Consider the following 72,089-nt stretch of genomic DNA (forward strand, 5'->3'; position numbering starts at 1 on the left):
ACCTGGAGACATATGTTGTCATGAAATGTGTTGAAAGGGGTCATAGGTTATCCTATGACCTCTTTCAACCCATATAAATTATTATAATATGTCCTTAGGGGTCCTAGGACCCCTAGAGCCATATGATATAATGAAATATGTCGAAAGAGGTCATAGGTTATTTTGTGACCCCTTTCGACCTATATAAACGATTAGAATATGTCCCTAGGGGTCCTAGGACCCCTAGAGACATATGTTGTAATGAAATGTGTTTCCTATGACCTCTTTCAACCCATATAAATGATTATAATATGTCTCTAGGGGCCTTGGGGCCCTTAGAGACATTGTTGTAATGAAATGTGTCAAAAGGGTTCATAGGTTATACTATGACCCCTTTCAATCCATATAAATGATTATAATATGTCCCTAGGGGTCCTTGGACCCCTAGAGACATATGTTAATAATTAAATGTGTCAAAAGGGGTCATAGGTTATCCTATGACCCCTTCCAACCGATATAAATGATTATAATATGCCCTAGGGGTCCTAGGACCCCTAAAGACATATGTTGTAATGACATGTGTCGAAGGGGATCATAGGTTATTCTATGACACCGTTCAACCCATATAAATGATTATAATATTTTCCTAGGGTCCTGGGACCCTTAGAGACATATGTTGTCATGAAATGTGTTGAAAGGATTCATAGGTTATTCTATGACCCCTTTTGACCCATATAAATGATTATAATATGTCCCTATGGGTCTTGGGACCCCTAGAGACATATGTTGTAATGAAATGTGTTAAAAAGTGTCATAGGTTTTCATGTGACCATTTTGACCCATATAAATGATTATAATATGTTCCTAGGAGTCTTAGGACCCCTACCAACATATGTTGTAATGAAACATCTCGAAAGGGGTCATAAGGTTATCCTATGACTCCTTTCGACCCATATAGATGATTATAAAATATCCCTTGGGGTCCTAAGACCCCTAGAGACATATGTTATAATGAAATGTGTCAAAAGGGGTCATAAGTTATCATATGACCGCTTTTGACCCAAATAAACAATTATAATATGTCCCTAGGGGTCCTAGGACCCCTAGAGACATATGTTGTAATGAAATGTGTCCAAAGGGGTCATAGGACATCCTATGGCCCATTTTGACCCATATAAATTATTATAATATGTCCCTAGGGGTCCTACAACCCTTAAGACATGTTGTAATGAAATATGTCAAAAGGGCTAATTGGTTTTCCTATGACCCCTTTCAACCCATATAAATGATTATAATATGTCCCTATGGGTCTTGGGACCCCTAGAAACATATGTTGTAATGAAATGTGTCGAAAGGGGTCATAGGTTATCTTATAACCCCTTTCATCCCATATAAATGATTGTAATATGTCCCTAGGGGTCTTAGGATGCCTAGAGACATATGTTGTCATGAGATGTGTCGAAAGGGGTTATAGGTAATCCTATGACCCCTTTCGAACCATATAAATGATTATAATATGTTCCTAGGGTCCTAGGACCCCTAAAGAAATATGTTGTCATGAAATGTGTCAAAAGGGGTCATAGGTTATCCTATGACCACTTTTGACCCATATAAATGATTATAATATGCCCCTAGGGGTCGTAGGACCCCTAGAGACATGTTGTAATGAAATGTGTTTAAAGGGGTCATAGGTTTTCCTATGACCCCTTTTGACCCATATAAATGATTATAATATGTCCCTAGGGGTCCTGGGACTCTTCGAAACATATGTTGTAATGAAATGTGCTAAAAGGGGTCATAGGTTATCCCATGACCCCTTTCGACCATATAAATGATTATAATATGTTTTTATGAGTCCTAGGACCCCTAGGGACATATGTTGTCATGAAACATGTCAAAAGGGGTTATAAGTTTATCCTATGACTCCTTTTGACCCATATAAATGATTATAATATGTTCTTAGGCGTCCTAGGACCCCTAGGGACATATGTTGTCATGAAACATGTTGAAATGGGTCATAAGTTTATCCTATTACTCCTTTCGACCCATATTAATGATTATAATATGTTGTAATGAAATGTGTTGAAAGGAGTCATATGTTATACTATGACCCCTTTCAAACCATAGAAATGATTATAATATGTCCCTAGGGGTCCTATGTCCTCTAGAGACATGTTGTAATGAAATATGTCAAAAGGGGTCATAAGCTTATTGATGACCCCTTTCAACCCATATAAATGATTATAATATGTCTTTAGGGGTCCTAGGACCCCTAGAGACATATGTTGTCATGAAATGTGTTCAAAGGGGTCATAGGTTATCCTATGACACCTTTTGACCCATATAAATGATTAATAATATGTTTCTAGGGGTATTGGGACCCCTAGAGACATATGTTGTAATGAAATGTGTTGAAAGTGGTCATAGCTTTTTCGATGAACCTTTTTGACCCACATAAATGATTATAATATGTCCCTAGGGGTCTTGGGACCCCTAGAGACATATGTTGTCATGAAATGTTTTGAAAGGAGTCATAGGTTTTCCTATGAGCTCTTTCGACCCATATAAATGATTATAATATGTCCCTAGGGGTCCTAGGACCCCTAGAAACATATGTTGTAATGAAATGTATCAAAAGGAGTCATAGGTTATCCCATGACCCATTTTGACCCATATAAATTATTATAATATGTTCCTAGGAGTACTAGGACCTCTAAGGACATATGTTGTCATGAAAAATGTCCAAAGGGGTCATCAAGTTATCCTATGACCCTTTCGACCCACATAAATGATTATAATATGTCCCTAGGACTCCTAAGACCCCTAGAGACAAATGTTGTAATGAAATGTGTTGATAGGGGTCACAAGTTATACTATGAACCCTTTCAAACCATAGAAATGATTATAATATGTTGTAATGAAATATGTTGAAAGGGATCATAGGTTATCCTATGACCCCTTTCAACCTATTTAAACACATGATTTATGTCCCCAGGGGTTCTAGGACCCCTGATAACATATATTGTCATATAATGTATTCAAAGGGGTCATGCAGTACTCTATAACCCCTTTCAACTCATTTGAACACATGATATATTTTCCTAATGTTGATAGGACCCTTATCAACCTATGTTATCAATTAGTGGGTCATAAGGGGTCATAGGGAACCCTATGACCCCTTTTGGCCCATTCAAATACATGATGTATGTTCCTAGGGGACCTAGGACACTTACGGACATACATGATGAGTTATAATGGGTAAAAAGGGGTCATAGGGCATGCCATGACACATTTCGACCTATTACATGACAAAATATGTTCATAGGGTTTATAGGACCCCTAGGGACATACATGTTGTGCTCCAATGGTTTGAATTGTGTCAAATGATATCCTATGACCCATTTCAACCCTTTACATGACAAAATATGTTCTTGTGGGTCCTAAGACCTCTAGAGACAAGCATGTTGTTTTGAAATGGGTTGAAAGTGGTCATAGGATAACCTATGACCCATTTCAATCAAATACATGACAACATATTTTCCTAGGGCTCCTAGGGCTCCTAGGGACATATATGTTGTGTTCTAATGGATAGAAAGGGGTAACAGGGTATCTTATGATCCCTAGGGACATACCTCTTATATTCCAATGGGTAGAAAGGGGTCATAGGGTATTCTATGACCCCTTTTGACACATTGGGTGAGAACATATGTTGCTAGGGGTCCTAGGACCCTTATCATCATGTGTGTTGTGCTCTAATGGGTCAAATTTTGACCCATGACATGATAACATATGTTCCTAGGGGTCCTAATACCCTAGGGCCATACATGTTGTGTTCTAATGGGTCAAAAAGGGTCACTAGATACCTTGTGACCCCTTTCAGCCCATTACATGACAACATATGATCCTAAGGGTCATAGGACCCCTAGGAATGTATGTTTTCATGTAATGGCTTGAAAGGGTCAGAGGATACTCTATGAACCCTTTTGACCCATTGGAACACAACATATATGTCTATAAGGGTCTTAGGACCCCTAGGAACATATGTTATCATGTATTAGGTCAAAAAAGGTCATAGGATACTCCATAACCCCTTTATGCCCATCAAAATAGAAGATATATGTCCCTAGGCATCCTTTGACCCTTAGGAAGATATATTGTCATATAATGGGTCAAAATGGGTCATAGGGTGTCACATGATCCATTTGGGCTCATTGGAACACATGTATGTCCCTAGTTAGACCCGTAGGAACATATATCATCATATAGTTTATTAACTTAGGTTACTAATATATATATAATATATAATAATAGTATATATGATATATAATTATGGTATCCCATGACCCATTTGGACTCATTGGAAGACATGTATGTCCCTAGGGGGACCCCTAGGAACATACATCATCATATGGTTTATTAACTTAGGTTAGTAATATATAATATATAATAATTATATATGATATATAATTATATAATAATATATAATAAGTAAAAACTATATATAAAATAATTATATAATAAATTATTATTATTATTTAATACTATATAATAAATTTTAGTAACTATATATAATAATTGGTCCCCCCCCAATTATACTATAACTATATTATACTAGGACTTGATACAACTCAAAAATTGGTCCCCCTTTTGAGTTTGGTAAATAAAAATCAATATTTATCTTAAAAATTGGTCCCCACTCCCTTTACATTTGAATTTGGCACCATAACTTGGGAACATAAATCGGATGCCCATTCCCAAATCAGATACCCATTCTCAAATAAGATATCCATTCTCAAATCGGATACCCATTCTCAAATCAGATACCCATTCTCAAATAGGATACTTGATTAGGCAAGGTATTACAGTTTTGGTTTGATACTAGGATGGGTGAGAAAAAAGTCAAAGCACATTTTGAAATGATTTTAGGCATTTCAAAGCTACATGTTCTTCACATCACCACTTTTTGGTACACCAGGATCCTGCACATACCCAGTTACAACTTTTCATTCTTCTAAAGTAAGCCCTATTAGGAGCCAACCTTGTCAAAGGTTACAAAAAACACTATTAGGTGTGACAATTTTAAGGTATTTGAATCACCCTATTAGGAGTGGCCTTGTTAGAGCTCTTAAGATACTTCAATTTAGAAATGTCACCTTGTTAGAGGATTTACAAAAATGATTGTTAAGTCAACTTTGTTAAGAGATTTATTCACTGCTACAATTGTTAGAGAGTAACAATGATTGACCTGATTGATGAAGCAACTAATTTTTTAGATTAAAATCACTATTCTGGCTTATCCTCTAGATCCTTCCTTATCACAATATTCTTTGCAACTCCTTGGATGTTCTGCACTTAATCAGATATCCTTCTTTATTTGCATCTTATTATCTTCCATAACTTCATTCTTCAATCCATAACTTGACCTTTCATATATATGAAATCTAATGTCAGTTTAGCTTGAATACCCTTTCAAGGAAAAAATTAACATCCACTAAGTCGACTTGCATAAACCAAATAACGAACATAATTATTCTGTTGTTACTTGGCTGACACTGAAATTGAGTCACTTGGTTGACATTGAGTTCCTTTGGTAACAGACCTAACTCAGTTTACATTAAACTCCTTTATTAACCGACCTAACTTGGTTTACATTGGAATCCTTCATTGATTGACCTAACTCGGTTTACATTGAATCTCATAACTTGGTCACTTCAGAACTTCTACTTGGATGATATTGGAGTCTTTTGAGCTCGGTTACTACTAGCAATGCTCTCTTGGAGTGTAAAATTTGTGTAACATTAATGACAACATACAATTGAATAATTTTTTTCAACAGATATATCTTCCAAATGGGTGTCAGTATTTTCCTTTTATTCCTAAGGTTTTTTTAGAAGAGAAACATATTAAGTCCCAAAAACTACTATGACAAACCTAATTGCTATTAGGCTTCCCTACAAGGCCAAGTTGGGTAACTTGAATTGTGGAGTTTTGTGATTTGATCCAGTGGTTGGTTTTAGGTTCAATCACCTAGAAAAACTTGTCTGAGTCCATTTCCTAGTCCATAAATAAGAATAAAGTCAATTTTCCAAATACCCATTGTTTAGGGCAATTGTCCCTAAACCCAAATTTGAAGTCAATTTGATATGATGTTTTCTATGATTATTATGACCCTAAATTATGTTTAGGACTGTAGGGAAGGTCTATTGGTCCAATTGTAGAAGCTTGAGTGCTTTTTCTACTTCTTAGAGTAACCAGTTGAAGAATTAAGGGGTTTTAGGTCTTTTTCCCCTTTCTTGTTGTTCATTTTGCAATAAGTGGTATTAGAGCCTAGAAAATCCCCTAGGAAGTAAATATTAGTACATGTCAATTGAAGAGTTGGAAGAAGAGGCTAAAAATATGCCTCTTATAGTGACAATGTTGAACTCACAAGAAGAGTGCAAGATTATGAAGCATAAAATAGGCGGTTAAGAGAATAATTGGAGAAATTAAGAGAAGAGATGAAAGGAATGGTGAAACCCTCTAAAGAAGGAGAAGGGGATAATGAGAAGATCACCATGTAGGAGGAAGAGGAAGTCCCTAAAGATTAGAGGCCCCTTCTAGATGCTCTCAGGCCCTTGGGAGGAAGAGCCATAGAAGGTAAGTTTTATATACACACCTACAATGAAAAATTGGATGCTAACACAATCATAGATTATATAGAATCCCTAGAGAAATTCTTTGAATGTGAAGCAACACCTAAAAACCAAAACAAGAAAATTGCAAAATCTAAGTTGAGAGGACCAACCCTGGTTGCATAAAATTTTGTGCAAGGAGAAATGGTCAAAGACAAAAAGAGTATAATCATTTCTTGGAAGATGATGGTCTCCAAAGTAAAGGAGACATATGGGCCTGAAGACTATGAGGCAGAGTTATACGGGAAGAGAAAAAACCTCACACAAAAAGAGATTGATGTGAATACATCTACATAAGAGTTCAAAAAGTTATGTTTGATATAAAAGGTTGTAGAAAGTGAGTGTGTAAAGGTAGCAAGATACTTGAATAACATGAGATTAAACATACAATGAGAACTAAACATATTGAGCCCTGATACAATCCAAAAATGCTATCTATTAGAATTGAAGGTGGAAGAAAGATTAAGAGGAAGCATGAACAAAATAATAGAGAAGAGGAAGAGGAACATGTAGTGGAAGAAGAAATAGTTTCATACCTCAAGAAGGCTCTCAAGGAGAAAGTGTCTTAAGGGATAGTTTCAAAGGCAGAAGGTCTCATAGAAGAGGTGGATTTGGAGGAAGGAATGGATGTCCTCTAAAGTGCTATAATCTCAATCAAATAGATCACTCCGCCCATAGATGTCCAAAGAAGACAAGATCAAACACTCAAGGTGAAAGGAGAACATAATTGGTTCAAGATGATGCCTAAAGTGTCAACTCACCATCTAAGGACTTGGATCTAGAAGAGGTAGTATGCTTGATGATGAGAAGGAAACTACTGAAGGTCCATGCCTCTCAAGAGCCACCACAAAGGAAGACTTTCTTTAGAACAAAGCATAAAATCCATGGTAAGGTATATGAACTCGTTGTTGGAAAATACAAATAGGAAATATATACTTCTGAGAGGGGGGGTGTGTGTGTTGGGGGAGGGGTGTGGGTGAATGAAAAGTACTAATCTTTAACCAATAAAACTTTTAACTTAAAACAATGCATGTATTAGCATATTGAAATAACATGTAAAGTAAATGCATCCACATAAACACTTGACACCGATATGATTACCTAGAAACCCTCCAATGAGAAGGTAAAATTGGGGTGGGGATGACACCCACAATTCTTCACTACTATAGCAATAAAGTGTCACCTATTAGGGTTATATAGTTTGACCATTTTCATGATTTGCCCTATGAAAGGCCTACCTTGTTAAAGGCTTACAAAGGATTTTTAGATCCTACCCTATTAAAGGATTTTAACACCCTATTAAAAGTGTGCCTAGTTAAAGGACATTAAAACACTCACTTGGAATGTCACCCTGTTAAAGGATTTTACAACAATTATTAAATCAACCTTAGTCCAAAGGATTTCACCCTGCTGATACAGTTATTAGAAAGAAATAGTATAATGTTTGATCTGATAAATTACAACTTTGCCTTGCTGATTTTAGATCACAGTTTTGTCCATGTTGATCATTTCTAATTTGATTTTCCAATGTTGTATCACTGATCCTCTATTTTGCAAACTAATTTTGCAATTCTTTCACTTTTCTAAGTCACCTTAAATGCTTTCTGATCAATTCACCCCTTCACTTCCTTTAATACTTCGCTCATGTGCATCCCTTCATACATCCATACATTTTTAATTATGGGGTTTCATCTTCCTTATAAAAACTTTGGTGACTTAGGGTTAGGTATGAATCTACGACTGAGATTCATCCTTTTTGCTGCTTAATCCCTTCTAATTTTCTGATTGGTTGCATGTTGATTGCATAGAGAATCCAAATAGGTTTGATCTTATCTTCAAATCTTCGAGATCTATCCAAAATTTGGCATAAAAATGATTTACATAGTTATTTGTGCCATCACAAATAACTAGGTCCATTTTTTGTTACTCAGCACTTGATAATACTAATGCTCAACACTTACTGTAATTTTGTCTTGCTCAACACTTGTTGTAATTCAGTCTTTTTTGGCACTTGAACTTACTCAGCATCAACTGTATGTTTGGCATTTGAACTTACTCAATGCATGAGTGACTCGACATCTATACATATTATACTTGACATGTGTTAATAGTTTAGCATGAACTTATAAATATCTTAAGTGTGTTGACACTCGATTGTCAAAACCAAACAAAGATCAATAATCTCCCCCTTTGACATGAGTGTCAAAAACACTTAACTATATATAACAAAACTAATTTCCTCGAGTATAATATATACATAGTTAGGCACATATACAAAACTTCAAAATTTTGTAACTCCCCCTGAGTTAATGTGTTCATTCTGTATCCAAAATTTCTTCTCTTCTCTGAGTAGATTTGCTTCATGCTGATACTCTTTGTCTTCAAAAATACTAACACTATGGTGCTATCTAATATGCTCTATTTCTGCTCTTTTGATGTTTGCTCCCCCTTTGTTTGCTCTCCCCTTTTTGGGTTATCTTCTTTCTTTATTCTTTATTATCTCCCCCTTTCATTTGTTAACATCTCCCCCTTTTTGACACTTATGTCAAAGGGTCTATACAGTAATTGTGTATTTGTCCAAAAAGTTCTTGTGGACTTCCATTATAATCTACAAAGTAGAATCCCAGTTGTCTAATGCAACATCTAATGATTTTATCTAGATAGTTGTCTCTATGGCAAGGTGAACTAGTCCATCCAATGTTGAAAGATTGGAATCTTTCTTTAATACTATTTCTGCATATGCTAATTCATTTTGGAGTATTTCCATATGAGGGGTAAGGGAGACATGTGTATTAATCAACTTGGCTCTTATCCTAGCCTCTTTTGCTATTACACAGCTAGTTGATTTTGTGTATGAAGCATTGAATTAAAATGCTTCTCACTCTAAGCTGGATTTGGGAGCAGTTGCATACATGAGATCTTCAAGTTTCTTTCTAGGTTCAGAATTATATGACTAATTTCTTGTGTGAAGAGTGTGGGATCACACAATTTTGTGTACAATGAGAAAATGTTCTCAAGTACTTTCTTCACTTTCTCAATTTTGGTAGCCAATTGAACTTGTGATAGTGCTATTTCACCAGATATTTTCTCATTAACTTTCCCTTGAAAATTCTTTTTAGACCATTCCATAAGTGTAACATTAGTATCATAGTCTTCATTAGTCACCTATTCAATGATTTCTAATAGTTATTCAAATATGGGTGCAGATTCATCAGGTGTTTGCAAGCTAAAATCATCTAAAAAGATGTCTTTGATCTCATTAAGTGCTTGTCTTTATTTGTACTATTTCCTAAGCATTTCTTGATTCTTCTTTCTCTCCAATGCTTCTTGCATTATATTGATCTATTCTAATGTCATGGTTGCATAATCATATTTGGGTATCACTCTTTCTTCATCTAAAAGTGCATCACATAGTGAAATACCTTAGCAACTTTTTTTGAGTTGGAGCTTGGTACTAAAATCTACAATGGTATTGCATCAATGCTTGGTCTTTGAAAGATTTCAGTAGGAGTGTCAGATGTTGGTAAGTTTACCAATGCATGTATGGCTTCTTGCTCCTTCTCCTTGGGTGTGTCCTTTTCTTCATCAAATATGCCTTGATTAATTACAATTAATTGTGGTGCATCGTGTGTTTGTGCATTAGGTACATAAACATCTATCTGTCCTACTTGTTCTTTTGTAGGCTCCTTTACTTTTGTAGTCCGACTTGTATCAAATTTTGCAATAGTGTCAACCTTTGTAGATTTATCCTCTAGTTGTATTATTGGTTGAGCATTGGTGGTTGTAGGGATGGTAGAAGGTGCTTTATGTGTGTTCACCTTTTCCCTTGTTATATCAGCTACTACTTTTTGAAGTTCATCCACACTAACCAATATAGGGTTTTCACATAATCTTGCTTCTAATGTGGATTGGTCAAGTATCTTTTTTAGATCCTCTATATTTAATGGATTAATGTTTTGAAGTGAGCTATTAGGAACATCTTTCACTATTATGGTCTCTATAGGTGTGTTTGTGTCATGTGGAGGGCTCATGGCTGGCGATTGTGAGTCTTCCACACTTTGTTCTATTTGCTACTCATTAGTTGTTTCCATATCATCTTTATTTTGTTGTGTCTCCTCCACAATGGTGTCTCCTTTTTCCTTTCCTGTTTCTTCTTCCTTGTCCTAACCTTCTTTCTCATTGTTTTACTTTGATTGTGGTCAATCCATATATTAACTTCCACATTTGTGTGGATTTCTTCACAACATCCTCAATTCTATTATGTAAAATGTTGAATGTCATGTACTTTGGTGCAATTTTTTTACCATATTTCTTATTGGCCTTAGTTATTCATCCCTTTGAAAACTCTTGCATCACTTGTGCTAATGTTAATTATCTTATTTATTTCTCCATATTTAAGCAATGATGCCACTTATTCTCAATAATAGTGTACAATTCCTTTGGCATTGTATTATCAAATTCAAGAGGAGTGTTCTTGAATTTTACCATCATGGCATATAATGGCTCTTCTATTATGTTTTGGTCTTCTCTACCAAGTTTTCTAAATTCAATGTTTTTCAATCCTATTAAATTTGTATTATCCCTAACATTATCACAAATGTTTTCAAGATCAGATTTGGGAGCATGACTTACCATTCTAAACTAGCTTGTGTCCTCAGACTCTATCTTCTCATTATATGTCTCTAGTTGTGCTATGTACTTCTTGGTTTCTTCTACATAGGACTTTCTCCTTAGCTTTTTGAGTAGTTTCCCATGTAGTGGCTCTTGTTGTGAGTTGTACAATCTGTTGCACTTGGTTTTGCAGTCTTCTTTGCCTTTGGTTATGCAACAGGCTATGTCTTTGCTTTTCTTTTCTTTGGTTGTTGCTTTGCTAGTGCTTCCTCGGCTTCTTCTCCCTCTGCACCTTCTTCTTCTTGATCTTCACCCATGCCTTGGGTCAAAGCAAGAGGTTGTTGACCTTGTACCTCTTCTTCCTCTTCATCTTCTTCATCATTATCTCCTACACCTTCCCCAAACATAGCTTTTAGTTTTCTCACCATTTTATCTTTCTTTTTCAAAGTTGAGGCTGTCTTCAATTCCATCTCAACTTTTAACTTTACAATGTCATAATTACCAAAAATTTTGGTAGTCTTATCAACTTCTTTAGCAAGAAGTATAGTCATAGTAGCTGAGGCTTCATCAATATTTATTTCATATCCTAGAGGCCTTAACCATCTAACTCTAGGTACAACAACCTGGATGAAAGCATAGTCAATGTCTACAAAGAAGAAAATATCATTGTAATGTTGCTCCACTAGGGAAATAGGAATTATTAACCTTTGTTTCATGGACTTCTTGAAGTCTTCAAAATAACTTGTTATTATTGATTCAAAATTTTCTCCCATTTGTTCAATATACTCATTAATTTGCACAACAACTAACCTATTGATCTTCCATCCTATCTTGCCAAAATATGAGAACTCATTTTGTACATAGAAAAATATACATACCAATATTGAACCAAATTTACATTAAGCACTCTTTGACTTCCTTATTGCTCCTAGGTTTTCCATTATCTACTGCAATTGGAGTTCTGCAAGATCATAGGTATGATCTTCCTTGACAATCTTGTAGCCTACATCAACTGCTATATAGGGAACAGTGTTTAGTCTTCTTAACGGATAGAATTTATGTGATATGACCCTACTGGAAAAGTCAAGAAGTGGATCTATGATGGGGACAATAGTCATTATGTGCTTGTTCCTCTTAGCTCTTGTATTTCACTCAATTACCTCTTTAGAATCGCTTCTCAATGTCTTGGGCTGATCTAGGGTTGGGTATCCAGTAACCTCATGTACGATTCTCTTTGAAATTTTGATGGGTCTAGCTTCTAACCATAAACATCCATCATGTATTCTACTTAGAACAATTTTGATCCATTCAGTTTTGAAAACTATTGGGAAATCTAGGGCACGGGTTAAGCCATTCCTCTATACAATTTTAAATTCCTCCTTCAATACACTATTTTCACATAATTTGGCGTATGATTGTTTGATTTCCATGTCTCCAATACTTCCTACTTTGCAATTGTAGCACTTTCTTACATCTTGGACCATTACAACCTTAGGCAGAATGATAGATAACGCGCCTGCTGGGTCATTCTTATAAGAAACTTCTGGTATAGCCTTGAAATCTGGTTGCTTAACCCCATTGCTGACTAATTGGACATCGAACATCTCTTTCTCCTTTGCATTCTTTGAACTTGAGGCCAATATGCAAGCTATGGTTTTAACAAATATGAAACTACATAGCTCAGTAGATAAATAATACCTTTGAAATTGATGAGTTGATGCTTGATCTTCACTATGCTTTGTGCAAATGCTTTGATGTCACTTGTGAATCATGAAAAATACATGAAATTCACCCTTATACCCTTTCAAAATATGGCATTTATTGCATGGTACATGTATAGTTGTAAACTCGGCTTGAATACAATTTCTATTTCACTCAGCATTCATTGATTTTATCATCACTCGGTAGCTATTAGAATTACCTTTACTTGGCACCTATAGAAATTTCCCTCACTCGGTAGCTACTACTAACTCAACTTCAACTGACTTTGATTGATAGCTTGGCACATACTAGTACTTTACTCAACAATTGAAGAGAACTTTTCACAATCAGTAGTAATGTGAAAACTTGAAGATTTGACCTTGGATTTTCCTCATTATCTTGCATCTTTCTTCATGCTCATATATCTTTTCAGTAGTAACTTCTTTTGGAACTAATGTATGATAAAACATTTTAAATATCAGTCCCACATACCTCCTTTTAGCTTAGTTTGATGAGATGTGACCACTTGACCTATTAGGTGAAAAGATCCCTTCATTTGATGTGCTACATCCATCTTTCTTCTTCCATATTTTGTTCATCTCTCCTCTAGTGTGTTCAACATCTACCTTTCCTTTTTCTTTGTTAAACTCTAAATTGGGTGAAACCTTGTTGGGCAATGTTTGTTGATGTGACCAGTCTTCAAACAACTAAATCATGTAGTTTGACTCAACCATCTGTTGTAGTTACCACTAAAGTGTGTTCTTATGAAATTCTCAGGAATGTTTCCATACTCTTGACAATAATGATAGCTATGTCTTGTATTTAATCCCAGTTATAGGAATTTTCATAGCTTCCTACCTTTGTTGGCTTGCTTGATGACCATGTGGACTTGGATCTGCATTCAAAGGCTCTATGTCCAAACTTCTAACAATTGTAGCAGTGTCCTTCAAATTTTGGTGCATACATGGTTTTGGTTCTATATTCATGTGCCTGATGACCTTTTTTGTTGCACTTGTGACAATGAGTCATGTTCTTTGGCTTAGCATTCTGACTAGTATTCTTACACCTACAAACATTGGCTATATTTCCTTTCTTAACACAATGATGACAAGTAGGTTTGGAGTTCTTACCTTTATTGTTTCTTTCCCCAATAGCTTTGGATGATTCTCCTTCTTCAATGGGGTATGTGCAAGACCATGGTCAACCAAACTATGGCCTTAAGTGGCAGTGAAAAACCAACAAATCAGGGTTATGCCAACTTGACACATGATTTTAAAGTGGTTCTGGACTTTATATCAAAAAGTTGTAAGAAAATAATCTGTAGGAAATTGAATGTAGTTTCTAAACTACTAGGCCTTATCTAGAGATAAAAATATTTGATTGGTCAAAAGTTTGGATTTTAATGCAATACTACAAAAATTTTAGGGCAAAAATAAAAAGTAGGTGTATGTCTGACCACCTTAATCAAAATCAAATGATAATTATTTTTAATATAATTATAGATATAAAAAGTAGACTCATGTCTGGATGTGATGCATATTTTTGGGTATTTTTATTTCAAATAAATAATTAAATATAAATTTTCTACCAAAACTTTTTCAAAAAAAAACTCTCGTGTTTGACCACCTTAACTAATAAAAAACTTTGCCAATTTTTATTTTTATTTCTTATACTAGGCAAAGCATAGAATGTGACGCAACTTTTGGATTTTTCAATCAATATATCAATCAGCACTTTACAATCATCTTCATTGAAAATTAACTAATAAATACTTATCGAACTCAGAATTTGACAGTAACTATATTGATGGAATCTTGAGAGTGTTATAAAAAAACCCTTTTCATTTTAGTCAATTTTGATAAAAATAACATTGTCAAATGACTACCCGAAGTCTAAGTGTCAGTGAAACCCTTCTCAAACATGTTTTTTAGGTTGACCAAACAGGCTTGGTAAATATTGAGACTAATCAGATACCTGAAATCAAATTAGGTATCTGATACCCAATATGAAATTGGTATTCGATCAGGTATTGATTTTTCAATTGAAATTTTGGAGGGAAATTTGAGAGGAAATATTTTCTAATTGCAATTTTGGAGGTAGGGAAATTTGAGAGGGAAACTTTAGATTGTTTTAGAGGGAAATTTATTTGGGGGGAATGTGGACATTGATATTATTACTACATATGATTATGATTATTATTATTAACTATTATTATTATATATGATTATAATAATTATTATATATAGTAATATGTATGATTATTATTATTAAATATATATATAGTGATATTATATGACTATTATTATATATAATAATATATATGGTTATTATTATTATTAAATCTATAATCTAGTAACATATATGATTATTATTGTTATATAATCTAATAATATATTATTATTATATTAAAATATAGAGAATTATTATTATTAAATATAATATTGTCATAAAATGCATCAAAAGGGGTCATAGGTTAACCTATGACCCCTTTCGACACATTTCATGACAATATATGTCCCTAGGGCCCCTAGTGACCCATTTCGACACATTCCCAATGGGTCCTTAAGGGTCCTACGGGCCCTAGGGACATACATTGTCATGAAATGCGTCGACAAGGGTCATAGGTTAACCTATGACCCCTCTCGATGCATTTCATGAACCTATGACCCCTCTCGATGCATTTCATGACAACGTATGTCCCTAAGGGCCCTAGAACCCCTAAGGACACATTTGGTTGGTTATAATGTGTCGAGAGGGGTCATAGGTTAACCTATGACCCCTCCCGATGCATTTTATGACAACATATGTCCCTAGGGGCCCTAAAACCCCTAAAGATGCATGTGATTGGTTATAATGCATCGAGAGGTGTCATAGGTTAACCTATGACCTCTCTCAATGCAATTCATGATAACCTATGTCCCTAGAGGCCCTAGGGATGCATGTGGTTGGTTATAATGCATCAAGAGGACCTATGACCCCTATCAATGCATTCCATGACAGCTTATGTCCCTAGGGGTCCTAGGGCCACTAGGGATGCATTTGATTGGTTCTAATGCATTGAGAGACCCCTCTCGACACATTAGAACCAATCAAATGTGTCCCTAGGGGCCCTAGGACCCCTAGAGACATAGGTTGTCATGAACTGCATCGATAGGGTCGTAGTTACCCCTCTCAATGCATTAGAACCAACCAATTGTGTCCTTAGGGGCCCTAGGACCCCTAGGGACATAAGTTGTCATGAAATGTGTCGATAGGGGTCATAGGCTAACCTATGACCCCTCTTGATGCATTATAACCAACCACATGTGTCCCTAGGGGTCTTAAGGCCCCTAGGGACATACATTGTCATGAAATGTGTCGATCGGGGTCATAGGTTAACCTATGAACCCTCTCGATGCATTTCATGACAATCTATGTCCCTAAGGTTCCTAGGGCCCCTAGGGATGCATTTGATTGGTTCTTAATGCCTCTCAATGCATTACAACTAACCACATGCATCCCTAGGGGTCCTAGGGACCTTAGGGACATACATTGTCATGAAATGCATTAAGAGGGGTCATAGGTTAACCTATGACCCATCTCGACACATTATAACCAACCAAATGCATCCCTAGGGGTCCTAGGGCCCTTAGGGACATACATTTTCATGAAATGCGTTGATCAGGGTCATAAGTTAAGGTCATAGGTTAACCTATGACCCCTCTTGATGCATTAGAACCCACCAAATGCATCCCTAGGGGCCCTAGAACCCCTAGGGACATAGGTTGTCATGAAATACATCGAGAGGGGTCAAGAGGTTTACCTATGATGCCTCTCAATGCTTTAGAACCAACCACATGTGTCCCTAGGGGTCCTAGGGCCCCTAGGGACATACATTTTCATGAAATACGTTGAGAGGGGTTATAGGTTAACCTATGACCCCTCTTGACACATTATAACCAACCAAATGCATGACCCCTAGGGGTCTTAGGGCCCTTAGGGACATAGGTTGTCATGAAATGCATCGATCGAGGTCATAGGTTAACCTATGACCCCTCTTGATGCATCAAAACAAACCAAATGCATCCCTATGGGCCCTAGGACCCTTAGGAACATAGGTTTGCATGAAATGCATTGAGAGGGGTCATAGGTTAACTTGTGATGCTTCTTGATGCATTATAACCAATGACATGCATCCGTAGGGGCCCTAGGACCCATAGGAACATAAGTTGTCATGACATGGATCAAGAGGGGTCATAGGTTAGCCTATGATGCCTCTCAATGCATTAGAGCCAACCACATGTGTCCCTAGGGGTCCTAGGGCCCCTAGTGACATACGTTGTCATGAAATGTGTCGAGAGGGATCATTAGTTAACCTATGACCCCGATCAACACATTTCATGACAACCTATGTCCCTAAGGGCCCTAGGACCCCCAAGGCTCATGAATTTGGTTGGTTATAAATGAAATGCATCAATCAGGGTCATAGGTTAACCTATGATCCCTCTTGATGCATTGAAACCAACCAAATGCATCCCTAGGGGTCCCTAGGACCCCTAGGGACATAGGTTGTCATGAAATGCATTGAGAGGGGTCATAGGTTAACCTGTGATGCCTCTTGATGCATTAGAACCAACAACATGTGTCTGTAGGGGGCCTAAGACCCATAGTGACATAGGTTGTCATAAAATGCATCGAGAGGGGTCATAGGTTAACCTATGACACCTCTCAATGCATTAGAACCAACCACATGCATCCTGAGGGGTCCTAGGATCCCTAGGACATATGTTTTCATGAAATTCCCTTGACACATTATAACCAACCAAATGTGTGACTCTTAGGGGTCCTAGGACCCATAGGGACATAGGTTGTCATGAAATGCATCAATTAACCTATGACCCCTCTTGATGCATTGGTTGTCATGAAATGCATCAAGAGGGGTCATAAGTTAACTTATGATGCCTCTCAATGCATTATAACCAACAACATGAGTCTATAGCGGCCTTAGGACCCATAAGAACATAGGTTGTCATGAAATGCATCGAGAAAGATAATAGGTTAACCTATGAAGCCTCTCAATGCATTAGAACCAACCACATGTGTCCCTAGGGGTCCTACAGCCCCTAAGGACACATGTTGTCATGAAATGCATCGAGAGGGATCATAGGTTAACCTATGACCCCTCTCAACACATTATAACCAACCAAATGCATGACCCCTAGGGTTCTTGGGACCCATAGGGACATAGGTTATCATGAAATACATCAATTAGGTTCATAGGTTAACCTATGACCCCTATTGATGCATTGGAACCAACCAAATGCATCACTAAGGGCCTTAGGACCCTAGGGACATAGTTTGTCATGAAATGCATCGAGAGGGGTCATAGGCTAACTTATGATGCCTCTCGATGCATTAGAACCAATAACATATGTTCATAGGGGCCCTAAGACCCATAAAGACATAGGTTGTAATGAAATGCATCGAGATGGGTCATAGGTTAACCTATTATGCCTCTTAACACATTAGAACCAACCATATGTGTCCCTAGGGCCCCTAGGGACATAGGTTGTCATGAAATGCATCGATCGGGGTCATAGGTTAACCTATGACACCTCTCAACACATTGGAACCAACCAAATGCATCCCTAGGGTCCATAGGACCCCTAGGGACATAGGTTGTCATGAAATGCATCGAGAGGGGTCATAGGTCAACCTATTATGCCTCTCAATGCATTAGAACCAACCACATGCGTCCCTATGGGTCCTTGGGCCCTTAGGGACATACATTGTCATGAAATGCATCAAGAGGCGTCATAGGTTAACCTATGATCCCTCTCAATGCATTGGAACCAACCAAATGCATCCCTAGGGGCCCTAGGACCCCTAGGGACATAGGTTGTCATGAAATGATCGTTCAGGATCATAGGTTAACCTATGACCCCTCTTGACGCATTGGAACCAACCAAATGTGTCCCTAGGGGTCCTAGGGTCCTTAGGGACATACATTGACATGAAATGCGTCGAGAGGGGTCATAGGTTAATCTATGACCCCTCTTGACACATTATAACCAACCAAATGCATCCCTAGGGGTCCTAGGGCCCTTAGGGACATACATTGTCATGAAATGCATCGATCGGGCTCATAGGTTAACCTATGACCTCTCTTGATGTATTGGAACCAACCAAGTGCATCCCTAGGGGCCTTAGGACCCCTAGGGACATAGGTTGTCATGAAATGTGTTGAGAGGGATCATAGGTTAACCTATGATGCCTCTCAACACATTAGAACCAACCACATGTGTCCCTAGGGGTCCTAAGGCCCTTAGGGACATACGATGTCATGAAATGCATTGAGAGGGGTCATAGCCCCTCTCAACACATTAGAACCAACCAAATGCGTCTCTCGGGGCCTTAGGACCCCTAGGGACATAGGTTGTCATGAAATACATCGACTAGGGTCATAGGTTAACCTATGACCCCTCTCAACGCAATTGAACCAACCAATGCTTCCCTAGGGGCCCTAGGACTCCTAGTGACATAGCTTATCATGAAATGCGTTGAAAGGGGTCATAGGTTAACCTATGACACCTTCCGATGCATTAGAACCAAGAACATGCATCCCTAGGGGCCCTAGGACCCATAGGGACATAGGTTGTCATGAAATGCATCAAGAGGGGTCATAGGTTAACCTATGACATTTCTAGATGGATTAGAACCAACCACATGCATCGCTAGGGGCCTTAGGACCCCTAGGGATGCATGTGGTTGGTTCTAGGGCCAACCACATGCATCCCTAGGGGTCCTAGGGCCTTTAGGGACATATGTTGTCATGAAATGCATTGAGAGGGGTCATAGGTTAACCTATGATCCATCTCAACGCATTAGAACCAACCAAATGCGTCCCTAGGGGCCCTAGGACCCCTAGGGACATAGGTTGTCATGAAATGCGTTGAGAAGGGTCATAGGTTAACTTATCCTCTCAATGCATTATAACCAACCAAATGCATCTCTAGGTGTCCTAAGGCCCCTAAGGACATACGTTGTCATGAAATGCGTCAATCGGGGTCATAGGTTAACCTATGAGCTATCTCAATGCATTTTAGAACCAACCAAATGGATCATAGATCATAATAATAATAATAATAACAATAATATTATATGTTGTTATAATAATAATAATATATTAATAACATATATAATATATTGAGTTATTATATTTAATAATAATATAGTAAAAATAATAATAACATAATATAATAATCATATATATATATATAATATTTATAGATAATAATAATAATAATAATAATAACATAGATTATATTAAACATAATTATATTTATAGATAATAATAATAATAACAACCTATCTCATTTTCTAGAGATCACATTTCATTTGGATTCGGCATAGCGATCTCACTCGATGGCAAAACTCGTAGTGTGCTTGAGTTCATAGGTTCACCATAGCGTAACTTTGAAACCATTGATCTTAGCTTCGAATCGTCGGTGCCATTAGCTCCGGATGGGTGGGTGAACTATAGTGACACCCTTGTTTTGGCCATGGAGACCATCCATTGTCCACGACCACCCCATACTAAGTAGTCTCCAAGGTGCTCTAAGTGCGTTTCGAGGTCAATTTTTTGAGGGTCGTAACTAGGAGCTCATGAGGACTATTGATTAAATGTCAATTTCTGCAAGATGATGATGCCGAGGCCTAAAATAATCTATCTCATTTTCAAGAGATCACATTCCTTTTGGATTTGGCACAACGATCTCACTCGATGTCAAAACTCTCAGTGTGCCTTAGTTCATAGGTGTACCACAACATAACTTTGAAACTGTTGATCTTGGCATCGAATCATCAGTGCCATTAGCTCCAGATGGGTAGGTGAACCCTAGTGACACTCTTGTTTCAGCTGTGAAGACCATCCATCATCTACACCCACCTCATACTGAGGAGACTCCAAAGTGCTCTAACTACATTTTGAGGTCAATCTTCTGAGGGTCGCAACTCAAAGCTCGTGAGGGCTATCAATAACCCCTTACTAGGTTTGGTGAACTTTTCTAATTAATAATTTAAAGTTATAACAAAAATTTCTCAAAATTGCAAAAGTTGTAAAATTGCAAAAGTTGCAATTTTGCAACTTTTGCAACTTTTTCTTGCAAAGTGAAAATGAGTGCAAAGAGTCAGTTAGTGGTTTGAGTACAACCATACAAGGTTGGAAACACTTATATAAGGTGTGAAATGATAGCATGCATTAATGAAGCTAGTTTTGTTAAGTGGATCAGTATTGGCTATGTGAACCTTGTGTAGGAGGTTTACAAGTGTGTTTATGTCATGATAGCACTTCAAATTAAACATTGCATCCAAATTTGATAATAAAGGTTGTTAAAATGTTATTCACAAATTATTTCATTAGAATTGAATATAACAAACATGATCAAAATTAATGATATTCCATAAACATGAACAATAGACATGATTCACGATAAATTGAATAATACCAGATACTAAAATAATATGTATATCATTGTGCACATAAATGACAAAAATATATATATCAAAATACATGTATCCATAGACAAATTACATAAATATATATCAATGATCATGTATCCATAGACAAAGTACACAAATATATATCAAAATACATAGATCCATAAAAAAAATGTGGTTGATCATGCCATCAAAATGTGTATAATATCAATGTTTCTCTAAACAATGTGGCATATGCCATCTCAAAATGTCTCATGACACAACCTATGACAACTATAATATCCTACGGTGTTGGTGGATGATCAAAATGTAGCCTCTTCACTACACTAGGTGGATAGGATGCCTCCTACATAAACAAAAAAGGAAAACCCAAAGTTAAACTACTAAGTTAAACTACTAAATTTATATGATTCTTTATATTTAAATTTGAATTACTCAAATTCATAATGATATTTTTTTTAATGAAGATTTATACTATTAAACTTTCATAATAAATACCTCTCTTGTCGACCTCCTGCACCAGTCAAGAGTCCTCTCGTATGCCCTCAGCAATTCTTGTACCTCGTTGATTGTGGCCTATGTATGTTCAAATATGTTTGTTAGATGAATCTACAACTTAAACTATAACATTATAATTCATAGCATGCTAAATTTATAACATATTTAATCAAGAATTCAAACTACAACTTATTAGTGTAGGCTCCTCCTTAGGATATAGTGGCTGCATCATTAAAGATATAAAACTCTCCCATCAAAGCACGTGTGCACTAGGAGTTTCCTATGAGATACAAAATAGTAGTTGTTAATATCACAAAAATTAGTTTTGAACTTATTTATCAAGATAAAGAAAATAAAAAATAAATGATAATTATACATACAATGGGGCTCTCAGTGTGAATGGAAATTCCTGAGTGTCTATGATGCAGAATCTGTATGGGCTCATTGTCAGTAGCCATGCCCTATATACAATAAAGAATATAATTAAATTTCATTACCACAAACATTTTACAAGAATGCATTGATATTTAATCAAATAGAAAGCACCTAATTACCTTTTGTTTGTCAATGGGTGTTGGCTCATCCCCCACACTTTGTCCCCTAGGGACAGGTGGCACCTGCAAGATAAAAGAAAGATTAGAAACCATATATGCTACAATATCAAATAGAAAAAATAATGAGAACACAACATAATGTACCGTAGATAGCTCAAGGCCAAATGAAATAGCCGAAAGCGTGACATCATCAACCTATCTCAACTCCTCCTCGATCAGCAACTAAACATGAATGAAGATCACATACATGTATAAGTTAGTATGGCCTAAAAATTAAAATTACTCTATTATAAAAATTAACTTTAAATCACATATGTCATAACAAAAAAATGTATACACGTACTGACACAGAAGGAGCCCATGCCTCTACATTCCCCTCCTCTCTTGCATCAGGGTCTGTAGACTCTGCACGTGCCTCTAGTGTTTCCTCGTCTAATACAAAATGATACTAACAAAGATCACCTATGGGACCTTGGCAAATATTATTGCACGTAATGCAAGTGTGAGGCACACAAACATGTGATGAGCTAGCCGATGATGAACTAGCGCCAACACCATCAACACAGGGAGGTAGGACTAATCTAGTCTGAGATATCAACTGGCTACTCAGTTTATGAATGGCTCTAATGGTCTGAGAGCTAGTCTCTACGATAATATCAGGATGTTGTACTCGAGGAGGGAGGAGACATCAGTAGGGGGGACAAAAGTGCCAGCTTTCTTCCACTGGGAAGAGGGTCTATTCTGAGGAGCTCCTCGTCTTACACCCATGTTGGGCTTCATGCTCCAATAGTTCACCTTGAGGCCCAACACAAATTTTGCATACAATTTTCTAAGGAAATAAAATGGCACCTCTAAATTGCTATGTGGAGGGATATCAAAAATCATCCACCAACGATCCCAAAAGTTTGCACGTATGGCGTCATTTGTGCACCATTTAATTGATGGTTTAGGTTTTTTGCAGTCGACTATTAAACCAATTTTTGGGTTTGCAAAAAGGCCAACCAAATCATCTTTGGTTATATTGAAGGTTGCAATCTCATCATAGTCCAAGCCATCATCAAACATCTCATGCATTTCATCATGCCAATGAAGAGCGGAATTTTGTTTGTTGGTAAGGATTTCAATGTTATCCATTATGGTGTTTAACATGGATAACATAGGAGCCAATGCAGGTATATTATTATATGTTGTTCGCAAAGCCCTCAATTCAGTGAGATTTTCAATTATTAAATCCTCAATTCGAGGAGGGTTTTGAGGGGTTAAAAGATCATTTTGTGGACAATTTTGCAGGGGCACTGGATCATTTGGTAGGGGATTACGAGGAACAATATTTCGTGCCTCAGTGTCATCATTTTGATTAGCCATTTCTATTAATTTGCAAAACATAATTTATATTAAAAAAACCTAAATTTTAACAATTTCTATCAAAAAAACCCTAAATTCTAACAAATTCAACTAAAAATAACAAATTTATAATAAAATTTATTAAATTTATACTAAAATTGATTAAAAACAAAAAAAATAACCTTTTATCATGTATCTGATTGAAAAATGAATATTCATGCAAAAAATGTGATATATGACTATGAAAATACAACCCGCGGGTTGTGCTTTTTTTAAAATAACACTGATAGTTATTGGGTATCCAATATAATATTGGATACCTGATAATATCGAATATCCGATATAAAATCGAGTACTCGATAAGTGTTGGACCTTACTTTCTAGGTTTGGTATTAGGATGGGTGAAAAAAAGTCAGAACAGATTTTGAAATGCTTTTAGACATTTGAAAACTCTATTTTTTTCACATCGTCTCTTTTTGGCACACCATGATCCTACATATACCCAATGCTTATGTAGCCCAAACCCTGATGTATCTTTACTAGATCTAGGGGATTTTAGTAGTTGCTCAAAGTACTTGATGGCTTCATTTGGCTTGTTGAAAATTTCAGCAAACTGATTTTCTCTTTTCAAGTCATTTTGTAGCTGTTCATTCTGCAACTTCAATGTAGTTATCTAAATGGACCCTTGACATTCAACTCATGATGAGCATTCATCATTTGGCTTAGGGTGGCCAATTGCATGTTTGAGATCTTGGATAGCTCAGCTGACTTTTCCTCCAATTTTGTTCAGTCACCTCACATAGCAATATAGCTTGTGATTCTTGTTCCAACTTGAGATTTCTAATTTTTTCAACTTGTGTTCTATTATTTTCCATGAGATCTACAATTGCTACATCGAATTCACACAAGTTACCATTTGCAAATAACTTTGTGGTGTCAATCTCTTTGTATTATGTGTCAATTTCTGCTATAGCAATCTCTTTCCTTCTCTTCAACAAACTCCTCAAAGCATCTTTGGCTTCATTTAGTTGTTTTAGTATGAGATGTATCTCAATCTCCTAGTTTTCAATGGTCTTTCCCAACTTGTAAACTTTCATTTGAAGATCTTTTCTCCAAGGTGTAAGGCTTCTTCTAATGAGAAGTCAAATCTAATACCAATTGTTGGAAAATATGTAAATAGGAAATATATACTTCTAGTGGGGGGGGAGTGAATCAAAAGTACTAATCTTTAACCAATAACACTTTTAACTTAAAATAATGCATGTATTAACATATTGAAATAACATGTAAAGTAAATGCATCCACATAAACACTTGACACCAGATATGATTACTCAGAAACCTTCCAATGAGAAGGTAAAACTGGGGTGGAGATGACACCCACAATTTGTCACTACTGTAGCAATAAAGTATCACCTATTAGGGTTACATAGTTTGACCATTTTCATGATCTACCTTATGAAAGGCCTACCTTTTTAAAGGCTTACAAAGGATTTTTAGATCCTACCCTATTAAAGGATTTTAACACCCTGTTAGAAGTGTGTTTGGTTAAAGGACTTTAAAACACTCACTTGGAATGCCACCCTATTAAAGGATTTTACAATGACTATTAAATCAACCTTAGTCCAAAGGATTTGACCCTGCTGATATAGTTGTTAGAAATTAAGAGTAGAATGTTTGATCTAATAACTTACAACTTTGTCTTGCTCTTTAGATCATAGTTCTGTCCATCTTGATCCTTTATGATTTGATTTGCCAATGTTGTATCGCTAATCCTCTATTTTGCAAGCTAATTATGCAATTCTTTCACTTTGCTAAGTCACCTTGAATGCTTTCTTATCAACTCACCCCTTCACTTCCTTCAATAGTTCGCTCGTGTGCATCCCTTCATACATCCATACATTTTTAATTATGGGGTTTCGTCTTTCTTATAAAAACTTTGGTGACTTAGGGTTAGGTATGAATCTACGGCTAAGATTCATCCTTTTTGTCGCTTAATCCCTTCTAATTTTCTAATTGGTATGTTGATTGCATAGAGAATCCAAATAGATTTGATCTTATCTTCAAAGCTTTGAGATCTATCCAAAAGTTAGCATAAAATGGTTTAAATAGTTGTTTGTGCCATCACAAACAACTAGGTCCATTCTGTGTTACTTGGCACTTGATAATACTGATGCTCGACACTTATTGTAATTCTATCTTACTTGGCACTTGAACTTACTCAGCATCAACGGTATGCTCAACACTTGAACTTACTCGGCACATGATTGACTCAACATTTATACATATTATACTCGACATTTGTTACTAGTTTGACATGAACTTAGTAAATATCTTAAGTGCGTTGACACTCAATTGTGAAAGCCAAAGTAAGATAAACACTCATTGTTGGTTTTAGTTCCACAGAAAATTTGGCAACTAAAGAAATGGTAGAGAAGTCAAATCTGAATAAAATTTCATCCTTACCCCTATAAGGTGTCTTGACTTCAAAAATTCAACAAATTCTAGTTGATGAGTAACCTAGGGTAGATTTTTCAATAGGAGAATACACAGATAAAGTATTAACTCCTCAACATCCTCATAACTCTGATGCCATGAGATGGGTTCCAAAATCATCCTTTCCCAAAATACAACTCCTTGGACCTCCAATCTACAATATTAGAGGTCAAGTTCAATGAGGGATTATAGTTTTTTTGCTGAGAGTTTTGTTTGGTAGAGGGTCACGATCCCTATTGAAAAACTTCTTCCATGAATTACATGAGTTCAAAATTCAAACTAGTTTTAGAGTTGAAATTTCCTAGTCAATCTTCTTTAAAAATACTTCTTGAACTTTGGTTTTGCGTAGTTTAAAATGCTAAAAAACCTTGAACCTAGGTTGTGCTTAGTCTAATATATTTACAAATTATAGAGCCTTGGTGATAAGTTCTATAGATAAAAAGCCCACTTTTCCATCAAGAATCAAGATCACTAACTCTCAGTTGAAAACCAGAATATAGAGTAACCCTATAGAAATTATATTAATTTTACATTAAAAAGTCATTAATCTTTAGATATCTTTTAAATTTCACAAACTCCTCTCCTCATTCAAGATGATTATACTTTGATAAGTAGGAAATAATTTCCATAGCAAGTCAAATTGTGATATTAATATCAGAATTATACTTTGATTATACTTTGTTACCAAAAATTTATTATCTCTTTGTCTTAAATAGGGTTGTTTATTTGTTCCTTATATTGCAACGACCAAAATGCACTTTTATTAATTAATTTAAAAATGACATATAACAGTTTTATGAATTTTAATTTATTAAAAAATACAAACAAATTGGTTATGGAGGTGCATTTTGTCCCCGCTATAGAGAAAATTCAAATAAACACAATTCATAACTCACACAGATATTTAACTTCTTGTGTTGGTTCCAGGTCCTTGTAAAACCTGAGTACTTTATCTGGACTTTTTTAGTGGTTTCAGTTCCGTGTAAAACCTGATTTTGGTTCTACTTTTCAATAAGTTTATGGGCTCTTTCTTATTGTTTGACTTGTTTTTTCCTTTTTTGAGAATGTGAAAGGATTTCGGAGTCCCTTCAAAAACTGTTTTGACCATAATCTAAAACTCACACATATATTTATTTTTATCAACACCCCTGATGGAATACAGAGTGTCGCAACCATGACAACTATTATCTGTAAGAGTCTGGATCGTCATATCCTTAATATATCTCTCATTCAATCATGACCATTAGAAACCCTCGGGGGACGATTACCCTATTGCTTAGTATAACATTTGATTTAGAGCTAGCTCCTAGTTTTGCCTAGTTTTGAACTCTGAATTTTCTCTTTCGCGCAACATCTCCTCTTCGCCGTCGCTTATTCATCTGCTAACTCCATCACTGCTTTTGCCGCTTCTGTAACAATCCTACCATTGGAAAAATGCTCTCGTTAGGCCTACCATGCTGTCTTATTTGTGTTGTAAGTTAGATTAAGTTAACTCTGTTTCATAATTGCAATTCTTTTTGCTTTCAATTAGGAAATAGTATGTTATTTGGTGTTATAAAAACACTAGGGTTTGATTGCATGGTACAAGATTGTCATATGATTTATAATCATTAGCTGTTTATCTTACAGATACTTCAATTTTACTAGTCTCTTATCTAGCAGTAAGGACGTGTGCTTTGCTGCACTAGCATATACTGCATAGTGTTTTGTAGAATCGACCATTCATTCATGATAATTCGTCGCTGGCTATAGTTGTTATTGGAATTGATTTCATATATTGACATGATTTTTGTAGGTGGCAGTTAGATCTCTATGCAAGCATCTGGATCTGGTTGACATTTCACCATTTCTTCTCACTGGCGTTGTTCTTCAAACCATACAGCTTGGACAAGTACTCTCACGCCTCTACAGGTATCTGTTGTTGGAACTTCTCTGTGAATAAGAATGTGTATGTTTAGAATTCTTTCACCAATTATTTAGTAATTTCCTTCACAAATAATTTCCGAAATATTTTGGTAAATATCAACCATTTGGAGTATGCTCCAAATTTGTTCGGCACGGATAGAGAGAGATCCTAGATGTTACAAGTTTCATTTTAAAAATGATTGTATTTTATTTTATTGCGTAACCATTTTGTATTGAAATTAAAGTTTAAAAAATAGAAAGAACATAGATTTCGTAATTTCCAATGTGGATTTTTATACAAAATATACTTGCTTAGGAATGCTTTTAATTTTTTCTCTATAATAAATTTTGTTCTCAAACTCAGCATTATGAAAATGTATGTGCCTCCATCTCATTCTTAACCATGTTGGCATAAATCCCGTCAGGCTTTGATGCTAATAGCTTTGTGTGACTGCCTAATTCCACAACACTTCCCTCCTCAACAACTGCTATTCGGTGTGCATCTCTAATGGTGGAGAGCCTATGTGCCACAATCACAGAAGTTATCTGCTTTCCACTTCTGATCTTATTTAGAGCCTCCTGAACATTCATCTCAGATTCTGCATCCAGTGCACTGCTAGCTTCATCCAGCAATAGAATTTTGGAATGCTTCACGATTGCTCTTGCTATGGCAATTCTCTGCTTTTGGCCTCCTGACAGTTGCACTCCACTCTCCCCTACCTGCAAAAATTTAGCACACAAATGTTAAGAGACGAGACAACATGATATTTAAGGACCTTATGTCAAATTGATATGTAGAATCAAGTGTCATCTAGTTGTTTAGATGATTATGGTGATAGTTTGAAATTTTATTTATATTGGATTGTTTCTTAAAAGTTCAATCATCTTTGAGGAGAAACTATAAACGAAAGGAAATGATTTTTTTTTCTTTTGGCATTAAGTGGTTTCTAAAAGCAAGGGCTAGCAAAATTACCGACAGTAAAATAAGGGGATCGTTGAGTTGAAGGTAGTCATAAGGAGTGACTAAAATGGTTGCGTGATTGAGGAAAGCTACACTATTGCATTTAGTCATCATGACAAAAACCAAACTAATAAAGTTTTGTTGGTCAATATGGAGAGATTGATTCAAATGTTGAAGGGCTCGGGGAGGACAACACAAGATTTGGAAAGCAAATATAAGTTCACATTACGTCTAGTGAAAGATAATTACCTATATGGCTCAACATTCTTGTGGAAGTGTATAACCTTGTTGATTACTGACTGGTTGATAATGGACAGCCTATCAATGGGGCTAGTTTGAAATTCTATTTTGTTCTGCTAAACTTAGCATCTAATTAATGATTGGTTTATCAACACAAATATCTACAGCATGTTTAGCCTTTGGTTAATTTGAGTTGCACCTCCCGCATAACCTATGTGGTAGAGGTACTTTCCACAGATTGATCTACTGATTTCAATGTTAACTTTGAGTTGATTCATGTATAGCCCCCAAATTAGCTGCAAAGCATGTATCGTGTGAAAGTAAAATGTCTTGAATGTTTTGATACCTGCGTGTCGTATCCCTGAGGTAGACTACTGATGAATTTATGAATATAAGCAGATCCAGCAGCTTCTTCTATCTCAGCCCTTGAAGCACCGGGGCTCCCAAATGCTATGTTTTCTCTGATAGTGCCTACAAAGAGCGCAGGTTCTTGGTTAACTAAGGCCATTTGCTTTCGAAGCCACTTGAGATCGAGATCCCTAATGTCAGTGCCATCTAGTAAAACCCTCCCCATATTGGGATCATAAAACCTTTGAATAAGCCACAAGATAGTGGACTTTCCACCTCCACTGCCCCCTACAATGGCTGTCATGGTGCCTGCTTTCATTCTCAGATTAAAATTTCTGAGTATTATTGTGTCAGGACGAGAAGGATATGCAAAGGAAACATTTTTCACTTCTATTTCTCCATTAACTATGTGCAACTTCCTTCCCTTACGCCTGTCTGTTTCAATTGTTGGCTTCCTGTCGATAATATGGAATACTGATGGTATAGATACAGCTGCCTTGGACGTATCAGGAGACAGGCCGGCCAGTTGCCCTAAGAAAGAAAGAAAATAATATTAATGAACGTAAGACCAAAACAGGTGATGGACAGCTAGCTTAGAATGGACAGGAGGGACCAATATCTCTCCAGTGATCTGTAAAAGGAAAAGTAAGAAAATTAGAAAGAAATTGTTTACCTAATGAGAAGGAGCTAAGAACCACAATCAGGAAGATTTTGAATACATCACCAATTTCTGCCTGGTGTTTTTCAACGAGGTAAGATCCAAACCAGAGGGTTAATGTGTATGCCAAATACATAGCTCCATTAGATAGGCCAAATGCTATTCCTATTATTTGTGAGTTTTTTATGGCCCGTTTGCATGGCTCTGAGAGTGCCTGGTTGAAGGTGGAGACGAGTTTGTCTTGAGCTGAGAAGGAGGCAATTGTTCTAGCATTGGAGACAGCTCCTGCAGCAATGGTACTGGCTCTGGCATACCCATCTGTTTTATCTTTGGACCCAATTGTTACCATTAGGCTGAAGTAGCTTGCTCCCAAAAAAAATGGAGTTAGCGCTATGGCGAGCAGGGTCAGCTTCCAGTTCAAGGCCATGCAAATGATAATGGCTGTTCCAGTGGAACTTACACCCATCAGCAGAACTGAAAAACGGTCCCCAAGCACTGCTCTGAGAATATTGCAGTCTGCAGATAGACGGCTCATGAGGACCCCTCTTCCATTCTCCTCTTGATCAAACCATGCAACCTCCTGTTTCAGTATGGACTGGAACAACCTCTCTCTCACCCTTGCTGTCAATTTGGTCCCTGCCCAATTGCTGAATCCATGCTGTCCTGTCATAGAGATAATGCAGCCTAATCCCAGTCCCACCAAACCTAAGCATAGATAGCTCACCTTAGTCCTCATCCTTTTAGGATCATCGTCAAAATAAGCCTGCAATGCCTGTCCTAGAATCAGTGGGAAAATAGATATTATTGCTCCAGCGTGCAATGCATGGAACAATCCAATGAACAGCACATAAAATTCAGGTTTCTGCATGTTCTTGATTCGTGACAATGGAACAGGTTTATGCTTCAATTTTTCCTGCTGTCCATATTCTTTCTGGAATAGCATGGAGACTGGATTGGGTGAAACTGAGGAATAACTATTCAAGGATGGCTCAAAATTATTATAAGGAGAAATTGCAGCGTTGGGAGACTTGCTTGGATCTTGCTGGAGCGTCTGGGATGCAGCCATGGTTACCAAAGAGAAGTACGATCCTTGTTTTTTCATGAGTTCACTGTGAGTACCTTTTTCTGTAACTATCCCCTGCTCCATCACAGCAATTGAATTGGCATTCCTGACTGTAGATAGGCGATGTGCAATTACAATAGTAGTCCGGCCAATAGAAAGGCGATCCAGTGCTTCTTGGACAATTGTTTCCGACTCTGCATCCAAAGCACTGGTGGCCTCATCAAGCAGGAGAATATTTGGGTTTTTCAGAATAGCACGGGCAATGGCGATTCTCTGCTTTTGCCCACCAGACAGCTGCACTTGTTCCCCAACCTATTTATACAAAATCAGGGCATTAGAAAAGAGAGAAGAAATAATTGAAGAAATTTGATTGATCTCCACGAATAAACGACATAGGTGAATGGAATTGAAAATATACAATAACATGAGAAAAGCGAGAAGCACGTTGATAAACTATAAATAAAATGTAGAATGTAAAATATTAAAAATTGTTCTTTCATTTCAGGTCATTGCTAATTTTTGTTATAAATTGTAGCAGTGTTTTATTTTATGACTGGTGTTCATGTCTCAGAAAATTGAATGAACTTGCTATTTTATATTAATTACTTAGAAAGATAATCTACCTGAGTGCTGTATCCTTCAGGGAGGCTTGAAATGAAACTGTGAACATTAGCAGCAATGGTTGCATCAGTTACATCATTCAAAGTGGCATCTTCTCTCCCATATAAAATATTTTCGAGAATTGTTGTTGCAAACAGGACAGGCTCCTGCCCAACCATTCCTATCTGCTTCCTTAGCCACCTCAATTGAATTTCTTTGATATCTACTCCATCAAACAGAATATAACCTGAAGAAGCATATAAATTTTTGTAAGACTTTCTTTAATTGAGAACACTCTCCTAAATTGTGGAATCTTTTGAAACAAGTCAGGATGGTATTTTGATCGGAACAACTAGATTAAAAATTAAGAATTGAAGAGATGCCTTTGATAAACCCAAAATACTTTGGACATGGAACAAAAGGAGGTAATATATTCTGAAGTTTTGGGGCCCCTAGCAATAAAAAAAAATACTGAAATTGCAAATTTAGAATTTTTTCTTACCTTACTAAGAAAGTTAAAAGAAACTCTCTAAAGCTGAGATAGAATCGCTTACCTGCCTGAGGATCATAAAATCTCTCAACTAAAGAGAAGACTGTGGATTTTCCAGAACCACTTGGACCTACAAGTGCAAGTGTTTTAGCGCGTGGAACAACAAGGTTAAATGATCTAAGAATTGTAGTGTCAGGTCTTGCAGGATAAGCAAAATAAACTTTCTTGAACTCAATCCTTCCTTCCACTTTATTCAGGACGGTGCCTTCTCTATCATCAATGTCGATGTAAGGAATTTGTTCTATAACATGGAAGACCCTGCCGGCAGCTATGGATCCCTGGGCAAATTGAGCAAAGTATGATAAAGCCATTGCTAGGCCCCTGAAGCAGATTAGGCATTTCATCGAGTTGTGCAAGGTTATTATTCAGGGCTATAAACATCATATACTGACAATTGATTCTTAGGTTAAAATGTTAAATAGTTTTAAAATTTACTTTTTTCAAGCTTATTTTTTCCTTAATCTGCAGAATGTATAAATGAGGTGATTTAAAAAAATTTATACCTGCTGCCTACGTTTACTCCAAAGAAACAGGCAATGGCATCACCAGCAGTGATTTTTTTTTCAGAAACGAGAATGGAACCATAGAAAAATGCCACTGCCCATGTGGAGTATGAAATCAAATAGATTATCCCTAGCCCAAAGCCTTTAGCAAAGCCTAGTTTTAAACCAAAGGGAATTGATTTTGCCAGCAACTCTGAGTATTGTGCAACAAGACGATCTTCTGCAACAAATGAGAACACTGTTCTTATGGAGCTAACAGCCTGCTCAGCAATGTTTCCTGCTCCCCTATATGATGCCTGCACAATCCCAAATGAATTAATACAGCACTGATTTTACCATATCTATTATGAGAAAAGGAAACATGGTCTGCAGATTAAGATTCGTACTTCTTCTTTTGTGGCCAGACCAATATGCACTGCTTTGAAGGCAATTCCTGAAATCATCATTAGAGGTGTCATTGCCAAAACCACTAAGCCTATTTGCCATGACTTGAGAAGGCCAACAGCGTAGCCAGAAATGAAGGTGCAACAATGATAGATAAAGTGCCCCATCTGCACATTCATTTGTAACAGACTTTTAGTGTATTATGAAGCACTGCCATTTACATATATCACATTAGCTGCTTATAACAGTTATTTAAATAAATGTTCACGTAACATTTTTTTCTCTAAACTTTATTGATGTCCAAATTTCTTCAATGATAAGCTCACTTGGCATTCTGAATTTTTAAAATGTAGTGAAAGGGATAGAGGTAATTTTGCATGTTTGAGGTAGCAGACTATATCAGATTGTGACGTTTCTTTAGTTGTCTCTTTTTGCGACCCAGTTGCTTTAAAGCTGGGGTTTTGCCTTTTAGCTAGTATTGCTTAAAGCTAAGGTTTTGGCGTCTGGTCAATAATGATGCACTCTACAAAAGACATCACACACAAAATGGTCAAAAAATGGTAAAACAAAGTGCCACCAATACAAGACCATGTGACAACAATAAGTGGTCACTCAAATCACCAAAAATCACTAGTACTTATGAATATATTTCTCAATGTTGTTCATAAATTTTCATAGACGGTTTACAAATCTCCAGTAGTACTGTACAAATAGGCCGGTCATGGATGGAAGAAGTTAAAAAAGGATCAGCTATTGATATATTTTGTTGTGTGAAAATGGATGAATGGTTATTGAAACTCGAGCCACTATTAATCCTTTTAGCTATAAATTAAATAATATATAATGTTCATGATAGAATTCACAGTATTAATAATATGTTATTAACAGGATAATGTTTAAAACCACAGTATTTTCCAAATTTGGATTTTTGGGATAAAGAAAACTATTTTTTGAAGACTTACAATTGTGAAATAATCTAGCTCAGAAAATTCAATGTCATCTCACATATCTACTGTTAGCTCTATCGTTATCAAGTTTGTCAATTCATCGTTTGTGCATACGTTCAATTGGTCTTCATTGTCGATCTCTAAGTTAGGTTAGATTAAATGCACAATCCAATAAGAATTAGAGAGCAGACCTTTACTCCAGTTGCGTCCTGTATTTGAGTGACGTCAGTGGAGAGGCCATGCATGATATCTCCTGTCTCAATGCCAGTGTCAAAGAATTCTATATCTTGTCTGAGCACAGCCCTCAAATATTTTGTTCTAATTCTGTGAGCCATTTTTTCTCCTGCTATAGTCCAGCATGCTATTTCTGCGCCAATACACATTCAATCAAACAATAATCAAATACAATCTTCACAATCTTTTACAACTTCAATAACTCAAAACCACTCTTTTCCAAGGCCTTACGTAAATATGCGCCGATTATCACCAGAATTGAAAGTCCAGTCATATATACCGATACCTGCAACATGCCACCAATAATAACGATTACATAGCATTGGATAAATCTACATAATTCTGTAGAAAAGTAAGAATGAACAAATGTACTTAAATTTTTAGAGAAGAGTATGCGAGTACGTAAGCCAGCCAACCACTTCTATTCAGTTAAAGATGTATTTAGACCACGATCGGATCTTCACTATAATAAAGGATAATCACATGAGAGTTATTACCAGGGGATGATATCAAGAAGGATTGAAATGACTTGAGACACGGGAATTGAAGAAACAAACGTTCTGCGAAATTTATTTGTAACTGATTTTAAAATAAAATATATCCAAAAAACCTATAAACCCAAAACAAAAAGGAAGATGGCAGAGATATTAACTACAAAAGATCACTTAGAAGCTTAGCAGGAAGACATAATAGGTATAAGAAAATAGTTTCAAGCAAGTAGAAGCTTTACAACAATTAAATACAATTAAAATGCTACGAGTCTTAAAGGCTGATAAATCTGAAGAGTTCAAGGATGCAGATTTTGATGATTATCTTACATTGATGCTTAATGAATTACCATCTAATTGTATGCTTCCATAAGGGTCCCGTTTGGATCGCGGATTTGAGCAGGAATTAGAATTTGGAATTCCAAAAATAATTAATCTACTGTTTGGGTCTACAAAATGGAAATTGGAATTCGGGCAAATGTGGATTCGGTATCCCCATTTGACCCCCAAAACAAGAATTATGTATTCCTCCAAAATACTTGTTATTTGAGATTCCCATTTTAAATCCCATTTTTCCAAAATGAACATTCCAAATAAAAGTGAAATTGATTTTTCTTTGACATTCAACTTGGTGGTTAAATGAATTTACGAATATCATCCGCTTCATTTCCCTAACAATATTTTTAGCATAATTGAAGTCCAAGATGTTTGAATGAATATCATCCACTTCTTTGCAATTACCATGCCTCCATATTACCAAATAATCAAAGATTGGTCGACCATGTTCCTCTTCTACACAATCCACATTTTTGCCGCAATTTGATCCCTTTACTTGAGTCTTACTGCTTTGTTTTGTGTTTGGTGAATTTTTTGAAGATTCACACCCTGGGTTGGGAGGGTCGAACCTGAGCCATGTCCTACATATCAACATTTTACCACAGAAAATCATGTTGCAAAAATTGTGAATTCTATAAAGTTATTTTTTTTCAATTTATAGGTTCCCACAATCGATAATTGAACGAGGGTTAACAAACATTGTCTAGCATATTTTGAAAAAAAGGCTGCTGTGATTTGGTTTGTAGTAATTAACGACTTTCTCCACATCTTACAAAGGTCCAGAGATGAATTTGTGGCCCTTGATACGACCAGTTGCCAAGATACTCAATGTCGAGACTGTGGTGAAATAGATCTGGATTATATACTTGGAGCTTCAGATGATGAGCTTGGTAATCCTTTTAGTCTGCTTCAAAAAATATAGATTTAGGATTTCAATTTTGGTCTAATTTCAGAGTGCAACCAAACAGAGGAAAATTATATTTTGATTATGAATCCTTGATAAACCAAATGGTCCAAATTAAATTCCCAATACAATAATCTGTACTTCAGGTTCCAGAATCCCAAATTTAGGATTCCAAATGCCATCTCTCAAATCGTAATCCGGCAACCAAACGGTTAAGGGTCATTTGGTTGTAGGAATAGGAATAGCTATTATGGAATTCTTATTTTGGAATAGAAAATGGGGGTACATATACCTATTCTCTGTTTGGTTCAACCAAAATTTGATGGGGAATTTGCGGACCTAAAAATTTATGTTTTCTAAAATAAATAAAACTAGAATAGGAATACGTATTCCAATTCCACCTATTTGAGTGTCCAATTGCAAAACCTCATTTTTGGACCAAAATTGGAATAGGTATTCCTATTTTATTTCATATTCCAATTTCGATTTGGTACATCCAAATGAAGAATTCAAAATTTTAAGAATTTACATATGCCTATTCCGCTTGTATTCCCGTTGCCAAATGGGCCTTGATTTCCTACATCTCAAAAGTGACCATTTCTCATAGAAGTGCCAAACATATCTAGTTGGTGCAATGGAAGAAGCTTCAAAGTAGTCTTATTGTCTTTGTAAGGACACTCATATCTGCCTTATATCCTAAAGTAGGTGTTGGAACACCCAAAGATAAAATGATCTGTATTCGTCATCACATGCATAGAGTAGACCAAATGTGATATATAGAAGAGATGTGATGTTAAACTTCCATCTAGAGTTGAGAACATCACAATGTTGGTTGGCCAAAAATAGTCCTCATTCCATGTGATTAATGTTGCGAGTAAATCAACCGTTCAATAAATTTTTTAGGATATGTTGAAACATATAAAGGCTAGTGGTTGCAAATGAGAGCTCCTAGTGAATTGAATCATATACTATTAATAAATATCTTTTTTAATTCCTTTGACCTTCACCTCCTTTGAGGGATGAAGGTGACAACGAACATTTTAGGATTAATCAAAATGAACAAGTTGGTTGGCAAGAGACTAAATGAGGATACTAGTCTCTAGATAGTAAAAACATTGTCGCCTTCTAATGTTAAAAGAAAAATCCCTTTTCAAGGCAAAATGTAAAAATTGATATGTAGAGAAATTTAAGATGATAGTGTAAAATTATAAATATTAATTAAAAGTTGTCTAAATTATAAAGTTAAATCATTTGCATTGTTATTTTTATAGGCCACTAAGAGTTGTGAGTGGGGTAAACACCATTCATAAAATAAGTATGCTAATATCTTTGTAAAAGCATGTTGCCAAATAAGATGGTCTATAGTTTACTAATACATATATGAAAGCAAGTTAGAGAAAGAGGGCACTCTCACTTAACTCAAATTATTAGATATATGAAAGCAAGTTAGAGAAAGAGGGCACTCTCACTTAACTCAAATTATTAGTATATATATATATATATATATATATATCTTTTTATTATACTCTTTTATTATATCAATATATCTCACACTTTGTGTTTTACCCCAGAAAAGGGCTTTAATCACATGGAAGTGTCTATATTCTCACACAAGTATGTTGCCTAATAAAATAATTTATATGATCAATGTAGATAGTGAAAGTGTGTGCCAATGTATTCACATGATTATGTTGCCAAATAAAATCATCTAGTTCATAAATAAATATGAAAGCAAGCATGTTGGAGAAAGATGATCAAAGTTGCCACTTTTTTCTTTAAATCAACAAAGCTTAAATTTTGATGAGTAATTTAAAATAGACAAATAGAAGTTTGAAATTAATATGAACAAGTACTCCAACTCTAGTTTTTAAATTACTAAAACTTAAAAAGAGTTGTTAAGATTTAGAGTGGCAAATGCTAAATGCATCCAAAAGTGGTCAAATATTTTATTTGTGCACTTAACTATGTACAAGGAAATTTGTTTAAAAGATATCAAAACTCTACTAAAAAAGTGTGTACTAATATGGAAGATATTAAAGAGATCATGTTTTCAATGTTAAATAGTGACAAAATAAGGATCTTGGCCCTTTTAAAGGAAAACCAAAAGGACCATTTAGAACAAGGTCCAAAGCAAACTATTAACAACATGATATATTAACTACTTGTAACCCATATTAAGAGTGGGTAAGCAACTCACCTATATGAGAATGAGAACTTATAGAATGATTTTTCCTACATCAGCAAACAATACTATCATTAGAATCTCCACCACAAGGGGGAACAAGTGGAGAAGTCCTCTTTTTGAGACTATCAAAACAAGGGGCAAAGTTTTGACAAGGATATAGCTCATCAAGAAAAGGTTTTCCAATAGAACAAGAGCAATAGATGGTGAATGGTTCACATGGTCAAAGAGGGCCACACTAGTAGAAATAGTTGGAGTAGGATTGACTAGGTTTAAGGAAGTTAAGTTAAAAATAAGAGCATTGGTATCGTAGGAGTCATCATCATCTTATGAAGATTTATTAGAGGAATAGTTGGAAACTCGGAAAGTCAAATGATCACCATAGTGTCCTTCCACCAAGTGGTAGTTCCTTTACAAAGCATGAAGGAACAATTTGTGGCCAAGTGACTACTAGTGAAGCAATGATGACATCAAAATGAGGAGACAATCACAATCCAATGATTGATTCCATGGCCTATCTCTAACCATGAGAATCACATCTTAGGAAGAGTTATGGAGATGGAAATAATAAATATTTGGATAAAGGTAGAAACCATGAAGGTTGTGATATCATCTAACTTTAAGAGGCAACTAATAGAGTTGCTCATGACCTCAACACAAGAAATCTTCTAAAAATAAATAGGAAGTTTAGGAAGAGGAACCTATACTGAGCGATAAAGGAAATTGCCCAAGGTTTATTTGAAAGAGAGTGAATCTTGCAAACCCAAAGCTTTCCCAACAATGGATCTTGATCATCAGAAGAAAAAAAATAAACAATTAAAATCCCTATTGCATAAGGGGAAAGTTAAATGTTACCAAAAACTAAGCATCTCTAAGAATTTGTTACCTATCAATGAAGATCCAATAGAGAAGGCTAAAGACCATAAAATCTATAGACCAAACCACATAACGTTGTTAGATGTCCATATTATCTACCACATCAGGAATTCAAACTAGAAGAGGGGAGGTCTTGACACAAGCAAGAGGTCAAGATTTCACCTTTGGAGGAAGAGCAGCAGTAGTTTTGGCAACCTCTGTAAAGATTTACCCATTAGTACTATAAAGAAGCTTTGTTGTAGGAGGTAACCCCACTATTATGACATTAGTAGACCTAATAATAGGTCTCCTATAAGAGTGCCTAGTGAGGAAAAGTGGAGGAGCACTCGAAATAGCAAGTAGTTCCTTATTAGAAACCCCCTACAGCAAAAGTAGCACCATTGCCAAGACTAGAGACATGCACATCCTAAAAAACAATTGAACCACCTACAACAACAACTTCAAGTGGAACAAAGCAACCCTCAAGTGAGCTAACATAGTTTGTAGTAGTACATACAACACTCAATGCACTCACATGAAACTCAAACGTGGGTTTAGGAGGTGTTGATGTAATGGATGAACGAGATGGTATCTATCATTGGTTGTATCGATGTAAGAGAGTTCATCAATTTTGATTAAAGAGTTTGTGTTGCACATATATGCAGACCTTACATTTTTTTTGATGAGGTAAGATAATTCCTATTTCAATGTTGCAAGGAGTTATTGGATCAATAAAACAATAAAGATAAAATATGTGTGTTGGTTGTAAAGCTCTACAAGTTCATGACCAAATTATCATCTTAAGTGACAACTTAAATGCACATTTAGAAGTGCCAAAATATTACTAACATATTTGATCGCTTTTTGACTATCCATCTCCTTTTACTTTCCCTAGTTTGGATCGTCTTCCCCCCTTCCAGTTTTCTTTGGATGCTCCAACCCATCTTCTTCCACCTTAGCAGGAGTTGAATGAGCATGTTAGACTTGACATCTATAAATAGTTATTATCACAACCTGTAAGAATCCCCTAGGTGTGCTCCGTCTGCGTATGGCCTTCTATGCTGAGCACTTCCTTGATATTTAGGACGGGGTCATCTTACGCCCCTAGTACCTCACTCGTCGTTAGACTCACACTCTTTGCATATCCTTGGGATCTTTTAGAGTGGGATCTCACTGGCTACATATTCAAACTGATCACCAGATCAACAGGGAGGACAAGATCTGTGGGCTTTGTCACCTCGGGGAGGTTGAGACCGAATCTCACTTTATTTTTTGTTGCCCCATTTACTATGAGATCTAAGTGAGATTTTACTATTTGTTCAGAGAGTGTCAGTATCTTCCCCTCATTCTTCAAATATATTGACTAGCATTGTCTTTCGCTCTACCTTTAGGAGACCATGCGGCTTTGTGAGCACACTATATAGCTCTAGCTTTGCTCAACATCAACCCCTACACAGCTCATCGCCTCTTTCTTTAGTCCTATCGTTCTTGCCCGAGGATTGAAGCGGCCTCCTTATACTATCTCAAGTCATACCAAATCTGTGAGACCTTGTAGAATCACACTCGATAGTGACCTTCCAGAGTATCTAATTGCTCTAATGCCCACCTTTCCATTATGGACTACTTCTCACCTGTGAGGAGTTCTTAGTTGCTGTTTTTACTTTTCTTGATTCTTTTCTTGTTTTGCTTTCATGTTCTTTCTGTGGACACCATTTGGTGCTCCCCCTATTGGCGTTTTCCCTTTTTACTATTTTCAGTCCCTTAGACCCTTGTTGGTCTCTTGTTGGACATTAATAAATTTATCTTATATTATCTCAAATATCAATGTAAAAAAGGTCTTGTACCTCATTAAAAGAAGTAATGCCCCAAAATATTCTAAGAGAGGATTAAAGGGCTTATGCTACATTTCTATGAGTGAGTCACTTTTCTTATGATGGTTGGACGAATCCTCTATTGATGTAGCTACAATAGATTAGGTGTCAAAATCGAAAGAATATAATGATAATGTTGATTTCTAGATGTAAAGCTCTATATTGCGAGATAACAATATTGAAGACAAGACAAAGTTTAAATTACTTTTCTAATTTTAAATATGTTTGATAGTTAAATTGGTGAAAGTTGTAATTGAATTCTATAAATCTCTATGTAATATCAAGTAAACTTATAATAAATTTTATTGTAAATTTTAAAAATATATTTAAATATGTATACTATTTTTTCCTTAATTTATTTAAAATATTTAATTGATCTTTCTTATGAAAATGAGGAAATTAAAATTGTGTCTTATAATGCCTTTATTATTTAAAAAAAGAGAGAAATAAAAACATCAAACAATCTTATATATGTATATCAAAATAAATAAATAATAAAATATCTAAAAAGTAATTATGAATTAAATGAAAATCAAAGAGAAACAATAAAGCAATAATAAAATAACTACAAAGTAACTATGAATTGAATGAAAACTAAATAGATTTTTTTAATACTAAATAAAATAATTAGCTACAAGATAAAATTTATATTGTCAACTATATTTTGCATAATATGTTGCTTCTCAAATTTCTAATTGCATTACAAAATTTTTACTATGCTTTAATCTTTCAAACAAATTTTTGGCTCAATTATCCCATGTCCCCATGCAACTACTTAAGTGCAATTTTGGCTTAAATTTAAGTGGTTTGAGTTTTGTCATGCAAACATTTAATTTTGGAAAAACGATAAATTGGAATCTTGTTCACATTTTAGAAGGAACTAATATTTAGGAATTTAAAATAAGAACATGTTCCCATGCCATTTCTTAGCTTATTTTGGCTAGTAGTGGCTAGTCAACTTTTTTAGGAAATAATAGTGGAGTTGGTGGCCCCATGAATTGAATATATATTTTGCTACTTATTTTTAAGTAAGAAATTTGAAATATGAAATACTTACTTGAATAATAGTTTTACATACAAAAAAATAGAAATAATATCTTAAAAACAAAAAAGAGTAAAAGTTTGTGGGACCACGTGACATTTTTTGGCAATAAGCAACAATTGCTTATTTTCAAACCCTCCTCTTTTCCTCTAGCTTATTTTCAATTGCTAAATAATAGGTGCTCCACTAAAATAGCTAAAAATTTTAAATTATGCTTTTAAGACTATTTTTAACGTTCATGGGAACACAAAACTACTTAAATTTAAGCACAAAACAATCTTAAGCAATTGCATGGGTACAGAAGGTAAGTTGTTGGAAAAATGAGGGGGCTAGAAATAAGCAACAACTTGCTTATTTTGAAAAGCTACACGTCTTCATCATATTTTTTCCATCTCTTTTTAAAATTATTTATAATTATATATATATATATATATATATATATATATATATATATATATATATATATATATATATATATATATATATATATATATATATTTGTATGAAATATATTCATAATTTATATTAAAAAACAATATTTAAGAGGTTGCTTAAAAATAAGTAGAAAATTTTCCTTTCATGAGGTCACTTGCTCCACAAAATGTTGAGCAACTTCTACTAGCAAAAATAAGCTAAGCAACAACATGGGGACCTACTCTTAAATTGTAATAATTAAACTGATAGGTTTGTGTGGGAGTTTTAATCCTTGAATTTAAATTTTTGTGGGAAATTTTGTAGTATTCTTCAATTTTTGGATTTTCGAGTTGTTTTTCCAATGATGCTCTTCAAAATTAATATTTTTAAGAATTACTTTAAAAAATAAAATCTATTCTCCGTTAATCAAATCGTACTTTCCTTATTGTCAACTTTATTTCTTATGGCAATCGCAACTATCTAATTTTGCTTAATATACATAATTTTATGGGGAATTCTATAGCATCATTGGTATCTTTAATTTCAAACAAACCTAATCATTTATAAGCAACACAAAATATCATTAGGTATATTTTCACAATGGCTAGAAAGGTCATTTTTGTCTTACTACCATAATTGTGGTTAATGGACCACTTTCTCTCATTGCCATGATTGTTGTTGAAGTTTATGAAATAAATTTCATATGATTATAGCTTGTTAAAATTTGAATTAAGGACAAATCAAATTTGATTTGTATTGAAATAATGTAGATAAATACAAATTGGGATGCAAAACAAAGTTGAATAGTATTTGTGATGAAAATGATGCAATTTCTTTTTGTGTTTGTTCATTAACAAAAATTAAATCCCTCAGATTTTGATCTTTTGTATATAGTCTCAATCTTTGTATACATTGAAAGTATTTTGTATATACAATAGTTGTAATGCATCAACATTTCTCAAGTTATCTCTATATGAGAAACACTTTATTTATTCATCTCTATTGTAAATAAATTGTGTTTGTTCTTATGATATTAACAAATTCAAAATAAAATCGAGAAGAAATGTTTGTAGGATTTGCATGCCCATGAAATATGATCAAGATTTTTGTTTTTCTTTTTAAGGATAACCATTATTTTTTGAACAATTTTTTTGCAAGACTTCCTCAGTTTTTATAATTATTTTTGTACTAATTATCAGATGATGTAAAAAAACAATTTTTTAATAATTTCTAAAAATTATACTTTCTTTTTAGCATTGTGAATCTCGAGGGCAAGTTTTTAATCTTCCTTTCTTGTTAGCAAGTTTCTAATTTTTCTAGTATTTCTATAAAATATTAAAGAGGGTTTTCAAAGCTGCTATGGTTTAGATTATTGTTTTTGATTAAGTATAATGGGTTTTGAAGGGTGCCTAAAACCCTTTAAACATCAAAATATTTTCATTGGAGCCCGACTGAAAGATACAAAGGACCAAAGGTGAAACAGGTCACCCACCAAATTAAGGTGACTAGGGTGGCCTCACACATCACACAGTACACTTTTGCCACTAAATAATACACAATAAAACCATTTAGGACCCTTTATTCCCAAAGGAGTAAGATCTAAGAAGTTGATCAGAGGACTATTGGGAATGTTTTTATTTTTTCCCTTTAACCTTTGTCTAACCTTCCTCCCCCACATAAGCCTCCTTCTCCTAAACCATGTATGGTTTAGTTTATTGTTGCAAATATCTAAGTAGGACCAATTTTTTTGTTACATCTTTATGTTGAAAGATTAAAAAAAGAAATAAATGAGAAGTTTTTGATGATGTTTCATCTCACACAAATTTAAAAAATTCTATTAAAAGTTTTGATCCCCTTCATCTTTATCATATGAAACATATTACTTCCCACACCAAAATTTCAAATAGATATTTCTTAAATACTAACATATGTTTTGTTTTTCCTCTTTTAATCTAGTAGTACACTTTTAATCTAGCATTAATTTGGAACAAAAATTGCACTTGTGACTGGGAAGAAATTCATCATAGGCGACATCACTTTCAAGAACATGGCAGGACCAACGGTCAACCTCCATGTGGATTAGATGTCTTAGCAATCTATAGATGTAGAACTAAGGGCTTCTACGACACTCTTTACGTGTATTCCCTTTGCTAATTCTACCACGACTATGACATCCATGATACCATTGACTTCATCTTTGGGAACATGACAATGGTTCTTTAGAGTTGCAATCTCATGATGCATAGACTGATAGCTAAGAAAAAAATAGTGTACACTGCTCAAGGCAGAGAGGACCCAAATAACATTTTGAAATGCTTCAAATAATGAAGAAAGAATTCATATTTTAGGAGTATTCAACATGAATTTTGGGAATTCAAATTTATTTGGTAAGTTCATTTGCATCTACTTGCTTCAAGAAGCCCTAATGAAATGAAATTAAATAAAAAAGGTTATTTTGAAATTGTGAAAGTAAATACATTGTTGAGAAATCATGTGAAATGCAAAGCAATGCCAAAAAATGTTCTAAGAATTTTTAAAATAATAATATTCAAGTTATAGTCCTTTTAACCAAAAGCTATAGGTCCTATAAATCTATAAGTAGAAGAATTTAGTTATTGTGTTCACATATATAGTCTTGTACTATTGTTAAAAATGTAACAAGTTCATTTACAAGTTTTTTTGTTGTAGAAGTGGTGTATAGGTTCATTTGTTTTACTCCTATGCCAATAAAAACGAGTGCATGAAATTCATAAAAAAATAAAGGTTTATATTTCAATTATACACTTTTAAATTGGATGTAAATGATAAATAGATATTTTATTATGTATTGTCAAAGTATTTATCAAAAGTTCATGCCTACTACATGATACTTATGCATCCATTAGATGCAAATAGGTAATTAAATCAAACTCTTATTTTACTTAACTTCTATTCAAGTAGACAATTCACTTTAACTAATTCTTATGTATACATAAACACACCATTGTTAGTTTAAATTATTTTATTATTTATATATTTTAATAAAATTATAAATAATATTAAATTTAAAATAGAATAAAATAATTAAAAATCATTTAATTAATATTTTAATTATTATAAAATATTTATATATTTATATAAAATTTAATTTAAAAAGTTTCAAACACAAAGCGAAAAAGACACACTTTACGACAAATTTATCCTAATCTCATAATTCACACATACAAACAAATATATATTACAATTAATTATCCCTTGACCTTCAAACACTAATTCTTAAATCACTAAAAATAATTCTAACTAAATAAATACTTGTAGATTAGTTCAATTAAATTAGACTAAAATTATTTTTTACATTTATTTTACTAATTACTTTACAAAATTATTATGTCTATAATTAAAAAATTAAATGGAACGCATAAATTATTTATTTGTAATAACAAATGAAAATATAAAACTAATATTTTTTAATAACATTTCTTAAATAATTATATTATGTTTTTTAATTATTTGTATTTCCAATAATAATACATTTATCATCAAATATAGTTTCTCTCTGCCATGTTGACTTCAACAGATTTTTGAACATTAAATGGTTGGATGGAACAATTAGAACCAGGCTTAAAGGCAAAAATATCTACAATGTTATTGATTATAATGATTCCATCATCAACCATGTCAATAAAGTTTGGTACACTAATCTTGATGTTTCCTCTTGGAAGAAGTACTTTGGTAAGTTGTGGAAAAGCACGATTGATCCAAAGATTAAATGTTTTAAATGGATGTTAATTCTTGATAGACTCCCTATTAGAAAGGACTTATCTGAGATGCATTATTGTACTATCTGTAGAACTATGAAAGCTGGGAGGCATATTTTCTTAAATTGCAGCTTTGCTAAAGAGATTTGGCTCATGTTTGGTATCTCTTTTCCTACCAAATTTAATATATTTGAAATTATTACTCATCATATTGATGGGATTAAGAAGGATACTAATTTTTTTGGAACATTCTTTCTTTTAACATTCTATGGTAGATTTGGAAATGTAGGAATGATGAAAGGTTTCAAAACACTCCTATGGTTCTTACTGAGTCTTTTCAAAGTCTCATACATTTTAAAAATTTCTTGTAGGTTCATATTACTATGAAGGTTGATAAAGACAAATTTAAAAGACTTTCAAGACTGGTTAAGCCAATTTTTTCTCCACTGAGCTCAAGGATGGACACTTATGGAGGAGGCATATGGACAACTTCCAACTTTTTGAGCAAACTATTAAGAAATTGAATAAGGAAGTTAGGAGGACTAATAAAAACACCACTAACAACATGATCCTCTTACTCAATCAAATTCAAAACCAAAAGAATATTGTATGGGTGGAGGGCAATTTGGGTTGGACTGCGTGGGTGGATGCTCATGAGGACCTGCTTCATTAGTCCTTCTTTCCTATTTTCTAGTGTTTATGTTTGTTACTATACTCTCTGATACTCTAGTGATGAGCCCTTGCCTCTGAATCTTTTGTTCTCCTCGGTGAACAATTTTAATTTTGATATCCTTGTATATAATACACAAGTATAGTTTTAAAACTGGTTTTATTTTTATAAAAACTTATTTACTAACTAATATTGATATTTCATATATATATATATATATATATATATATATATATATATATATGCAAATCTTATGATTTGTGGCTTTAGTTTTCATTAAAAAATTATGTCATCTCTCTTGTCTTCTTCTTCTCAAACTAGTTACTATCCTTGTATAACTAAATACAAGGTTTCACGAGGTGCTTTGAGATCCTGCTTTTATTGGACTAGAAGATCCCATGAAACAAAAAAATTATGCTACATAATTATTTGGAATTCCTTCCTAAAAATAGTAGACCTTACTTTTCACTTCATATTTTAGGTAGTGAAATTGGAGGGGGGCTAAAAATTGTTCCATGATAAGAATTTGCAACATTTATTTACTGATTTTGAAAAAATTATATGATGAAATAACAACAAATGATCTCATATCAAGGAGTGCACAAAAAATCTTTAGCATGTTTGAGTTGGGGTAATACTAGGATGGGTGACCTTGTGGGAAGGCTCGATGCTTCACTTCTATGAGCACCACCTAATGTAATAGGTGCTAAGTGTTCCATTCATTCTCATGAGAAATGGGTTCTTGTGAACCATTAATCATGAAACATGAGTTCGATTTGAAAACTACATAGCTGAATCGTGATAACAATGTTATAATTTGACTTGTGGAGAATATATCCAATTTATCAACTGATGAGCTAAAAGGGTTCTATAATGAATGATTAATGACGTAACATTTTGAAAAGTTTTGCTAATGAGGTAGCAAACTAGGCCTAACCTTTAGAGGAAACTCTCTTATTAAGCGTGCAATGTGCCATGAAACTTTTGCAAATGGGATAGCAAGATAGGGGAGAGGCCCCAGTACTTGAACACCCTACTTCGCGCTTATCAAAACCCTACGTAAAAATTTCAAATCGCTCCTAATTTTTTACAACAGCGTACTTGGCGAGTCGTCTACTTATAACTAAGGTTTCAAGTCCACATCACCCATTATGATGCCACATCAGCATGCTTTTTGCCAAGTTGTCCAAAACAACCCAAAAAAAAAGTGAGACCAATGGTCGTGCATAAAGGGTACCCATAGTTGAACAGCTGATGTGGCATCATATCATTGGTTAATTTTTATAACTAAGGGTACATTTTATTCAATTTTGGGTAGTTAACATTGTACTAACAACTTTAAAGTCACAAGTATTAATACAATGTTGTCAAAAAAATTGGACATTAAGTCAGTAACTATAGGTATTAAGTGAACAACTCTATTCACAACTATTGGAATGCGTTCAAGTACTGGGTCCTCTCCCCTAAACAAGCTTGATACTTCACATCCATAAGGAGATACAATGTTTCGTTCATTTTCTTGTATCTTCATAAGAACATGAAAACACAAGAAAATGAATTTGACTGAAAATTAAATTCTCATAACAACATCACAAAATAATAAATAATAGATTCTTGAAACATGAATTAATGAATTTGGCTGAAACTTAGATTCTTATAATAGTATCACAAAATAATTTATATTATAAAAACCAAATCAGATAAATATACATAATCTCCAGTTAATAAATCATGGACAACCCAAAAAAAAGAGATGATCTGTAGATTGTGGACCAACCTTTTGAACTTCGTCAAGCAGGCCAGAAGTTTCATGGTCGCCAATGGTGTTCACAATTTGACCAAAAAGAAGCGAATACCAAGGAAGCGCGCCGCCATTGACAAAAGCTCCAAGCGATCCCAAAACCATCATAATCTTCTCCCCACCGCTCGCATGAGCAAACATTCCCAACATCCCAACTTTTTTCGTTTTCTCAGCATAGTGTTCTTCATCCAAAAACTCAGAACCCGAAGAGGATTGTGCATCATAAAAAGATCCATCTCCTCCTTCAAATCCCGTTATATTACCATTCACCGGGCTACCACTGATTTCTTCAATCGTGGGCATGAAAGAATATTCATGGGTTATGCTCAATTGATCGTCAGAAACAAGGCTCTGCATCTCTGCATCTTTCTTCACTATTCGGGGGCTCAGTTGAAAAGGTGTTCTTGAACGAGAAGAATTGGGCGTTTGAGGCCGAGATCTTAAAGGGCTGCTCTGGAGAGATGTTCCAGGTGTTCTTCGGTCAGATCCCAATCTGTAGCTGAAATCTTGCCCTGTTCTGATGTTTTCGAATCCCCCTACGTAGAAGTCGTAAGCCGTTGGCCTTGCAGGAGCCTGCCAACTTGATCCGCCTGCCCAAGGGCTCATGGAAAATCCAAGGCTGGGGGGATCGTATAAAGAGGACCCTTCTACATCCCATGCCAGATATCGCAGGGCCGATGCCGGGCGTCGAACCGGTGACCTCGCTGGAGTTCGAATGCCGTTCCCAATTCTTGAATTGTGGCGTGAATTGGGCTGACTTCTTCTTCTCGGTGGTCTGCCTCTGGACTCACCCTCCATCTCTTCTCTTCTGATCTCTCTGAAATGTAAGATTTCCTGCTTCAGATTAACAGCCTTGGGCAGAGCTTTTGGATATCAATTCTTGCTTGAATTTGCATATACCAAATTTGGGCAGAGCTTGAATTCGGAATCAGAATCAGTTCTTGCTTAAAACTCTGTAGACCGAATTTGGGCAGAGCTTAAAATTGGAATCAAAATCAGGTCTTGCATGGATTTGGATTTGTACTGAACAAATTTGGGTAGAGCTCGAATTCGGTATCAAAATCAGTTCTTGCATGAATTTGTATTGAACAAATATGGGCAGAGAATTCAGAATCCGAATAAGTTCTTGCATGAAGTTGCACTGAGCAAATTTGGGCAGAGCTCGAATTCGGAATCCAAATCAGTTCTTGCATGACTTTGTACTGAACAAATCTGCGCAGAGCTCCAATTCGGAATGAAAACCCATTTTGAGTAGAGCTAGAACTGAGAATCAAAATGAACTCTTGAGTTTTCTCCGTTAACCAAATATGGCTAGAGCTCGAATTCTTGCGTGAAACTCTGTTAAAACAAATTTGGGCAGAGCTTAAATTCACATTCAAAATCAATTCTTGCGGGAATCAATTCTTGTGTGAATGTAGATTTTTAGTATGGGCGCGTATTGTTTTGGTGACATTTCGCTTGTCTGTAATAAAGGCCGGCCATGTTTCTCCATTGGAATTGTGGGCATTATCTCTCCCCAGCCGTCCTGCTCTTGTCGTTTGCATATCGATTTTTTGAGTTCTCAACATCAATATCATTGTTCATCATCGGGATTAGAACTAAGAAAATATTTGTTTTTCACTTCTATCCTCAATATAAATAACAAAACGAGACGGCAGACGTTAGGCGGACTAGACAAAGCCAAATGGCTTGACACAGCTCAATTCACGCAAATCTTTGCATGTATCTCATTTGGCTTAATCGTCAATTACGATTTTCACTTGAAAAACTCGAGACTTTTGGCTGCTCCAAAGCTGGTGGCCCCGTTTAAGCATATTCTTTTAATTGAAATTTTCAAACATCTCTCATTTTCCCCTCCTTTTTTTCAAAGCTCATTTTGAAATTTCTAACAGCTTCTGCTCTACCATAGTAGGAAAAACTCCAAACTATCCTTTCCTCTTAATTTAAGCGTTACATGGGAACACAATGGCTCTTTAAATTTAGGAAGAAATTATCCATAAGCAATCCCATAGGATATGTAATAGAGAATTGGTCTGAGTTACAAAATAGAAAATACTCATTTGAAGAGAGTGAGTTGGGTATTTTTAGCTTATTAAAGTTCCAATGGTATATGAATGAAAAAGAGGGTTAGAATTTTTAAAAAAAAATGTTGATAGTTATTGATTTGTTCAAAGGAGCATTCTTACATTTGTAAACTAGTTGTATTATATTTTTGCTTAGTTCTATGTTTAGTTGTATTATATTTTCGTTCAATTTTATGTTTATATTAGTGAATTGACATGTGAACCTAATTTATGTACATAGTGGATGTAATTTGATGCTTTGATTTAGAAAAATAGAGTTTCCAAATATTGTTTGGAAATGTTTTAACTAAGGGTTACTGTCTCTTCAATCAAACGAATTAGAAGAACAAATTTAACGACTTTCAAATTATTTTTATTTTGATATAAAGCATGTAGTGTGCCTGTGGTAATGGCACAATTTAGATGCTTTAAGGTTATGCTTAATAGCCTATTTTGTTCATCTATTCCAAATAGTATGTAACAAGTGACTTAGGTTGGAAAGATCTTTTGTTTAATTCTAGTGTGAAAATTCTCCTAAGTTTCACCAAGATCAAAGTAATAAGTGTGATGTTTCATTATACTCTCAAGTTTGTCTCAAACAAAAGGGTGTACGTTTATGATTGATTACTAAGAGGGTGGCAAGCAAGAGGTGAGGAGTGAATCAATAATCACCAACTTTGAACTTTTAAACAATTTTTAATACAATTACTGATAAGATTCAGTTCTTCTTATAACATAGTTATTAGTTAAGTGCATAAATATTCATTCTGAATAGTAAAAACAATCACACAACAATAACACCAATATTTGTCTCGTGGAAACCTGATTTGGGTGAAAACCACAGTGTGAGATCAATGCTCACAAATATTGTACTCTTCTAGAATGCACTTTATTAGGAGCTTGCCTAGTTAAGTGTAGGTGTACCTTGTTAAAGGATTTTCGTCTAGATCTTTACTCTATTAGGATTAACCTTGCTAAAGTATTTCAACACTCTAATCTATGAACGCTACCTTGTTAAAGGTTTTACAATTAGACTGATTAAAGCCATCTTTTCAAGGGATTTCAACTGCTACAATGGTAAGAAAGTAACATAATCGAAATGATTTGTAGTTTACAGTTTCTTGCTATATCTAATCTTTTAAAGCTCTTCAACACAATTACATACCATTATCTGTCCTCTATTTCCAACTTCAATCACAACCCACTTACTGTCACTACACTTCGATAGCTCTGTCTACTTCTTCTACTATTCTTCCTTTTCCAAGCCACACTTCTTCCAGTCATGATACCAAAACTTATCTTCTTTCTTTCCTTAAGTATAACACAAATCATGAAAGTCATAAAACTAGATCCAACGATCACAATGCCATCCTTTCACCCTTTCATGCAAAAAATTCTCAAACAATCTTCTTTTCCTTAACCTAATGCTGACTTTAACTTTCTCCATTACTCCGATAAGATATTCACAATGTCGACAAGTCCTTAATTCTCTAATAGTCTGATAGGAAATGTCATCACTAATAGTACTCCTCATTGTTTATTCTAACTGATACTTGATAAGTCTCCTCTTACTATTATTTCTTCATGCCCTTCTTGACTTCCTTGTATAATATATTTTCTAAAGGTACGGTCACAAATTTAAATAGTATGCAAAACATTTTGAGATCAATGAAAAATAGTATAATTGATGTCTATAGGTTTCTTTCTTCATCAACGACTTGTAGATCAGTGATGTCAACAATATCCCCATTTGGCATTGATGGAAAACCATGATGATAAGCAATTGATAGTTTTCCAGAACTGATCTCCCCCATAGAATATGATCTTCTAATTTCCAACTCTTCTTTCATTCACTTTTTCTAATATGTATTCCTGTCTCCTTCATATGTTATTTACTTTCTCTCCCTTTTGTTCTTTCACTTTCCCCTGACCCTTTGACAACAATGCCAAAGGTGCCAAACTTGTAGAAAAACTTGCATCATAACCATGTTTTTTCTTGCTCATGTACTCGTCTCCTAGACTACTCCTCCTTGAGAATCCCACTCCTACATCAATTCATGCAAATGATATGTTGTTATGCACTTCATGAACTAATGCAATATGCATCTTCCTAGTTGATTTTTAATAAGGGTAGGACCCCTAGCTTGCTTCTTAAGTACTCAAAGCTTTCCCTCGGTAGTGGTTTTGTAAATATATCAATAACTTGTTCCTTTATGGGAATATACTCCATCCTAACCTCTTTATCATTTACTTATTCTCTTAGAAAATAATATTTGATTGCTATATCTTTGGTTTTTGAATGCATTATTGGATTCTTTGATATATTGATAGCATTGGTGTTGTCTCAATTTATAACAACTAGTTCTTCAACTACTTCGTGTATTCCTTCCAATATCTTCTTTATCCATGCAAATTACTAGCAATTAATTTCCACTGTGACATATTCAACGTCCACTGATTGATTGTGAAATACAATTGTGCTTCTTACTAGTCCATGAAATCAATTTGTCTCCTAAGAAAAATGCTCCTTTGCTTGTGCTTTTTTTATCATCAAATTTTCTTGCCCAATCTACATCTATATAGAATTTAAGATCAAAATATCCTCATTTTTCATACCACAAATTGCATTCTTCAACACCTTTAAGATATAAGAATATCCTTTTAACCACTGTCAGATGCGACTCCTTTAGTGGTGATGAAAATCTTACCATGATTCTTACTGCATGAGCTATGTTAGGTCTACTATGAACAATGTACTATAGCTTTCCAATAATTGATATGTATAATGTTTCATTCACTTCCTTGGATTCATCTTCCTTAGATAACTTGTAACTGGTAATCATTAGTGAGTCTAGTAATCAACAATGCATCAGACCATGGTTGATCCTTCCATGTTTGATTTTGCTCCTCATTTTGCTCCTGTTGTGGTGTTGTTGGTTGAGTGTTATTGGTTCTTGCAATTACATGTTGTGCTTTTGTCTTTTCAAGTTCAAAGTATATCATGTTATTATATTCTTACAATTTCCCGCAGCTATTTTCCTCATTTTGTTTAGAGAATTCATCTATATTCACATTAACACTTTCAACTCTCTTATTTGTCTTCAAATTTAAACACTTGTATGCTTTGCTTCTGGTTGAGTATTTAAGAAATACTCCTTCTTCATACTTATTGTTAAACTTTCCACTTCTTCCATCCTTCTTAGTGTAGCACTTACTTCCAAAGATTTTGAAATAGCTAAGATTGCGTGTCCAACCATACCAAATTTTATATGATGTCCTCCTTGCTCCTTTTCTAAGTTGTACTCGGTTAAGTGTATAGACTTCTATACTAATGACTTCTCTCCATAACTTATGTGGTATCTTATTCTAACTTAATAAAGTTTTTGCACATTCAACTATGGATTTTTTTCTCCTTTCTACAAGACCATTATGTTGGGATGTTCTCAGTGCTATCAACTATCTTTTGATTCCATTTTCCTCACAATATTTGTTAAACTCATTAGATGTGAACTCACCTCCTCTATCTAACCTAAGACATTTCAATGTTCTACCCATTTCTTTCTCCACTCTTTCCTTGTATTTCTTGAACATGTCAAATACTTTTGATTTTTTCTTTAAGAACATAACAAACATCATCCTTGAATAATCATCAACAAATGGTATAAATAGTTTGTCTCCATGATAGATCTTAGGACCAGTAGAACAATAGAGATCTGTGTGTACTAAATGTTAAGACTAATGGCACATAAATAAAAATTACACACAAATACAACCAATATTAGAAAATAATAATGCACACAAAAGAGAACACACGACGCAAAGATTTAACATGGTTCACCCAATCCCTAGGCTACGTCCACTAACAATGAGTCCAATATTATTATTATTATCCAATGATCATGACCTGATTACAATCTGTAATCCCCTTACAACTCAATACCACTGCAAGAAGCTATTATTACGTCACACATATGAAATCCCTAACCCTAAGCTATTTTATACAATATTTTTGCCAATTTAGGGTTGTAATTAGTTATAACATGTTGACCAAAAAATTGCTAATAAAATAGCTCCAAAAAGAATTTTTTTTGGGGCTACACCTCTGAACCTTTGAAAGTTGTGGCCTATTGACTGGGACTATATTTGGGGTTACCGAACCCAAACCCCCACTCGAGACCCAACCCAACCCTGAACTGTATCGAAGAATTATGGAGAGTGTATAGTACTTCCCTGATCAGTCACCAAAAACTAACAATCTCCCACTTGGGGACTGATCAGGTTCCACCCTAGACAAAAATCTCCCACTTGGAGACTGATCCTATAGCAATAATGCTACTGCATGAGGCCTCAGTAGATCAAACCACCCCAAACTTAGTTATTTCTTTATTTTGTTCAGTCTAGAAGACCAATTGAAGCTGAAGAGGAGTTCATATTCTCCCATGTTACTACCTTTGTAAACATATCTATTGGATTATCATCTGTATGAATCTTGTCCAACTGTAACTATCCATCATCCAAAATTGATAGAATGAAACTATATCACAACTATATGTATTTTGTCTTTGAATGCAAAGCAAAGTTCTTGGCAAGATGAATGAAACTCTAACTATCTATATACATATAATTATCCCTTCGTGGGTGTCACAATTAGTCCAAGAATAACTAAAGCCATATCATCTCCTTAGCTGCCTTTGTAGTATCAATTTACTCTACCTCGGTAGTGGATAGCTCATTCACCATCTGTAACTGAGAAACCTAGTTCATTGCTGCCCCACCAACAATAAATACATAACCTATAGTTATCCACCTATTATCAAGATCCCTTGCCAAGTATGAGTCAACATAGCCTTATAAATCAGTAGTAGAGCCATCAAAATGTAAACATTTACTGGATGTTTCTCTCAAATATCTGAGAATCCATTTGATTGCATTCCAATGCTCAGTTCCAAGATGATTCATACACCTGCTAACAACTCCCACTGCATATGCAATATCTGGCCTAGTACATACCATGACATACATTAAGCTCCCTATAGTTGAAGCATAAGATACATTGGATATCTTATCCTCCTCTTCTTGTGTCTTTGAACACCTCTCCTTAGTCAATGTCAAATGACTAGGCAAAGTTTTGTAGATAGCTTTGGCATTCTCCATAAAGAAACATTGCAACACATTCTTCATATCTCTGTAAATTTCATACCAAGGATTTGTTTTCCAGCCCCCAAATCCTTCATAGAAGATGAATGTGCTATTTTTTGTTTTAGGCCCTTAATGTGATCCATGCTAGACCTATCTACAAGCATATCATCCACATAAAAACATAAAATAATGTAGTTGTCATCATCCAACCTCTTAAAATAAAGACAATTGTCTGAATGACAGTGAGTATAACCATGCTCATTCATAAAACTGTCAAATTTAAGATACCATTGCCAAGGTTCTTGCTTCAAGTTATATAAAGAAAATTTCAATATACACACTAAATTCTCCTTACCTTTGACCTCAAATCCCTATGGCCATGCCATATTTATCTCTTCATCTAGATCACCATGAAGAAAAGTTGTTTTAAGATCAAGCTGCTCCAAATGCAAATCTTCAGTAGCCACAATACTTTAAAAAATGTGAATGAAAGTCATTTTAACATCAAGAGAAAATATCTCATCAAAATCAATACTTTTTTTTCTATGCAAATCCTTTTACAACTGACCTGGCTTTAAATATTTTCTTATCTCCATCCTCTTCTTTAAACTTATACACCCATTTATTCTGTAAAGCCCATTTACCTACAAGCAACTTACATAAATCCCAAACCTAATTTTTCAGCAAGGAGTCCATCTCTTCTTTCATTGTAGAATTCTATTGAATATTTGTATCTACCTACACAACTTCATCATAACATTCAAGTTCACCAACATCTATAATAAAACAAAATACAATGAGGGAGAAAAACTTTTTGGAAGTCTGTTAAAATGAATGTTGGTGGTATTCCTTTGGGTTGTATTCTAGGAATTGCTAGAGCACATGAGAGATTGATACCATGATTGACATATTGTATTCATGATTGTGTTTTTCATTGATGTCAACATAGCAGTATTTCTATGAAGACTAGTAGAGTAGTAGACATAGAAAGAGGTACATACAGAGAATTGATGATTAGGTCAAGTGCAGTTGAGGACACATTTGACATTGTGTCCTAATGATGAGGTCAAGCACACATCAAGTAAGGAGAAGATATGCTTGATTAAAAGAGAGAAGTATACATATCGAGTATCTAAGAAGCAATTTTTGATGATTGATTTGTATCTCTTTACTAAGATAGAATTGTGATATGCAAAGTTAGACAGTGACATAAGACATTTTGATGATGACATTAGTGAGTGCACAAGGTTTGGAGTCGCAATTATGAGAGATTGTAAAGATTGTGGGTCGACTATGTTGTGTAATTATAAAATAATTAATTATCTTAATAAGGTCCTATTATAATTAATTGGGAAAGCCTGAAGGAATTTTTTTGAGGACATGGTATAAAGGAAGTATTTTCCTTGATTGTAAGGACGAAGTTGTGATCAATATCTAGTGAACAAGAGCAAAGTAATTAGTAAATGGGAGTAAGTGATCCAAGGGATTGTTGGATGTGAAGTTTGTGATATGATATTGAGATCATAAGAAGAAGAAGATGGGTTGAAAAGATAGAGGAAGAGGAAGTACAAGTACAATTCAATTCTATTATTATGCAAGGAATAATACATAGATTAGTTGGAAAATGAGTTGAATGCTCTTGCCCCTGAAGTTGTTTGGACAGTGGGTCCACCTACCTTCTACAACTCCTAATAGGGTTGGAATCCCCTAATAGGGATTCAAAGTGTCCTAATAGAGATTGATATGTACTAAATGTATTTCATTGACTCCTAATAGGGTCCATCCTCTAATAAGGAAAATTTATATTAGTACATCATTTTGTGGGTACCATCCCCACTGGCGTTTTCCCTCTGATCAAGGGTTTCCCTAGTTAACATATCTGGTGTATTGTGTATGAGTATCTTGTTATGGTTTTTGATTATATTTCTCATATGGTTAATGACTAATAAGTTTGATAATTGTTATAATAGTTATATAACTAATTCACCCCCTTGTGAGTTATATTGGTGGACTTTACTTTCTAACAAGGTCTACTTAGCCTTTTTGACCATCTAACATTCACTAAGGTATATGGCATTTGTTGTTGTGGTTGTTGTGAAGTATGAGGAACTGTTGAAACATCATCCAACACCACACAATCATTTTCTTTCTTCTCATGCTGCTACAACAAATCTTTGTACAACACCTTTTCATTTAATTTGACATCTCCACTTGTTACAATATTATGATTTTAAAAATCCCAAAGTATATAACCAAATTCATCAATGCCATATCCAAAAAATATATATTTCTTTGACTTAGCTTCTAGCTTCATTCTATTTTCAGAATCTATATGTGCAAAAGCTTCACAACCAAATGTTTTGAGAAAAGAATAAATCACATTCTTACCAGTCCTTGCTTCCTCTAGAATACCACAACCAAAAGGAGTAGAGGGACCTCTATAATCAAATATATAGCAAATATATAGAAGTATTAAGAACCACTACCCACATATTTAAAGGTAGCCCAACATGCAACCTCATACTCCTTGCACGCTCCATTATTGTGCTACTCATGCATTCAACCACTCAATTTTCTTGTAGAGTCCTCATAACAATTTTTAGTCTATGAATACCATTACAGATAAAATAATATTCAATTTTTTTTCCGTGATACTCACCTCCATTACCAAATTTGAGATATTTTAGCTTTTTACCAGTATCATTCTCAACCAAGCATTTCCATTTCTTAAAAGTTTGAAATACATCAAATTTCTGTCTAAGGAAATAAACTCACACTTTTCTAGTTGCATCATCAATAACTGTAACATAATAATGAGAGCCACCAAGGAAAGATAATCGAGTTGGTCCCCATACATTTGTATGCATAGCTCTAATTTCTTATCTTTCTTTTTCTTTCCACTCTTCACAAAACTAAGTCTCTTTTGTTTTCCGTACACACAACTTTCATAGAAATCCATATTAACACATTTTAGTCATGATAAAAGTTTCTTTGAATGAAGTAATTTCATACTTTTCTCACTCATGTACACAAGTCTGTTGTTTCATAGTGCTATGATAAAGGGTGCTCTCCTTAATACCACAAACACATAATATAAACAAAGAAATAACAACAATTGACAAGAAGAAAATATGAGCTTCTTATTATTGCCTCAAATGGAGAATTAAAAGATTTTGAAATACAATATACAAACCCATAGGGGCACCTTCCTTACAATCATTTTCAACATAGAGCTACGAACTATCACCCAAAACTATCCTAGACAATGTATGGGCATTCCTTAAATAGGTATTTTTGCATTACCTGAGAAGTTTCTAGACATAAAACCTTAAACCTTGAGAATGGATAACTCTAAAATCACATATATAGTTGACCTGATACACCTTTGACAATTATTTTAGAAATTTTGGTTGGCACAACTTCTAAAGGCCATACTTTTGAACTATTGCTCCAATTGGCTATTATAACCACTTTTCAAAATCCACAACTTTTGATGTATAGGGCTCAACTGGCGCAAGCTCTAATCGACCCCATTTTGGAGCCCATCTAGGGCATCTAAAGTATTCAATACTAAGCCTAAAGTTTTGATACCAAAATTTTACACCAAAATCTATAATACATTCACAAATACTCATGATATGATACTGAGCCTCAACTAGTAGGCTAGTATATCCGAGATGAACATCCACCTCTACAAATTTTAGGACATTCTAAGCTTGTATGACTGACTTACTAAGTAGCAAGCCTCTAGAAACAACTCTGTACTGAGTCAACCCTTATTCAAGAACCAAAAAGGAAATATGTTTGGGTGATGCAAGATTGCTCTTACACCTAGGATGCTCCTGCATCAGACACCTTGGGTAATTTGAGAAGTGATCCCATCACATCTCAATTATTTAGAGGAAAACCAAGATGATTAATCTCCTCCCTTGTTAGCCATGTTGAATCTTCTACTATCCTCCCTTTCTATTTGAACATGTACTCTTCGTAAGTTATATTCCTTGTACTTTTTCCAACACAACTATCCAATATCTCCTTAATCTTATTTTTAGACAAACTAGCTGTTGGAATACTCCACTACACTTCTACAACATCATCTCCATCAACTCCTTCATAATACTATGTAAGTGTAAAATGTTAAAGACTAGTGAAATATTTAGTTTATCAAGCAACTCCACTTCATAGGCATTTCTAGAATCATTCCTTTTCATTATCTTGTACAGTACTCCAAAATTCATTTTTAGCATATTATATGTACATACTAGAAAATGCTCCTTTCTCAAATGAACTATGCCTTCATCTCCAATCTCAAATTCCTTATACCTCCTTTTCACATCTTCCTTATCTTTGTATTATGTATTCATATTAATAGTGTGCTTCCTCACCTCCTCATGGATGTTCTTCAAATATTCAACAAAATCTTTCGCTTCAACACTACTTATTTATCCTTTATCCACTATCTCAATTCAAAAGCATTTTTGGGACCATTCCCATATTCAATTTGGAAAGGTGATTTACTAGTACTCCTATTGACAGAATTAGTGTATGCAAATTTTTCCTATGGTAAAATTAGATTTTAGACCTTTGGTTTATCTCCAACCAAGCATCTTGGAAAATTCCCCAAACTTTGATTCACAACTTTGGTTTGTCCACCAGTTTGTGAATTATGTGATGAACTAAAATTTAAATTTATCTTCCATTGCTTCCATAATGTTTGTCACAAATACCCAACAAACCTGGTATCTTGATCTGAAACTATACTCTTTGGTAAACTATGTAGTTTCACCACTTCTCTGAAAAAAAACTCCGCCACATTAAGATTGACACTAGTTTTCTTCCAGTGAATGAAATGTGTGATTTTCAAACATATGTCAACCACCACAAATAAAGAATCATGCCCACATTGATTCTTTGGTAAACCAAGAATAAAATCCATGCTGACATCCTCCCAAGACTTCTTTGGTATAGGTAATGGCCGATACAACTTAATATTCTGCTTCACTCCTTTTGCCATCTGACATACTCTGCAACTTTGCACAAATCTCTTCATATCTTGCTACAATTGTTGCTAGTAATAATTCTCAGCAACCATATCAATAGTTTTATCTTTACCAAAGTGTCTTGCCAATCCTTTACTATGCTTCTTCTTGATGAGATTCTTTCTCATAGAACTTTTGGGAATGCACAATTGACTTCCTTTGAACAACATACCATCTTGGATTATGAAATCCGACCACTTTTTCCCATCAAGTATAATAGGTTCTATCCAAGCCTTCCAAGATTTACCAAAATTAGGATCCTTTGGATACAAACTCTTGCATTCCTTGAACCCAACCACCTCAACCTGCATTTTCGTCAGCTAAAGGTATCTTCTACTAAGAGCATCTCTAACTTTGTTAAACTTTCCACTTCTGTGTTTCAAAATAAATGTATAATTCTACAAAAAAATAACCTACTTCAAATGCCTTTGGTTCAATTTTCCTTTAATATTCAAATACTGCAAAACTTGATGACTAGTATACAAAATAAACTCCTTAGGAAGAATATAGTGTCTCCACTTCTTGAATGCGTGAACTATAACATTAAATTCCTGATCATAAATGTAATACTTTCTTTTGGCATCAACCAATTTCTTATTGAAATAAGAAATAGGTATACCTACTTGGCTCAAAAAAGATCCCATTGTAGTACCATTAGCATCACAGTCTACTTGAAACACCTTGTTAAAATATGGAACTGCTAAAACAGATTGCTCTATAACTTTCTATTTCAATAGATCAAAACTCTTATTTGCTCCTATAGTCTACTTAAATTATTTCTTATCGCTTCACATTTTTTTAGTCAAAGTATTGTTGGAGTAGACCATTCAAGGATAGCCTTCACTTTCTTAGGGTCCATTTTTAGACCTTTTGTTGATACTACAATTCCCAAGTACACCAACTTTTTCATAAAATTTTATTTCTTCAAATTTATTAGCAATTTTTGCTCCCGTAATTTATCAACCTTGCAAATGTGCATAAAATGATCCTCATATATCTTATTAAAGATCAATATATCATCTAGATAAATAACAACATACTTATCTAGAAACTCCTTCAGTACCTCATTCATAAGCCTTATGAAAGTGCTCGATGCATTGGTTTGCCCAAAAGGCATGACTAACCACTCATACAATCCTTCCCTTTTATTTGCAATGGAAATTGGTATTTGATTATGGTTTTCTTGATAGTTTGAGAATCTATACACATCCTCTATTCTCCATTCTTCTTTGGTGCTAATACTATTGGTACGACAAATGGACTTAGACTCTTTCGAATCAATCCCTTTTGCAACAACTCATGCACTTGTTTGTTCAACTCTTCACTTTGTGTTAGTGTCATTATGTACACTTCCTTATTTGGAAAATTGACTCTGGAATCAATTCCATCTAGTGATTGATCTTCCTCACTGGGGGTAATCCATCAGGTATATTATCTAACACAATATCAAGAAAATCTCCCAAAAAAATTTCAGCTTATGTAGGTACCTCTACTTCTTCTTTCGCATCTTTTGGGATTACAAAAAAATCCATATGTTCACACTTCTTACCTTTGAGAAACTCCTTTCCATCAACAAAATATATTTTGGCAACTCTACATAACTTTTCTTCTTTCTCCTTCAATGACTTCAACTTATGTTTCACTCCATCCTTTGTCAGAGTGTAGGTGTTTTCTCACCCATCATGTACATAATGCATGTCAAACTTCCACAACCTACCCAAAAACATATGAAATATGTCCATAGTTATGATATCAACAAAAAAAGACCTCATGCTAATAGATTCCAATCTTGAACTTCACTAGGGATTTCTAATTGACCATGACCTTGTGGTCATCTTGCACCCAGGCAATACAATATGGATACAAGTGTTTCTACCTCTTGAGATTTAACTTTCTGACCATCTTTTTTGGCACCAAATTGTCAGTAATTCCACCATCAATGATCACATCACAACACTCATCTTTGCACTTGCACCTAGTGTGAAACAAACTCCCACTTTGACTAGGTTCATTCTCTCCACACAGTAAGACTCTCCTATTAACTAGGACTTCTCCGTAACATCTTTAGAATGGGATAATTTGGCATCTTCATCAACATGCACAACTATGGCCAGACCTTTTTTTCTCCAATCTTTCCTTCCTTGGCACTAGGAACATTCAAATACGCTATGCCCTTCTTCTCCATAGTGAAAACATTTTTCACAAAAACCTCATCTTCTAGACCCTTTCCCTTTGTGTCTTCCTCTACGATCTCTATAGTTTTGAGCACGAAAACTATTGGGATTATTTTCCCTTTGGTTCTTACTGCTACTGCCAGCCTCATCCTTTTTCTTCTAATCATCATTTCAGCCTCCATAAGACCATCTATCAAATCTTCCACTGTGACCTCTACCACTATTTTTGTTATCAAACTTTTTTCTCAGCTTCTCCTCAAATCTTATGAAAAATTGGTATGCCTCCTCAATACTCGTCATTCAAACCAGACTCAAATCCTCTTGAATGCTTGGCCTTAACCTATTAAGATAATAGACAACTTTCTCCTTATTAACTTCCCCATGAATGGTTGTAATGAGAACTCGCTAGAAATCTTCAGTATATTGTTGAAGAGATCTCCCTACTTGCTTCAACCCTTGCATTTTCTTTAGTAGATTAAGATCATAGTCCATAGAAATTAATTGTTGCTTCAATTTAGCTATCATCTGATCCCATCTAGTTTTTTCCCCTTCTCTCTTCTACTTTGGTCTAATTGAATCACCTTCTACTAGATCTTTGCACATCCCTTCAATTTTTCCTTTGCAAACTTGACCCTATTAGGATCCTCAATATCTTCATACTCAAAATATACCTCCAATTTATTGATTGAATTGACCAACTCTTCTGGGTTAAGTTTTTTTGAAAATGTGGGAACCTTAAACTTAGGTCTTTCTCCAATCTTGGAGATGGCCTTGAAAAGTCTTTCTTCTTCTGAGTTTAGAACTACCTCTTCTTCAACATTTTCTTCTTCTTTTCCTTCATCCTTTCTTTCATATCTTATGACAAGGTTTATCCCTCTATGCATTTGCTCTACCAATGCTTAGATTTGTCTCTGGAGGGATCTAAAACCCTCAGGTGCAACAACTACAACTCTCCCACCATTCTCTCTTTGTGGAGGTAGTTTTGTGCTTCCATTGAAACCCTCACAATTGGCAATCTATCTACATGCTCAACCCAAACCACAATCCTAGTGTAAACTGCCTCCCATTTGGTGATCAACTTACACACTCTAGAATACCTAGCTCTGATACCACTTGATGAAGAGCCCTCCCCTTAATACAAAAATCACATAAAATAAATAAAGAAATAACAACAATTGGAAAGAACAAAATATGAGCTTCACATTATTGCCTCAAATAAAGGGTCACATAATTTTGAAATACAATATGAAAACCCACATGGGCGAATCACATATTTTTGAAATACAATATGAAAACCCACATGGGTGCCTTCTTTACAATAATTTGCAACACAAAGTTGTGAACTCTCACTAGAATTATCCTAGACAATGTTTGATTATTCCTTAAATAGTGCTATTGCTATCAAGATTTAACGGTGTGATTTTGAGTCAAACTCATTGATGCATGTTTCATGAGTGGTGATTCAGCATTAATCCATCTCTCATGATGATAAATGAAACACTTAGCTCTCATTGGATCTAGGTGATGCTCACAAGGGTGAAGCACTGAGGCTTCTTAGGAGGTCACCCATCCTAGTACTAGTCCAACCTAAGTGCACTTAACTACAAAGTTTCCTCCATGGTTAAACCCAAAGATTGAAACCCCATTTGAAAAACCTTCACCAAGTGTTGTGCCTTATGAACCATTCAATAAAAATCCCCTTAAGCTCATCAATTGATAAGTAGGAGATAATTTCCATAGCAAGTCAACTTGTGATATTGCTATCATGATTTAACTATGTGATTTTGAGTCAAACTTATTGATACATGTTTCATGAGTAGTGATTCAACATGAATCTATCTCTCATGAGAATAAATGGAACACTTAGCACTCATTAGATCTAGGTGATGCTCATAAGGGTGAAGCACAAAGACTTCTTGGGAGGTCATCTATCCTAGTACTACTCTAGCCTAAGTGTGCTTAACTTTGGAGTTTTCTCCATGGTTAAACCCAAAGTTTACAACCCCATTTGCAAAACCTTCACCAAGTGTTGTGCCTTATGAGTCATTCATTAGAAAGCCCCTTAAGTGCATCAATTAATAAGTAGGAGATAATTTCCACTGCAAGTCAAATTGTGATATTGCTATCAGTATTTAACTATGTGATTTTGACTCAAACTCATTGACCAATGTTTCATGAGTAAAGATTCAACATGAATCCATCTCTCATGAGAATAAATGGAACACTTAGCACTCATTGGATCTAGGTGATGCTCATAGGGGTGAAGCATTGGGACTTCCCGAGAGGTTACCCATCCTAATACTACTCCAGCCTGAGTGCGCTTAACTACAAAGTTTCCTCCATGGTTAAACCCAAAGCTTGCAACCCCATTTTCAAAACCTTCACCAAGTGTTGTGCCTTATGAACCATTCATTATAAATCCCCTTAAGCTCATTGATTGATAAGTAGGAGATAATTTCCACAACAAGTCAAATTGTGATATTGCTATCAGGATTTAACTGTGTGATTTTGAGTCAAACTCATTGACCCATGTTTCATGAGTAGTGATTCAAAATGAATCTATCTCTAATGAGAATAAATGGAACACTTAGCACTCATTGGATCTAGGTGATGCTCATAGGGGTGAAGCACTAAGACTTCGTAGGAGGTCACCCATCCTAGTACTACTCCAACTTGAGTATGCTTAACTATGGAGTTTCCTCCATGGTTAAACCCAAATCTTGCAACCTTATTTGAAAAACCTTCACCAAGTGTTGTGCCTTATGATCCATTCATTAGAAATCCCCTTATGCTCATCAATTGATAAGTAGGAGATAATTTCCACAACAAGTCAAATTGTGATATTGCTATTAGGATTTAACTGTGTGATTTTGAGTCAAACTCATTGACCCATGTTTCATGAGTAGTGATTCAACATGAATCCATCTCTCATGAGAATAAATGGAACACTTACCACTCATTGGATCTAGGTGATGCTCACGGGGGTGAAGTACCCAGACTTCCCAGGAGGTCACCCACCCTAGTCCTACTCCATCCTGAGCATGCTTAACTATGAAGTTTCCTCCATGGTTAAACCCAAATTATGAAACATGGGTCAATGAGTTTGACTCAAAATCACACAGTTAAATATTGATAGCAATATCACAATTTGGCTTGCTGTGGAAATTATCTCCTACTTATCAATTGATGAGCTTAAGGGGCTTTCTAATGAATGCTTCATAAGGTGCAACACTTGGTGAAGGTTTTGCAAATGGGGTTGCAAGCTTTGGGTTTAACCATGGAGGAAACTCCATAGTTAAGCATGCTTAGGTTGGAGTAGTACTGGAATGGGTGACCTCTTGGGAAGTCCCAGTGCTTCACCCTTGTGAGCATCACCTAAATCCAATGAGTGCCAAGTGTTCCATTTATTCCTATGAGAGATGGATTCATGTTGAATCACTACTCATGAAACATGGGTCAATGAGGTTGACTCAAAATCATGCAATTAAATCCTGATAGCAATATCATAATTTGTCTTGCTATGGAAATTATCTCCTACTTATCAATTGATGAGCTTAAGTGACTTTCTAATGAATGGTTCATAAGACACAAAAATTAGTGAAGGTTTTTCAAATGAGGTTACAAGCTATGGGTTTAACCATGGAGGAGACTCTGTAGTTAAGCACACTCAGGCTAGAGTAGTATTGGGATGGGTGACTTCCTAGGAAGTCCCAATGCTTCACCCCTATGAGCATCACCTAGATCCAATGAGTGCTAAGCATTCCATTTATTCTCATGAGAGATGGATTCATGCTAAATTGATACTCATGAAACATGGTTCAATGAGTTTGACTCAAAAATCATATAGTTAAATCCTAATAGCAATATCACAATTTGACTTGCTGTGGAAATTATCTCGTACTTATCAATTGATGAGTGTAAGGGGCTTTCTAATGAATGGTTCATAAGTCACAACACTTGGTTAAGGTTTTGCAAATGGGGTTGCAAGCTTTGGGTTTAATCATGGAGGAAACTCCATAGTTAAGTGCACTCATGTTGGAGTAGTACTGGGATTGGTGAACTCCTTGAAAGTCTAGGCGTTTCACCCCTGTGAGCATCACCTAGATCCAATGAGTTCTAAGTGTTCCAATTATTCTGATGAGAGATGGATTTATGGTGAGTCACTACTCATGAAACATGGGTCAATGAGTTTGACTCAAAATCACACAGTTAAATCCTGATAGCAATATCAAGATTTGACTTGTGGAAATTATCTCCTACTTATCAATTGATGAGATTAAGGGGTTTTCTAATGAATGGTTCATAAGGCACAACACTTGATGAAGGTTTTTCAAATGGGGTTGCAAGCTTTGGGTTTAACCATGGAGGAACTTCCATAGTTAAGCGCACTTAGGCTAGAGTAGTACTGGGATGGGTGACCTCCTAGGAAGTCCTGGTGCTTCACCCTTGTGAGTATCACCTAGATCCAATGAGTGGTAAGTGCTCCATTTATTCTCATGAGAGATAGATTGATGGTGAATCGCTACTCATCAAACATGGGTCAATGAGTTTGACTCAAAATCATATAGTTAAATCTAGATAGCAATATCAAAATTTGACTTGCTATGGAAATTATCTCCTACTTATGTATTCCTTAAATAAACTTTTTTACACTACCTACAAAGTTTCTAGACATCAAACCCTAATCCTTGAGATTGATTAACTCTAAAATTACATATAGAGTCGGCTCGATACGCCTTTGACACATATTTTAGAAATTTTTGTCAGTACAACTTTGGAAGGTCATAACTTTTGATCTATTTCTCCAATTTACTACTATAACTACTTTTTAAAATCCACAACTTCTTATCTACAAGGCCTGAGTGTTGCAAGCTCCACTCGACCCCATTTCAGAGCCCATCTATGGCCTCTAAGGTCTTCAACACAAAGCTTGAGGTTTTTATAGTAAAATCGTATACCAAAAATCTGCAATAACTTCATGAATACTCATGGTATGACACTAAGCCTTAACTAGTAGGTTGATATATCCAAGATGAACATCCACCTCTAGATTTAGGATATTTTGAGCATGTATGACTTACTTACTAAGTAGAAAGCCTTTAGAGATAATAACTCTGCACCGAGATGACTCTTACTCAAGAATAAAAAAGAAAATATTTTTCGGTGATGCAAAATTTCTCTTACACCCAAGATTCTCATGCATCATGCTATATCATAATCTACAACAACTATTTGTTGTCCCTACTCAACTATAATAACTCTTAGTGAACATTTAATTTTCTCTAAAATTATTAAAGTAGAAGGAACAATATGACTTGTACAAAGATATAAGGTGCCTACTTTCACACATTTTTACACTACAAGGGAACCTTTTGAAACTTTCCAATTTTTATCATTAAAAGTGACTATGCGACCCTCATCACCTAGGTACCCTATTAAAATTAAATTCCTACCCAGCCTTGGAACATGTCTTACCTCTTCTAGTAGCTAATGATTCCCATTTTGCAACTTAATCTTAATTTTTTCCTTTCCAACAATCTGATAGGGTTCATTATCCCCCAAATAAACAAGCCCAAATCTTCATTGACATAATCAATAAAATAACCTCTATGGGGAGTAGCATGAAATGAAGCCCTAGAATATAAAACCCATGAGTCATAAACACTTTCTAAAGAAAGAAGAAAAAAATCCTCTACAAATTTATTACTTACCACATTTGCCACCTTGTTCTCTTATTGTTTGTCTCCTTCATTGTTCTTTCCAGTCCAATCTTTCTTCTTATGCCATGGTCTTGCATAGTATCGATAATCTTTTGGTCCTCTTGATTGAGACCTCTCCTCCTTTGATTTTGCTCTTGATTTCCTATGATTTTCACATTTTTTTCCTCTCTTAGGACTGTTCTACTTCTTCTGTGTATGTATAAAATAGTTCTTGATCTAGATTCTTTTGAGATTTTCCTATGAGTTTCCTCACGTAGAATAACACCAATCACATCATCAAATTTTAGAGTATTAGATTTAGAAATAGAATTACTTAGAACCATTACCAAGTCATTCCAAATTTTAGGAAAATAACATAAAATCAAAGAGAGTCCTAATTTCTTCATCAAAATTAACACTTATAGGAGATAACTAAGTAGTAACTATATTAAGCTCATTTAAATGATCTGCCATCTTCATATTAAATAAATGCTTCATGAGAAATACCTTGTTTGAAGTGGAAGACTTTTCATACAACCTTTCTAGGGTTTGTATCAACTCTTTTGTCATCTTTTCTTTTGTAATATCAAATGCCACTGATTGTGCCAGACATAAACGAATACTTCCAAGTACCTTTCTATTCAAAATTTTATAGTCCTCATCTATTATAATAGTCATTTTATTGATTTTTCCTTCAAATGGCTGCCATAAATCCTTCATAAAGATAGTCCTCCATTTTCATCTTCCATAACTAAAAGCTTTACCCATTAAACTTCTCAACCTTCAACTTACTCTTGTCTTCCATTTCTCCCACTCACCCATGAGACTCCAACTCAACCGTAAGACTTTGCTCTAGAGAATAACTAAAACAACTAGGCTCTGATACCACTTGTTAGGACTAACAAGATAGAAATAATAATCACATGCAAATATAACCAATATCAAAAAATAATAATGCACACAAAAGAGAACACAAGATAGAAAGATTTGATGTGGAAGTAGGCCAAGGATTGGGTGAACCACCTTAAATCATTGTGTCTTGTGTTCTCTTTACTATGCATTATTATTTTCTAATATTGGTTATATTTGCATGTAATTGTTATTTCTGTCTCATTAGTTGTAACACTAAATCCAATATATTTTAAGTTGAATATTCTTTTTTTGAAAATCATGAACAAGTCATATTTTTTTTCAAACCAACACTCCCTACATACAACATTTTCCATTTTATACACTATCAATTTTGCTCTTACGCTTTTCTTTTTACTCACTTTTTCTACATTATAAAAGTTTACATGACATTGTCTCTTATACCATAACCAACTTTCTTCTATTTTTGAAATCAAATAATGACCTAGTGAAGTGTGTAACTTGAAAATATTGTCTTTTGTTTGTTCACTAGTAGAAACTAGTTTTCCATTTTTTTGGATATATTTGCATTTTCTATTATGAAAATTAAATTTGAAACATTCTTTTATTCAATTGAGAAACACTTTAATGAATATACTATATTATCACAAATGATAACATTAGTTATATTTATTGTACCTTTTCCTTTAGTTATGTAGGGTGATCCATTTCCAACCTTTATTGATCCTCCATCACATTGCTCCATCGTTACAAATTTATTCTTACCTCTAGTCATGTGGTGCGATAAACCACTATCAATGATCCAATCATTAATTTTGTCCATGCTTGAGATTAGTGCCTTTATTTCTCCAATGGCATCTTTGTTGGGAGATGAATCTTCTTTCACAACATCATAAACTATTTCCTCATCATTGTTATCTCCATCAACATCATCTTCATTCTCTTCATTCTTAGCAATGTAACATGCCTTCTTGCCTTTATGTCCAATTTTTCTTTTCTTTTTGTATTGGTTCACCTTTTCTTCATTTTTATCTTTCCTTGGTTTGTTAGGACATCTATGTGCAAAATGATTAATTTTCCTACAATTCCAACATGCAATAGGACTTTTTCCTTTGTATATACCTTTTTCTTTGGGAAATATTTTAGTGATCAAATCTTCCAGCTCCTCCAACTCTTTCTCTTTAGATGCTAGTCCTTCATATTCATCATTATCAACAAATATTCTTCTTTGATTTGTCCCTCACTTACTAAAGAATGAATTTCCACTTCACTAGTTAATTGATTGTTATCAAAGTTGCTTAATTCAAACACTATTACCCTACTAATAAGATAATCAATGGTAATCTTACTTATCAGTTGCTCTAAACTCTTGTGTAGAAAAAAATCTAATTGCATATCTATTGGGTAAGGTTCTTACCATTTTACTTACACCTTCACTTTCTTCGATTGTTCCTCTAGCTATTTTTGTTGTAGCAACAATCTCCTTGATTCTTGTCACATACTGAGAAATGGTCTCATTTTCATGCATTCTCATGCAATCAAGTTTTCCTTTCAATACTTCTAATTTTTCTTCTATAATATTCTTGAATCCATTGTACACTTTTAGTAGCTTGTCCTACATTTGTATGGCTATCTGTAGATTTTGAAGATCAACATACTCATATTTTGTTAAAGCACTAGCCAATTCTATCATTACTGCTTTATGTACTAGTTTTTCCTTTTTCTATACATCATCAAGAGAACTAGCTGATTTTTTATATTTCATGGTAACATAATCTTTTGCATTATCTTCAAGTCTTGATAGTTGTGATTTCATCCTACTAGCTCACATTCCAAGATCATCTTCATTCTTTTTAAACTTTGGTGCTTCCTTCCTATACATCTTGAGAACTTTTTCCTAAGAAGTTAAGGTTCCAAAGTAGGGACCTAATATTTATACCAATTATAGTTATAATATTGATTACTAAGCTGGGGAGGGGGGCTTCAATAAATTATCACCAACTTTAAACCTTTTAACAACTTTTACTATAATTACCGATAAGATTCAATTCTATCTATAACATTGTTATCAATTAAGTGCA

The 72,089-nt window shown here is 34.8% G+C and overlaps 1 protein-coding gene and 1 long non-coding RNA gene across 3 annotated transcripts; one reads left to right on the forward strand and one right to left on the reverse strand.

Annotated features, from left to right (window-relative positions):
- Window positions 1-27,415: 27,415 nt before the first annotated feature.
- On the forward strand, window positions 27,416-47,376 carry LOC149572375 (uncharacterized). 2 transcript variants are annotated; one of them, XR_016359912.1, is made up of 3 exons: window positions 27,416-27,804; window positions 28,127-28,242; window positions 46,925-47,376. It is a non-coding gene; the product is annotated as an uncharacterized LOC149572375 (long non-coding RNA). The 2 variants fall into 2 exon arrangements; XR_016359911.1 differs by lacking the exon at window positions 46,925-47,376 and adding an exon at window positions 29,837-29,980.
- LOC149572376 (ABC transporter B family member 19-like) lies at window positions 28,482-50,685 on the reverse strand. Its single transcript, XM_089813551.1, has 10 exons — window positions 49,001-50,685; window positions 34,956-35,010; window positions 34,682-34,857; window positions 33,546-33,710; window positions 33,160-33,455; window positions 32,661-32,977; window positions 32,130-32,353; window positions 30,459-31,818; window positions 29,784-30,316; window positions 28,482-28,956 (listed from the first exon to the last, which is right to left on the reverse strand). Exons 1-10 carry the CDS (start codon window positions 49,820-49,822, stop codon window positions 28,603-28,605), a joined length of 4,302 nt encoding a protein of 1,433 aa, XP_089669677.1. The 5' UTR covers window positions 49,823-50,685; the 3' UTR covers window positions 28,482-28,602.
- Window positions 50,686-72,089: the final 21,404 nt, after the last annotated feature.

Source organism: Cupressus sempervirens, chromosome 2 (assembly GCF_028749045.1).
Source record: "Cupressus sempervirens isolate cs-2001-9-10 chromosome 2, ASM2874904v1, whole genome shotgun sequence".
NCBI classification, from domain to species: Eukaryota; Viridiplantae; Streptophyta; class Pinopsida; order Cupressales; family Cupressaceae; genus Cupressus; species Cupressus sempervirens.

Coding starts and splice junctions, on each gene's coding strand:
- LOC149572376 (XM_089813551.1), bottom strand. CDS start 49,822: ATGGAGGGTGAGTCCAGAGGCAGACCACCGAGAAGAAGAAGTCAGCCC. Junction 35,011..49,000: donor TGCTTGACGAAGTTCAAAAG/GTTGGTCCACAA, acceptor GGCATGTTGCAG/GTATCGGTATATATGACTGG. Junction 33,456..33,545: donor GTCTGGCCACAAAAGAAGAA/GTACGAATCTTA, acceptor GGGATTGTGCAG/GCATCATATAGGGGAGCAGG.